This window comes from Toxotes jaculatrix, chromosome 1 (assembly GCF_017976425.1).
Source record: "Toxotes jaculatrix isolate fToxJac2 chromosome 1, fToxJac2.pri, whole genome shotgun sequence".
Taxonomy (NCBI): Eukaryota; Metazoa; Chordata; class Actinopteri; family Toxotidae; genus Toxotes; species Toxotes jaculatrix.
Genome location: NC_054394.1, coordinates 1007615 through 1078390, shown reverse-complemented (window position 1 = coordinate 1078390; position 70776 = coordinate 1007615). Strand labels below are relative to the sequence as shown.

Below are 70776 nucleotides of genomic sequence, written 5' to 3'. Positions count from 1 at the left end.
GGTTTGTTATCATGCCAGTGGACATTAAGGCTCAGGTACAGAAGCCGGGTGGTAAGGTACAGGCGATGAGAGAGGTGACTGGGAAATTTTACTCTGAAAAAAAAAAAAGATAACATTTGGTCCCAGTCTAAACAGAGAGGTAAAAGGTAAAGTTAAATAACTTGGTAGTTAAACAGCCGGTCCGCTGCTGTTCACTCTCCTCACACATGACTGTGTGGCAACGCACAGCTCCAACCTCATCATCAAGTTTGCTGATGACACAAGCATGGTGGATTTGATCAGCGGAGGCAACGAGGCCCTGTACAGAGAGGAGGTGACACCGCTCAGCGAGAGACGGCTGGCTTGACCGCAGTCCTGAAGAGGCGACTCTGCTTACAGGCCCTGTAAGCTACATCATTATGGGCCCTTATGGGAGTTTACGACTTTACTTTTTTTTTGGGTGGGGTGGGGGGGTACGGTCCCTCTTACCCCAGCGCTCCCTTCATAGGAGAACTATTTAAGCCGCCCACCCGCCGTCGCTTCAGGTCGGCGTCAGATCCCTTCAGGCTGCAGCTCTATGACCTGCAGGGTGTTGTTGCTGTGGGAGGAGTTAGTGTGTTTTTAAAGTCACTGTAAAGTGAGACTTGAGGACAGGACGGAGGGAGGGAGGGACGGAGGGGGGTGGGGGGAGGAGCAGAGCAGGGGAGCGACTTCCTAAAAAACACATTCCGACGCAGTGTGTGTGTTGAAGTGTGCTGTTTGAGGCCAGTTGAAAGTCGGTACCGTCAGTGACTGACGGCGTACACACCAAACACACGCTGTTTCACACCGCGTCTTACCGGATCTGACACTTTCACTTTCACCAGCTGAGCAGCAGCAGCGGCACGGCAACAAGCTGCAGAGTTCCTGGATGGAAACGGATCATCTGCTGGCCGGGAGTGTGAACGGAGCGCCCGAAGATTATGGCTCACGGTCGGATTCGGAGCACGAAGGGGTACCGGGGCGCAGACGCATGTCCTACTCTGTGTCCGGAGAGTCCTGTAGTCTGGCGGGGGACACAGGTGAGGAGGGGTGGGGAGGGTGTCAGTGGAACAATATTGTAAATACACGTGATCACAAGTTAAAGACTTACATTAAAAACTTAGCTCAAATGAAAGCACAGAAGTATTATCAGAAAAAAGGTATATAACATTATATAAAAGCATGTTAGAAGTTTACTCTTTGATTTCATATCCCCTGTAAAAGATTGAAGAAGGCCCGAAGATTAGGTAATAACAAGGCCTTTATGACTTATGGAGTCAGTGAGAAGTGTCACTGCTGCATGCTCACAGTCATATGGACAAAAACTGCACATGCAGTGAATTTTTTGAACTTTTCATTGTCGTTTGGTTGGTAATCTAACATTGCCTGTCAGTGTTATATCACTGTTGGACTATTATTACTGATGCATTAATGTGCGTAAGACATATTTTACATGTGTATCTGCAAAGATAGCATGTTAGCCAGTTTTGTTTATATTTATTTCTCTGTTTTATATATTTATTTATGCACTGTAAAAATCTGAATCTGAAAGTACCTTGGCCACTTTATTAGGGATAGAGATTCTGCTCCCTGTTGACATGACAGCATCACACTGTTGCTGCAGAACCAAAGGTGTTATACTGGATTCAGGTTCTGGAGAACTCACTGTCATGTTGATGAAACCAGCTTGAGACGACTTTAGCTTTGTGACATGGAGCATTATCCTGCTGGAAGTAGCCATTAGAAGATGGTGAACTGTGGCCATGAAGGGATGAACATGGTCAGCAACAATACTCAGACACACTGTGACATTCAAATGTCACTCAGTATCATCTGTCTATCTATTAAGGGGCCTAAAGGCCAGTTTTTACTTTTGCGTAGAACTGATGACACAGTGCCCTAGGCTATAGCCTGAAGTGGGCCTCCCTGTAATGTTGTGGCACTGCAGACTGCAACAACTGTGATCATTCCACTTGGTAGCATGTCTCTGAGACTCCAACATGGTCTGCGCAGTTTCAGTCTGTAGTGTTTGAAGAACACAATTGAACCTCTTCACCATGTCAGCATCCTTTTATGCACTGAGTTACTGCCACATGATTGGCGGAGTAAATGTGCATTAAGGAGCAGGTGTTCTTAATAAAGTGGCCACTGACTGTATACAGCTAGTGACTGATTCCATTATATGTTAATCTGTTGATTATTCTAATTTAAAGTCGGTCAACTGCTTATTTCAGCTGTGGTTCATATAATCAGAAACCCACACAATGGAGTGTACGGGGTGTATGTATCATCAACAGATTTCTGATGGTGATGGTGATGATGATGAGGTGGAACATGAAAAGATTGAGCCATTTTCACTGACTCACCGTTTCAGTGTGATCAGAGATCTTTTCCAAAACAGCATTAAAACACTGAAATGTATTTGGAGTTTATCAGACCAAAGCAGCTTGGAGACGTGATTATCTGCCTCTGGAACGTTTGTCCATCTACTGTAAGGACCAAAACTGAGAGGAAGTAAGAAACCACAAACTGGGAAATGCAAAGACAAAGTACGAAAAGAAAAAACAGAAATAAGAAACCAGAAGATATTACAAGCAGTGATTTTAGATTGAAATCATATTTTATTTGCATTTCACAGTGAAGCAGCACACTGAGGGCTTTTCACCCTATTGAAATAAGCTGAACAACTGGTTACATGATTGAAGACCCTGTAATTGAACACAACAATCTCATTTATCACCACCTCTAAGTGGCCTAGAATTTGGCTCCAGGCTATTTTAGAGGATCTCTTTAGAATTGGCTAGGTGGTAAGAAACTGGAGGCACTGACAACGCTTTTTAAACAATGTTACCACCCCCCTCTGTCACACCTGGAACCACATATCATCCAAGCCACCATTCAAGCCCTGTGGCTCTCTCACATCACACATGTGTCTTTTGCATACCAGAATAAAGCCATTAAAATGTACATCACATGACAGAATGCCATCACTTTAACAGATGGATAAACCTGTAGTGTAACTGATTCTGTTTCCAGAAAGGACTAAAGTTTTACTCTGAATCTCCTTAGCTATTGATGTCTTCATCAGCAGTTGTATATTATATTGTTGGCCACACAAATTCCTATTTACATGCAGGAAAATATAACACTGTTGTAAGCATAAATATAGTGGTGTGGAGAGAGCAGAATATACAGATTTTTCTTCAGTGTCGTTACTGGTGCTGAGAGAGTGTGAGAAGTGCAGCTCACACTTTTGCTCGTTGTCCGGTGCGTGGTTCAGATGCGTCTGCAGCCGTTTTAAGTGTTGCTTTGTCAGTGGCACCCACCACCACCACCACCACTGCTGCCGCAGCCAATGACACATCCTGCTGTGACACATCAAGCCATCAGCACTAAACATGTGTGAGAGAATGTGTGTGTGTGTGTGTGTGTGTATGTGGCCAGAACTGAGTCATCATAGTCTGGGTAGTGTAACTGCTGGGTGGAAAGTTACAGTCACTGAATGTGATCACCTGACAGCTAAAGAACAAGCTTGTGTTGCGTGACAGGCAATAGACTGAGTCTCTGATAGATTCTTTTCTTTCTTCAAATTTTTTTTTAATGCAGCTTTCATCTCTGTGGCTTTATTCTGGTCTCACACACATTCAAGCAGTGACCACATTATCTGCAGAGTCTTTGTCCAAATCTCACAAATGTTTCAAAATTGTCAAATTTGAGTTGTGCATGCAGATTTTTGACACCACCTCCATTTTTGCATCAAATAGTCCAATTCATTATCACTGTTAGAGTCCCAGGTCCCATAAAATTAAGCCTGAAGTATCAATACATGATATGAATATTGAAACCAACATGATGCATGATTCATTTTAATGAGCGGAAAATGTTTTTCCTGTTTCCTTCTATGGAAGCGTCCCCTGACATCCAAGGTGACGTACTTAAATTGCCGTCCATCCATTTTTAGCTGCCTGTCTGGGTTTGGGTTTCTTGCGGCAGCAGGTTGAGTAGGGCAATCCAAACATCCCTCTCCTCAGCACCATTCTCCAACTCCTCCTGGGGAACCCCGAGACGTTCCCAGGCCAGATGAGATCTATAATCTCTCCAGTGTGTTCTGGGTCTGCCCCCAGGGACGCCCTCCCAGCAGAACGTGGCCAGAATAAATAACAGTCCTAAATCTAAAGATATCCTCATTGCTAGCATACACTGATGAGTCAAAACGTTATGTCTAACATGCTGTTTTTGCTGGTCCTTCTGCCGCCAACCCACTGAGGCGTGGACTCTACAATACTTCTGAAGGTGGCCTGTAGTATCTGGCACCAAGACGTTAGCAGCAGAGTCCTTTTGGTCCTGTAAGTCGTGAGGCGGAGTCACCGTGGATCACATATGATCAAGCACATGCCCCAACATCCTGCTGCTGGTTTTTGGTTTGTCCCTTGGACCACTTGGACCACTGTGGGTGTGTGTACAGGACACTGCTGACCTAAAGCACCAAACAAGCCTTGCTGTTTCAGAGATGCCCTGACCCTTGGAACGAGTGGAGGAACGAGTGAACTTTATTTTTCAGTAAAAAATTATTCAAACCAGTAATTATTATTAATTGTTAAAATAGATTAACTAAGTGATTTATTGATTAATCAATCATTGCAGCATCACAAAATGTTACACTTAATGTGTCAAATTGGGATAACTCAGTTTTTTTTACTTAATCTGATATTAGCATCTTATCCAGCAGTACAGTTTCAGCATAATTTTACATTTGAATGTGTCAGTTTTTCTTGATCCGGTTTCCAGTTGTCTTCACACTTTACTGCCTGGACACACCCACGCAGATTGTGAGACCAACGCCTGTAGCTTTGTACTTGTTTGTTGCGCTTGTGTGGTCAAAGATCTGATTTCCTAACTGTAATACATGTGTGTAAGTGCACTCTGCTCTTAAAACCTTTCAGACACATACAGTCATTTTTAAATGGGTGTGATGCTTCAGAAAATTCTATCTTTGGTTATCTATAGGCAAAATAATCCATCTGGGTCCTAGGTCATCATGTGACTTAAACTGTTGACTGTGGCTGATACACAAAGTGTCCATGTTCCTGAGGATTTCCAGAGATATTTACTACTTCCTGTTCCAGACATGGAGAAAGGAAGAAAGGAAGTCAAACAAGCTTAATGCTTGTTTGACTTCCTTTCTTCTGAAATTGTCTTGTGGGACAGAGCTTCTTCCCTGGCTGTGTTAAACTTCAGCAAATCATATCTAAACTGAACCATCACTGACCTAATGCATGAAGCTAACCAATTGTTGGGAGTGTGACCTTGCCTTGGGGTCACATGGTGACATCATCAGTGTGTTGTTTCTGTGCAACACTTGTGTATCGTTAGGTGTGATGAAGATTTCAGTCTCTGATATTTACTAATGGAGATTTTAGGCTTTTGAACCACACCCTTACCACAACCCTCTGCTGGATCCCAGTTCCTGTTTTTTTCTTCCCAGTTTTGCCTCAAGAAAAAACAAACCTTCCTCTCAGCTCCCAATCCAACCAGTTCCACAGACAACAACATCTCAGACAGTTTCTGTTGGCTGTGGTAGTCAGAGAATATCTTCTGTTTCTTCTGACATACAGGATCCATGTCAGGAAAATTCACTGCGTGATGGTTCAGGACAGTGCTCAGAGCACCGGTGGCATTGGCAAAGGTTTTTGTTGGAACAGCTCAGCTCAGATGGCCTTGTTACTCTTTCTTGTCTCACTCTCAACAGGTGATGAGGACCTCTACATCCAACAAGCTGTTGTATTCATCGAGGATGCCATACAGGTAAGCACAATGGGTTTCCCTATTTATTTCTCTTTTGATAAAAACTAAAATAGGTAAATGAACATACAAAGACAGTAACAAAATGCATTGCAGTGTTTGAGTAGGACTGGACCACAGAGGCTTCTTTTTTACGTCCCCCATGAGTTTCCTCCTTGGTCTGTCTTGTTGGTCTTTGATCACAATCCTCACATTTGAGCCTTATGGAGGATTCATTCTTTGGTCAAAACATAATTTAGTGTTTTATCACAAGACACCTCCACCATTGTACAGCCTGTCTCTGTCCAAAGTCTGTTTTTTTTTTTTTCCAGAACATAGATCACACCAGATTCAATTACACCAGCTTTAGTTTCTCTTTACTTTTCACCCCTGTACTGAAAAAAATAGAAGAACTGCAGGTGGTCTTGCTTTTGCTGTTGTTGCTCCTCCTCGATTCTGAGGTAGCGATCCACCAGTCTCAAGGAGGAATAAAGTCATGTTGGTGGATCTGGTACAGCTGTCCACAAAGTCTCAGTGGACCCAGCTCTGTGTACATTTTAAGCAGACTGTATTTTTCTTGACTTTTTGTGATATTTATAATATTTTGTGGTACTTGCAGTACCGGTCCATCAACCACCGGGTGGACACCAGCTCACTCCGCCTGTATCGATGGTACTACTCCAGGATAGGCCAGTGGTAAGTTCACACCTTCTAACACCTGCTCAGGCCAGGTCATGTATGAGTAAACCTGAGTTTATGTTTGAAAGAAGAAATTTTAGTGCCACATACCTGCAGGGGCAGAGACTGGGAAGTTGTTGATCCTTGCTGACATGTCACAGTAGGAATATCACAGGTGTTAATAATAAAGAAAAATAGATTTAAAGGAACTTTAACACCTATGTAGGAGAGCTCCAGAGGAGTCCTGACCAGATAGGAGTCACCAGGAAATGTTGGTCAGGTGGAGATATTCAGTGATAGGAGAGACATTAAGTGAGCTTATTGGAAGATACTGAAGGATGCTCGCTCTACATACGTACTGGTACGGTGTATTTCCTGACACTGCATAACATTACATAAGTCCTTTTTCCCAACATAGCCACGTACACCACACCCCACAGAGAGTTTGCAGCATCATGACTCCACATGCAAACTGCAGCACTATAACAGGTATTATAAAACCATTTGAAGGCATCAAATGTTGGTATCAAATGCCAGAATGTATTAGCACATCACCTAGATATATTTTTTCCACTGTTAGAATTCTCAATCGATAACTTTCAGGAAAACTGCAGCATGTCAGCAAAAGTTCAGCTCAGATTGTCTTAAAATAGTAGCATCACACTGTTTCCAAGAAGTAATCCATCACCTAATGAAAGTCAGCGCACAACCCTTCATGAATATCTCACAGTCGTGATAGTTTGCCTCAGAAATCCTGTAGTTTTCCAAGGCTTATGAGGCTTGGCTGAAGAAAGTCACACATGGTTGGGTCGACTTTTATTTTTGGGAGTGGCTTAATACTGGTTGCTTGGTTGATACATATGGTGTTGTCAGGCTGTAACACTCTCAGGAGGGCTCAGCAGGGCTCACATTCCATCCACACAGGCAACAGCCAGTAGGAAATGGTGGTGCAAGGACAAGAATGTCCCTCACTGGCTTCCCACCAACCAAAAACTATCAAAAGGTTTTTTTTTTTTTTCCACACAGACTATTTGACATCAGAGCAGGGAAAGCACAGTTGTAGTCAATAATGTTAATGATGGTGGCGTTACATTCTAGTTTAGCAGTGTCAGGTTCCGGGTTTTGGGGGCATTCTGGAACACTTGGCCAAGCCAGAAAGATCCAGGATTACTTTTAGCCGTTGAAAGGAGGCTCATTAAAAGGCTGGGCAGGACTGGATTTGTAGGCTACAGAAAACTTGCCAATGTTTTCAAAGGGCTTGTTCGACATTTTGGCAAGTAGGTTTGCTTTCTTGCTGAGAGTTAGATTAGACAGCTAGTATCACTCCATTAAAAATGAAGCTAGAGTCACAAAGGAGCTATCTGATCTTAGCATGAAGCAGGGGACAGAGTTAGCCTGTTTCTGTCCATGACTGGTGACCCGGTTCCTCTCTGCTGGTTGCCTGGTAATCTCACGCTGACAGCAGATAAACATTTGATCTTCGCAGGCCCTTGTAGGTGGTTTTTATTATCTTTGGACTGTCTTTATGCTGAGCTAAGCTAATTTGATGCTGGGTCTAATTTCATATTTAACGCTCAGACATGAGACTTATATTAAACAACTCTAACTCAAAATTTCAAACTGGTCCTTTAACAATGTGCAAATTATTTTAGAATTTAGAATATTTATTTAGAAGTTTCTTTCATCCAAACCTCCTGTCTCAGGGGCTTGGGCCTGACCATTGCAGTGGTATTGTTGCTGGCCTTCGTGGAGCGCCCGTCCTCCCTGTCCGTCTCCTCAGATCCTCGACATCGCTCCCCACCCTGGCAGCCTCCCTGCGGCTTCACCGAGAGCATCGAGATGGTCTGCCTCATCATCTTCACTCTTGACCTTGCTGTCAAGGTAAACACAGCTGGGATGGAAAGGGTTTCCACACGGAATCTGCCATGTTATGTTTTCAGATAGTCTTTTGTGGCTTTTATAGTTACTTCCTGCTCCATCTGATTGTGTCCTCAGAGCTACTTGATCGGCTGGGAGGAGTTCAGGAAGAGCAAATGGCTGATTAGCTACACTGTCGTCATTTCAGTCTCCATCATTGACTGGGTGTTGTCGGTCAGCATGGTGTGTAATGAGGTGAGACTGTCTTCTGTCATACTCTGTGAAGCAATTAGCACTGAGGTGTTACTTAACCACATCTTAGTTCAGCATGTTAGCATTTACTGATGAGCACAAAACATGAACCTGAGCTGAGGATGATGGGATATCATTAGTTTTGCTCCTATTATTAGTGTTATTACTTTCGTTATTGCTGCCTGGTTAGCTTAGTTGGTAATGCAAGGACAATAGCATGATTAGTAATAGGACTAATAGCAATCCAAGCAACAACAATAAAAGAACTAATGATATTAAGACTAAGAGTAAGAATAATAACAGTGACAGGAAGAACAGACAGGTATCCCAGCATGCATTTCATACCAGTCAGCAGTGATGGTGGAGAACTGGACTTTTCATCCTTCGCCTGTTTCTGTGTTACCAGATAAAGTTTTAGTTTTTAGGGCATAAATGAACAATTAAATGTTAAATGTGTTGATGGTGATGATTTGAAATATGTGAGGACCCACTATGTGCTGCTGACTAATAAACATTTATAGTTATTCCAGGGTAGAACAGCTTTATCTCAGCAAACCCCTTGATAATTTACTGGCTGCTTTAATGTGTTTTAAACATAAGACAGAACTTCTGTATAAACATAGTGCCAAGAAAAAGTAAGTGAACCCTTTGGAATGACCTGAGTTAATGAACATATTTGTCTTAAATATGGTCAGATCCTCATTTAAGTTACAACCATGAACAAACACAATCTGTTATAACAAACAACACACAAATCATTGTGTTGTTCTTCTCCATACTGAATGCATCATTCAAACATTCACAGTGTAGGTTGGAGTAAGTGTGTGAACCCCTCAGCTAATGACATGAACAAAAGCTAACTGGAGTCAGGAGTTAGCAAACCTGGAGTCCAGTCAGTGAGAACATGAGAACATCATCATCCCAGCAGTGCATCATGAGCATCATGATTTGGGACTTTGCTGCCTCTGGTTCTGGACAGCTCACCATCACTGGGGGGAAAATGAATTCCCAAGTTTATGAAGATGTCTTACAGGATAAAGTCAGGGTTCCTGAGCCAGCTGAAGGTCAGCAGAAGTTGAGGGATGCAGCAGGATAGTGACCCTAAACATGGAAGTAAATCTACTTCAGACAAAGAAAATCCACCTTCTGGAGAGGCCCAGTCACAACCAGGACCTCGGTCCAGTAGAGAAGCTGTGGAATGAGCTCAGAGACCTGTTCACACCAGACAGTCCATTAATGTTAGTCGCAGCTGAAGCAGCTCTGTGAGGAGGAACAGTCCAAACTTTCTGTCTGATCCACAACTACTGGACAAGCTTCTTTAAGGTTCTTTCTGCCATAAGAAGTTCAACCAGGTATTATATTTAAGGGTGGGCTTACTGTTTTCACCTGCATTGAGAATATTTAATGTGTGTGAAGATTTGTTTGTTTTGTTAGAATCTAATATTTGATAATGGTCAGGTAAATTTAACACTGATGACTGAATGGTCATATAAATGACCAATCTCAGCAAGAGCGCTGGGGGTCCAAGACCACTTATGAGTCTCATGGCACTCTGCGTTTCAAAAAGTGGTCTTGTCTTTTCCTCTCCGATCAGAAACTGAGAGTGCGACGACTCCTCCGGCCGTTCTTCCTCCTGCAGAACTCCTCCCTGATGAAAAAGACACTGAAGTGCATCAAGAGGACTCTGCCAGAGATTGCCAGGTATCAGACTCCTTTAGACCCAAAGGCCTGTCTGAGATCTAACAGGATTGTTATTGAATCATTCACAGCCACATTTTCTTATGTTTTCTAATTTAAAGCAAAACTATGTGACCACTGTAGCCACTGTAGACTGTTGGTTTATACTAATACTTTGCTAATAGCAAACCAGCTCAGTAACAGTGCTGGGCAAGTTACTCATTACATATAAATAATTGAAAAAGAAACTGCATTACATCATAAGTTATACAGCAAAAACTAATTGGTTACTATACCCATTATTAGCATGCGGGGTTAGATAGAAAAACCACTAACACCAGAGCAGTCTCACTTCTGCTCACTTCTGTTGGCTGGTGGCTGCTTCCCAGTAACGAGACCTCAGACTCAAAGATATGATCTGGCTGTGCTGCCACTGCTCAGTGATCAGCTCTCTCATTGTGTTACAGTGTCCAGAAGTGTGTTGAATTTCAGAGAGTGAACAGTGACGAGGGGAGTTTGGCAGCTCTGTTTGGTGCTGCACATTTTTTTGTGTGTGTGTTTATTAGTCTCTCTGTAGGAGGCAGCGCTCATTAATCAGCACTGATGTTTAACAGCATCAGTGTAAAAGCACCTGTGATAGTTCAAGGCCTGATTTGTGCCAGTAATAAAATTTAAAGAACAGCTTTTTAATTGTGAAGTTATTTTAAGTGTCAGTGGTAGAAGACAGTGTCTGAGGTGACTCAGATCAAGATGAATCTGAGTCTGGAATCCAGGTTTGAATGATCAGCACAAAAAAATGAGCAACGGTGTTAGTATCTGGCTCTTTGATAAAATGTGAAGAGGAAAGGCAATCACTGCTCATCCAGTAACCAAGCTTTCAAATCTGCTGTGTCACACTCAGGTTCACACTGAGAGACCTAGACCCACGTTTGACTTGTTAACCTGTAGATTTTTATTGTTTTTATTTTGAGGAACATTGATAAGATTGAGGAACAATAATATCATTATTATCATCATGTGTGTTCTCCTGTCTCTGCAGTGTCATCCTGCTGCTGGCTCTCCACCTCTGCCTCTTCACCATGATCGGCATGCTGCTGTTTCCTAAAACTGAGGTGAGGTCAGGTCACTGTGGCCCTGCCCTGTTAAAGACACTCCAGTGTACTGTACTGCTGACACTCTGGCTTGTGTGGACATGTGTGTCAATTTGTGTGTGTGTGTGTCTGGACATGTACCAAGACTGTGATGTCAGCTCAGCAACTCAACACACCCAGTCAGAGAGGAGCAGAAATAAAAACACAAACTAGGATGTCAAACACATGTAAAACAAGGAAGTAGATGGTTTTAGATTTCAGGCCTGAAGGAAGAGGTGAGTATATGATGCCACTTGAATTGAGTCCCAAACATTTTCTGATCACTAAACCAGGAAGTGAAATCCGCAACAGCCACAACAGGCCGGAGAGTCTGACAAAATAATAATAATAGCACAGAAATAATGTACAACATGTTCAGACCGATATACTTATTATAATTATAGAATAAAACAAAACTATTACTGCAAAACAATTGAAAAAAAAGTCGTTACTATGATTTAGTCCTCAGAATATTGGTTTTAATCAGCAGATCAAAGTCCCAACGATATTTGTAACAATGCAAATTGCAAGAGATCCATCGACTTCACATTATCAAAGCCGATTAATCAAGAGGCCCAAACATCACTCATCATCTATGACAAATCAAAACTATCAGTGAATTCCTGTCACAACATTGACAGTAAAGTCATATCTTGAGATGGTTTTATTTCATCTGAGACTTGGTTTACAGTGATTAGAAAAAACAGCAGATCTTCACATTTTGAGAAGCTGGAACCAAAAGTTTGTTATTTATTATTAATAATGTCAATGCTGTATTATTATTATTATTATTATTTATCATTCTGTCACCTGTGTTTCTGCTCAGGACCCAAAGAAGAACGGGGAGTGGCAGTTACATTTCAGAGACCTGCCTAACTCCCTCACCTCTCTGCTGGTGCTGCTCACCACAGCCAACAACCCAGATGGTGCGTGATAAACAAGCCATGTGTGTGTGTGTTAATTGTCTCTGAACTGCAATTCTTCACGAGTCTGATCATCTTCTCTGCACCTCTTCAGTGATGATCCCTGCCTACTCCCAGAACAGAGGCTACGCCCTTTTCTTCGTGGCCTTCAGTGTAATTGGTAAGCAGTGATTATAGTTGGCAGTATCAGCGCATCAGCTTTAAATGAGTTAAAGTGATTGTAGATGATTGTCTTACTATTCAGTATGTTTGAATAAAATAATTTTACTTCCTGGCAGGAACCTACTGTCTCATGAACTTGCTGACAGCCATCATCTACAACCAGTTCAGAGGATATTTACTGGTGAGTCACACGTATATGGGGGAAACATTTTCATTCATTTTCAGTTATCTCACAGTTACTGGACGTCAGCCAGTACAAACACAGTCTTCTACTGGTGGCCATGACAGCTGATCCCAGCTGGAAAAAGCATGTGTGTCAGTATAGCTGTGACTTATGCTGTGGAACGGGAAAAACCAAGCCTTGGCAGTGGAAGGATTGTCAGGTGATAGTCAGGTGATAGTCATCTCATATGTCACAGCACACACACGACACTGGCTAATGCTGCTCAACCTAATTTCAGAATATCACTGGTCTGTTTTCACATATTGAGCCTCATCATCATCATCATTTAAAGGGGAACCCCAGTGATGAGCATTGCACTTCTGTAAAGTTGGAGGATTTACAAGAAAAATATTGTCCTGACTTTAATCCCTGGTCCCAGACTGCTGTAACCAATAATAGTTTTTCAGTAGACCCTCTCCACCAGGTAAATCCCCATATCTTTCAGTTACAAATTTAAAGACTGCAGGACCAAGCCGAGATATCGCAGATGATGTTATCAGGTGATGTACTGTGCTGCACCGCCTGCCTTATACTTCACTTTCACAAGTACGACAGCCTGAATCGGTCGGTGTAGGAAATGCATCAAGACTGGGTGTAAAAGGCATAGCACTGGGATTTGGAACAGGATTAGCAGTGACACAAACCAAACAGGGCCGGATACAAAAAAAGTTTCTTTCAGGTCTCTCTTTAATCTGGACATCCTTTAAAGCTCCTCAAAGGTGACAAGTTAAGGCTCTGTCGCATTCACAAGAACCAGTTTTCTATGTGTTTGTGCATTCACCATATTTATTCCAGTAAAATGGAAAGAATCTCTCAGCTGACTCCTGAAACCATGCTTCATCTGTGTCCTCTGTCACAGTCCTCATCACATTTTGGACAAAGTTACCTTCTAATTTTGTGTCACCAAGCAAAGATCATGTAAACATTAATTCTGTCAGCAGGAGTGTGAGGTAGTGGTGACTACATCATCATCTGTAGCCATGTACACAAACACACCAGTGTGGTGCTCAGACACTCACAGGTCTCAGATCACCTGAGAAAGTGTGTGGAGCAGGCTGGTGAGTTTTGACTGCCATCTGCTGGAATAGAAGAGGAGTCCAGCTGGATTAAAACAGTCAGGGGGGCACAAATTGTCCTTTTTGGGGGGATTTTTGTTCATGTACAGATTAAACAAATTAAATACATACATTCTAATATGTACCGATTTGTTTATCATTCTTGATAATCATTATTGTTGGGTTGGTAGGTGTATTTTTGTACTTTGGACAGAGCTAGGCCAGCTGCTTCCATGTTTGTTTAGTGCTAAGCTAAGCTAAGCTAAGCTAAACTAACCACACCCTGGCTCCATTTTACCTTTGCAAAGGAAGCATGCTAAGCAATGCTAAACAGTGTCATTCAAACAGTTTGAAGCTTCAGGCTGAGTACATTGAGTTTATTGAGCAGGACTCGCTGCTCATTCATTGCTCATCGTTCGCTGCCTACATCTCTGAGCTGAAGCTTATCTCCATTCAAACTAGCTGTTTCTGTTGAATGAATTCATACAGAAAATGGAGAGAATGAAAACTGGAATTAAAAACAACAACTTGTCAGAACAGATGACATTACTTGATATTAAAACCAATAACTTTGATGTTTTTGACTTCTGGTGAGTGTGCAATGGTAGATGATTTCAGAGAAAACTAAACAGGATGTCCAGTTCTACAGTCAGAGAATCTCTTTGGTCTTGTTTTCATCCAGATGTCAGTGCAAACATCCATCATCAGGAGAAGACTGGGGATTCGAGCTGCTTTCCAAGTCCTGAGCTGCCAGGGAGCCCGGCGGGCCAATGAGTAAGATGCACATACACACACACACACACTAGTACTTCTATCTTTGTGGGGACACTCGTTGACGTAATGCAAATACAAAGTACACATAAACGCTTGTTCAAGTTTGGATTTACATTCACACACCCTCACACATTCAGAGCTGTCAAATATCACCATCACTAAGACACATTTTCCTAGTTCACTGATATTTGCAACCAGGAACTTTACTTTTCCTCTTAAAAACTTTCCCATTTGCTGTCACGAAACTTTACAGGTGCATCACTCACATGCATGCGGGTGCTTAGTTGTATTATCTTCTTTGTCAGGGAGCGTGTGCGTGTTGATGCCGTGCTGGAGGTGATGTCCAGGGTCAAGATGAAGAGCTACTACAGAGCAGCCATCACTACGGTCAGAACCAACACAACACCGCTCTGCACACACACTCAGACTTACCTTTTCCACAGAAGACGCTCTGACACATCACAGCAGAAAAAGCACAGGTATGAACAATACAGCCACTGACAGCTGATTTTCCACATAGCTGCTTCAGTCTCAGGGTCCTGGTGTTGTTTATGCTGACTCATTGTCACACTGCGACACTTGAATAGAGCAGCGCTAATGTTAATGTTATTAATAACACACGTGCTTTCCCTCCGTTGACACGACAAACGACCTGCGCACTGCAAAGTAACATAAGCTGTGCTTACTTGGATTCTAATTTGATGTTTGCTGAAATGTTTAAACCTTAACAGAATATGATTTTCTTTCTACATTCATGTGTAAAAATAAACTGTTTGCTTGCTCTTAACAGTTTTTGCTAGCTGGAATCCTCCTGTCCACCTTACCTTACTCTCCTGTGCTTTCATTTGAAGTGATGGGGGACAAAAGCTACAGGACTTGCTCTGTTCAAAAAGTACATTCCAAAGTTTATTTGACGTTAGTATAGTATGAAGCTTCAGTAGTCTGAGTTAATTAAATCAAGTGGAGATTTTCCATATTTAGAGTCTTTTTAGGACTGTTCCTGTCCCTCCACTGCAGCTCAGTAAGGAAACTTGTAGTAAAAAGATTATATTGTGGGAAATATGCTTTTGATTTGACTCAGACAGTTGAAGCCTCATATTAACTTCACATGAATATGTTTTAACACAGAGCTGAATGTCCCCCATCAGTTTACAGAGCTGAATTTGTGCTTTCTTTGGAATAATCAGAGTACTCATCGCAGCAGTCATAGCCATAATGTCTTACCACCAAAAAGCTGAAAGCAGACATCATGGTACTTTACCTCAGACATACTATAGATACAGATGTCTCTTAAACAGTAAGGTGACCTGCTCTTCATCACATGCAGGAAAAAGATGTTTTACCATCAAGACAAGAGTGGTCCATGCTCTGGGTTCTTTTTCTTTGCTCTTTGTTCTTTTCTGATGACCATCTCATCTGCACCTCCAACACATCAGGAGGTGCGTCAGTATGCAGATGTTGGCTACATGGGTCGAGAGCAGTTTCAGAAGATATTTGAAGAACTGGACAAAGATCGAATCAAGGAGGTACCCCCGCTGCCCCGTCCTTTCAAGATATTTCCTCACTTTGGCATTGGTTTTATATCTTTGACTCTATGTGTGTGTGTGTGTGTTTTCCTCACAGCACCCTCCCTTGCCTCATTATAACTCTCCAGTCCTGCAGCGACTCCAGGTGCTCTTCTGTCACTACTATCTCACTATACTTGGCAACGCATTGGCACTGGCCAATGTCATGTGCATATGTGTAAGTTCCACACGTACACACACACATATACTGAAGTACACACACACACACACACTCACAGACCAAGCTGGCCAAAATATTGCAAGATAAGCTTTGTGTGTGTGTTTCAGACCTTCCTCGTGTTGAACTCTGAAAAGTCTGTATCAGAGAGAGACAACTACATCTTGGAGGTGAGTTTAGTCCTAATATGTCTTACAGAAGTCCACAGACCTCAGGGGACAATTCCTGATCAGTTCAGTGACTCCCACTGACTTTTCCTCTAGCACTACCATCAGGTCAAAGCGTTACCTGAACCAGCAGCCATGACAAAGTTGTTTAGCACATTCACAATCAACATCCCCCACGATCAGTGTTGATGCTTTAAAACTCTAATGTTAATATGTCAAACTTCGGTTATATTGAGGATTTACACTATTTGCATTCATGGATCCTATAAGAAAATAGTGTTCCTTTAATGGACTCTTCTCTAATACCCTCCCACCCCAACTCTCAGATCATCAACCTGTGCTTCATCCTCTACTACCTGTTTGAAATGTGTGTGAAGATCTTTGCCTTCGGCTGGAGAGGGTACCTCTCCTACAGGAACAACGTCTTTGACGGCTTCCTCACCATCCTACTATTGGTAAATCTGCTCTGCCTACACACTCTTTATTATTACTGTTTTCATATTTATTTATATAATACATCTGCAGTCAAATGTGAAAAGGCACTAAAGGCCAGATTCAGTTAGATTTACTTCTTTGTTTCACTACACCCACCAATCCTGAGCCCTGTCACCACAACATTTATTGTATTTAGATTCATGTATGTAATTTCTTTCCAATTTCATAATTACTACTATTATTGTATTTGTAAGCAGCACAAGCTTTCTTTATGGTTTGACCAACCTGCAATTCAAATTGTAATAATTTTTACTGGTTTATGTGTTTTCAAAAAGCTGGTGCACATCAGCTTTTAGTGTAGTTTGGACAGCCTTCCCTTTAAACCTTACTAAATCTAACATGTCTCCTCCTGTGCAAACACTCACTGAAGTAACACACTAACTGTGAGCTCAACCTCAAACACCTGTCTGATACGTTTGCCTGCTGGTCAATATTCCTACTGAGCACTGAGAACATAAGTACTCGATGACTGAACATGTGCTCCGTGGTCATGCTTCAGCAACAGGCCTTGCAGTGACAGGTTCTAGGACACATGTGGACCTTCAGAATATAGACGTGGACACACTTTTGCAGCATATAAACAGCATTTAAACAAATACGAACATGTATAGTCACTGTGTCCATTAAAAGACTGAAGACCATGTGCAGCTTAAAACCAGCGTGTAGGGGATGGACGCATGGTTCCTAGCCGCATCCATCCATCTTTAACATCCTGAGCCATATTTATTATGGCTTATTATGGGATATATATTATAGTCATGATATAACAGATTAACTGTTTTTAATCTCTTCTGTACAGAGTGAAATGTCATATGAATATTGATTTGTCTTTAACACTTTTAATATTCAACTCTGATCTTGTGTTTTTTTCCCCATTAGGCCCTAGAGATCACGATTTATGCCAACTACAGGCTGCCTTACTCTCAGTGGTGAGTTTTTTCCTTTTCTTCCAGATATTTTAAACTCAGTTTTGTCTCTCATGCAATCATTGTTTTTATAATTGCAGTGATGATTTATATTCGAGTTCCAGAAATGTATACCAAAGTTAACTCAACTGTGACATTTTAAATGAAGCTTTATTTACCCTTTAGAAGGAAGATCTGTGCTGGAGCACATCTTCTTTCCCATCTCTGTTATGAGCATTATCAAGGCTTTACAGCTCTGTAGACATTATGTGTGTGTGTGTGTGTGTTTGTGTGTGACTACAGGGACCCATCCTCTCAAGGGATAGCGTCTCTGTGGGAGATGGTTCGTTTGGTCAACTTGCTGATTGTCTTCCGCGTCCTGCGCATCATCCCAGATATCAAGGTAAAGAACCATGGGACATGTGTAAAGTCAGACTTTTGAAAACAGATTTCTTTTTTTTTTTTTAAATAAAGATGACATCCTGCAGAATTCAGTTATTAAGAAAAAAATGATGAGATATTAGTACATAATAATGATTTTTAACAATGACATGAATTATTTCACAAATTGTTGCTTTATATGTTTATTTCACAGAATTTATTTCATGTCTTTTTTTTATTCACGCCCTGTTTACATCAGCTAATGTAAATACACACTCTCCTCCATTCATGAGTATACACGTTTGCTGTGTGCTGATTATCTTTTTGATGTTGGTTACATGCCAGCCAGGGACTCAAACCATTAACGCCACACTAACAACTGTAATTCACAGCAATAGTGCACACAATTTGACAACACAGAGCTTCATTTACAGACACTGCAGCCTCGTCACAAACACATTTCTGTGACCTTTATGTCCCTTTTTGTCTTTCATACTTTCCATTGTGTTCACCAGCTCATGGCTCTGGTTGCAAGTACGCTGCTGGACCTGTTGAAAAACCTCAGAGCCTTTGCAGGGATACTGGTGGTGAGTGACATAGGAGGTTTTCACCCGACAACAGTGATGTGCAGGGCAGTTTATGTGATAATGGAGCAAATGTGATGTGGGGAAAAGGTTTGATGTCCTCTTCATGGCCTCTGTGCAGGTGGTGTACTACGTGTTTGCTGTGTTTGGGATCTGGCTGTTTGAAGGAGCCATTAAACCTCCTCCAGAGATGAGGTACTGTATGAAGGCTGCTGTATCAGGACCATGTGATAGAAAGAGCGCATGACATAAAGTGTTTTTCTTTTTTTCTAATTTGTGCAGAGCAGATTTAGCAAGGTTTCAGTGTAGTACATCTAAAAAAATGTATATAGAACTGGAAAAGGACTGGTTAGGACTTATAATAAGACTAATAATAATAGTTAATGAGACTAGTAATATGGACAGTAGGTGGCCCACAGCCACAGATCCAGACTCTACAGCTCAGCTGAATGAGAGGGGGTCTTCCTCCAGAAAACAAACTGGTAGATGGAGTCTCCATCCCTCCTTTATTTAGTTTCTGGTTTAGTGATCTCTGATTTTGTGTGTGTATGTGTGTGTGTGTGTGTGTGTGTGTGTGTCCCAGCATACTCTCCAACACCTCCATGGAAAACATCACGAGTAACTTCAGCATGGAGTGTGGTACATATGAACAGCTGGGATACTGGCCCAACAACTTTGATGACTTCGCTGTGAGTAACAGTATCACCATCATCTTCATCTTCATCGCTGTGTTTTGTTTCACATATTTGTGTCACACTGATAATTTAGTCACTTACAACCAATTCACAGTGAAAAGATCAAATCTGGGTTTGCAGTTCACTACTGAACTACTTGTGTGTTCTTTTTTGTTCGTTCCTTAAGGCACAGGCACATTTGTGTGATTCTGAATTAAAAGCCAGCTGTGATATAAAGACCCAGTATCTCCCCCTCCTTCTGTCTCAGGCTTCCATCATTTTGCTGTATGACGTCATGATCGTTAACAACTGGCAGGCCTTCATGGATGCATACACCAGATACACCACTGAGTAAGAGCAGGAAAATCTGTTTGACATGCACAGGAGCTGATGTCGATGATGATGAAAGGATGTTTTTTATTTGTCCCAGGTGGTCCAAGGTCTACTTTGTGTGTTGGTGGCTCACTTCTTCCGTCATGTGGGTCAACCTGTTTGTGGCGCTCATCTTAGAGGTCAGTTCACACAGATGGATGCAGTCATCAGACAAACACTAAAACAAATAACCTAGTTTCAGACATGGGCGGGGGACAGGAGCAGGTGTATATACTGTTGTATTGAAATGAATGGTAAGCATTCCTTCATCCTAATCTCTGTGTCTTGACTGGCATGAGAAGAAAGTAGAAGAAAACAATTCAGTCAATAAAATTTTACATTTCAAAGATACAAAGTAAAATGTCGCTGCATGCGGTTCAGAGACAGAAGCTGGCTGAAAAGGCCCCATGTTGGTGAATGGCTGCATTTAGATAGCTTTTATCCAAAGCACAGTTGTCTGTCATTCACTCACTCACACACACACACACACACACACACACACACACACACACACACACACACACACACACACACACACACATACACAGATGCACATGCAGTCTGAGTCCACTTTCCCACTAAAGTGAAAGGGAAAGGGTCTCAGACTAAATTTTTCTTCCCATAACCAGGATTTATGTTTGTGTACCTAAAGCCTGGTATATCTTATTCCTCTGAGCCATAGCGCTCCATTGTTTCCAAAAAAAAAAAACTATGTAAAACACATCAGTGAGCAGTTTTACATCTTTAGAAAATTGGCTTGGGGGCTGAGAGCCACAAGAAGGGTAGAAAAACGAGAAAGTGATTTTTGGTTTGGGTCTTGTAAACTACATATTAAACATGCTAACAACACAGATTTGTTCCTTGTTATCTAACTAGAACTTCATCTACAAGTGGGACCGCAGCCACAGCTGCTCTGTGTCAGAGGTGGAGAAGATCAGATACGAAACCTCCGTCCAGCTCATATTCAAGTAGGTTCACACTGATGCTGCTGTGAATCCTGTAACTCAAATGTCTGATTGTCGCGCCACAGCTAACTCCCTGTCCAATCCATCCTCTCCTCCTCTCTGCAGGGAGCAGATCCAGGAGCCAACAGAAGAGGAGTTACTTTGTCAGCTTCACCAACACCCCCACTTACACCTACACTGGTGACACACACACACACACACGTGGCACCAGCACCTGTCATTAGTAAAAAAAGACTGTGTGGTAGAAACACTGAGAGGTCATCATGATAACATTCTACTACTAGTTTATTTTAATGTGTATTATTGAAATATGTCATTACTGCCACTGAAACCAGTAGGGGGCACATGTGAGTAAAACCACTGTGAGCTGCAGTTTCAGTTGTGTAAAGGTTTCTCATTGGTGTGGCTCTCCAGAGGCAGATGTGGACAGGAAATGAATCAAACTGTGACTATAATTCTGCCAATTTCATGCTCAGAAACTGCACATAGAGAAAGACGATTCAAATTTCCAAGAATCTGCTACTTTATGTTTTTTTTTGTTGTTGTTGTTTTTAAACTGTGGCACCACTGTCGGCAAAACAGTGACTTTCACTAGAGTGAAAAATACAGAACAGCCTTTCTCACTTACTGGTTAAACCAGTAAAATTCAAGAATGTTTGTTCCTTGAAATGCGGGGTTTTGCATCGCAGTCATCCAGCCTTAAAAATCCATCATACTCTGGCACGTGTTCGCTAAGAATGTGTGAGAACTGCTGCTTTAAACCGAGAAAAACCTACATAATGCTTGTTTGCAAAGACAAAGCAGATTTAATCCTTCACTGTATGCAGCACTTAAAGTTCACCAGCCTTTTATAAACATCCAGTCAAAGCTCCCAGTGACTGAAGCACATTCCACAATCAAACCCAAACATTACTCCGGTGTTATCTCCTGTGTTTAAGTTGTGTCTTTTTCCTCATGATGAACCATCCCGGATGGGTTAGGGCATATGTGTCAAACCTGTTCCACAAAGGGCCGTGTGGCTGCAGGTTTTTGTTCCAACCAAGCAGCAGCACACCAGACTTGACTCATTTAATCAACTGATCTCAGTCTTCAGACAGTTGATTGGTCAAACTGTGTATTCTTGATTGGCTGGAACAAAAACCTGCGGCCACACGGCCCTTTGTGGAACAGGTTTGACACCTCTGGGTTAGGGGATGCACTGCAGGAGAACTACAGCAAGTTGGAGAATTGTGGTGGCAGCAGCAGCACATACATGAGGGCAGCACCCGCCCTCTCTACCTTTGCCAAAGCCGCTCTCCGTGGGGCACAGCTACACTTGCTCTGACCAGGAATCTTGGAGGGGAGTGGAAGGTCGTGCCACTCAGGTCAAAGATCGATAAATGTGAACAGTGGTTTTTGTAATAATGTGAATTCAGCTCAACACCTCTTCACCAACAGAGAGAAGTCTGTCAATCAGGTGCAACATCAGCTGGACTTATCCACTCTAGGCCAATAAATCATTTAATCATTTGGATATTAGTTAAACTGGTGTTGAGATCAGAGTGGATGATCAGCAGTAACCTGTAGCATAAGCCACAGCTCATTGACAGCATTCAGAAAGCAGAAGAAAAATGCTGACAGGCAGCAGATGCAAAGGCAGCGACTCGCTCTGTGGCTTGTTTGGCAGCTGTCAGTGGTGATAACTGAAGGTTCACAGCTTCACTGAGCCCACCTGCTGTTCAGTCTCAGTGTGTGGAATGCAGCTGTCTGAGGGAGTTACTGGGGAGGATGTTTGTTGTGCGTTTGCCATACTGTAATTAATGAAAAAAAAAAAAAAACTTTGACCAGGAACCAGGAAGTTCACCTTTAACTGAACATAGCTCAGAGTGGTTACTGTACTGTACTGTGCCAAGGACATGTTCATGTTCTAAATTTTTCTGTCTCACTGTGTTAAGATGTACTTTCCACACCAAACGCCAACTACTTGTAACTTAAGACTTAACACACACACACATTTCACTGACATCTGATAACAGGTCACACACGGAACTGAAAATAATTTACTTCCGTGGTGGAAGTAAATTTAGGGTTTCATACTAAAATGTTTTTTTGTTGTTGTTGATTTTTTTTTACATATATATATATATATATATATATATATATATACTTTCCATATATATTGTGTCGCACAATTGTGTATTGTGCGACGGCATTTGATGAATATACTCTGGGACTGTTTGTGAGGCTGGAGAGAGGCTGGAGGCTGCATGCTGGACTATCATTCATCCACAAGGAAGAGAAACAAAGGCTCGTTAAATGTGATCGCATGTTTCTGTCTTTGCACAGTGGTATCTGCCATGAAGCCAGTGTATTCAAATTCAAAGTTAAAGTATAAGAAGGGATAAGATCACTGCTTGTGACTTTTTTTTTTCTAGACAGGACCTACTGTGCCTTATATTTATATGAATACAGTTCAAATGCATTTTATTTTGGGAAATTTTTTATACAAAGAAGTTTGGATGTAGAAGAAAGTTGGAATGCAATGTTGTGATATTTGAAAAACAGATTTTAAACAGATATTTTGCAAAAATTCTAAGACTTCATTGTGATTTTTATAATTTCACACTGAAATTAGCCAGTGTGGTGTGTACAGGCATTTCCTCTACCACATTACCTGTTTTTCCACTCACATACTCACACACACACACACACACACACACACCCACACACACAGACAGAGAGAGAGTATGAGGAAAGATTCATATTTCTTAAAAAATAAATGCATCACAGTTAGAGCTTTCATCCAATCAGTTGCTAAGTGTCACTTGTGATGTGGTGTTGTGTGTGTGCTGTATATATGCATATGTATATAGATGATAGACCATAGGGAGGTCAAAGGTCATGCAGAGCACAAGAAATGTTGGTACAGTAGCAACTGACTGAAGCCTGCTCAATATCACGTTAGACACATCAATTATGAATCAAAATCTGAGTTTATTACATCATCCAGGGATGGAAATCACCTATAAGAGCAGCAATGATCCAACTCTGACATCACAGAGCAAGATGGACAGATTTGTGACAGGGAAGAAAAGAAGAGTGGGTGACACTTATCACGCAAACACGTCAGACAGAAGCACAGGAAAATCTAACAGAGCTGATCTAGCTGTAGTTTCCAGACTGGACTTTTAACCTTTATTTGCACAGATATGATGTAGGGCCAAAGGAAGTCTGGAGCTCATGTTTTGACGATGCTATTTATTTTATCATTGTTCTCATGTTGTTCTTAACCTCTGCAATATCATTGGTTAAAAAGGCAAATTAAATATGTATCCAAAGGAGAACATGACAAAGAAAGAGTTTGAGTGTGTTAGAGTAAACATGAATGTTCATTAGAATGAACTGTCTACTAAACAGGGGCCAAACCTTCAATAGGTCGGCTCAAAAATGTCTACCCACTGATGAAGAGCATGATATCGTTGGAAAAAAGCTAGTAAGTGGACCTTGAGCTGGAATTGTTCTGTCAGTCTATTAATTTATATTGTCAATCTTCTTGATGCGTTTATTTCAGTCACCCCGTGCAGAGACATGAAACGTGAGTTACACGAGAACATTTCATACATACAGCAGCATGTTAGAGAGGAGGTAGAATAAAAACATGCAGATTGCAGAATGGAGAGGGTGATTTGTCATATTTAGCTAAATAATAATGATAATAACAATAAGTATTATTATTATTATTATTATTATTATTATTATTATTATTATTATTATTATTATTATTATGGTTATGGTTATGGTTATTATTTGTGGTACTAGTAGTAGTAGTATTATAGTAGGCAATACTATATATTACAGTAGTGCCTGTAGTGCGTGGTGCTGACTGCAGGGGGCAGCATGGCGCCTCAGAGCGGACACTGTGGTGGAAACCGTTCAGAAAAAGAGGAAGGAGGAAGTGAGCTGGGTTTGTGTTGAGAACACATGCGTTGGTCTCTGTGTGAGTCCCTGCAGTCACAGCCGGTGTTTACACAGTTTACTTACGGTTTCTTCGGGCAAGCCGCAAAACGTGCAAATGGACGGTGAGTTGAATCTGTCGAAGACGGAAGTAAAGTTAGGGCTTTAAAGGACGGTTTAGCAGAGTCCACCCCGACCCTGACCGGCAGGCTCTGTTAGCCTGTGAAATGTAAAGCATAATTTTAGAATTAAAAGCTGGAAAAAGTCTAGAAATAAACATTATTGTACGTAAGAGTCAATAATAAATGAAAGTATTAGAAAATGTGAGAAACATAAAGAGTTAAAGTGATGTCAGAGGACAGAGGGGGAGACAGGCAGTCCATGTCTGATGAGGTCTCTGAGATGTTGCAGCTATAATCCTGGGGAAATATTTACCTCGCTGTGGATTATTTTTCTCATATAAAGACAACAGAAGGTTCAGGACTCCTGTGCATCTAAAATGCAGCCATAATTGTTATTTAGTGTTGGGTTGCAGACTGCCTCCTCCTCTTTTAGCTTGATATTTTGGTTTAGCAACTCACACCATTACTGTTCTCACAGCCCTCATCACAACCCTGTTCCTGCTCTGCAGCAGCAGCACCCTAACCCAAAACTGCAGGAAAGAGAAGAAGCTGAATTAGTAATGTGTATTAATGGGATATGAATGAATGGAGAGAAGGAGAGAGGAGCTTGGTGCATCATGGGAAGTCCCCCAGCAGTCTATGTTCCTACTTCCTGCCTGTATTCGCGCTGCAGGATTTTGATTTTCTCTGCATCTTTTTTAGACAGGATAGGAAGTTACGTAGGTGAAAACAGACTCTCCTGCAGTCCTTGAAGTCTGTTTCATGTGCGAATTAAAGGACGTGTCCTGATCAAAAATAATGTTCCTTACAGTGGCACTGGAGGACAGAGTAACAGTATCATTAGATAATGTGTTTTTGAGGAACTTGGGACCAATAACAGTAAATTTAGATTTGTCTGAGTTTAACATCAGAAAACTGACACACAGAAAACCCACAATCTACATCGCCTGCTGTAAACTGGTCCCATAGGAACTGTTCCTTTGGTGGGTAAAATGAGAGATAATATTGGACTTACATCCATCAGAGGGACACAAACACAGCTCCGAATGAGTCTTAGCTATAACAAAACTACAAAGCCATAACATGCCAGATGTGAGACGTTTATGTTGTGGAGAAGTTAGATGTAGCAGCTGTCCAAAATTGGCCAGATGTTAGTTGTGATCAGGAACTGACAGATTACAGAATACGTCAACCAGACATTCAGTAGTAGCTGGCTGTACGTGACGCACACTCAAGCTCTTTCCCTGTAATGTGCAAGTCTTCCAAGGTGTCGCATACTCATCGCTGCCTGAGCTTTTTGAGAGAGTTTTTGCAGCCTGACATTTCTTATTATGACGCTTGCTGCTGTTATCACTGAAGAAGTGGGAAGGCTGCGGGGCCCTCAGTCTGACTGTACACAGCTGTGCTGCAGTAGCTAGTCAGACCGGTCCGTCTGCTCCATGGCAGCTGTAGGACCTGGAATAACTCTTCACTCTCTTCTTTGACATTCACGTTCTACAGCTGTTCAAGACTTTTGATTGGGATCTCCTGAGGCTGTTCCTTAAAGCTACTGACTTCATTGTTTTCATGAGAGTCACTGAACTTGGAACATGTAACTAAATCTCTCTTATGTTAGTTTAAGACTATGTAAAGGTTATTACAGTTCACATGGGATCCTCTTCCAGGTGCAAACCACTCAGCACTGTCACAGGAAAGTCCCTGTTACTGAGAGATTAAAAACACACTTTTTTCTTATGTAAATCAGGAAGTCCCAGGATGTTGCCCGCCCATCAGCGTGTACGGATACCTGGCATTTTGAGGTCATTCTCAGTGTCCTTTCCCAGAACACCTGTGCACTTTTTTAGCCAGTGGCTTTCCCCCAAAACCTGTCTGGGAATGCACCATCACGCAAAAGTTAACAAGTTTTCCCTTTGGCAGCTTCTTTGGCTTCATTACAACAGAAAAACCACCTTGCTACCTGACTCTAGATAAACGGCAGTAAGGGATGGATGGACAGGTCTGGTGATCAGTTAACTGTAGAAGTTTTTTATTGAACAGATATGAACCTTTGGGCTAACTGCTGGGCTCTACATTGGCCTCATGACCATAACTGTATTGTGGTCCGTTGTGAGTTGATTAGGTTTTGTGTTTCACTGATTTCGTTTGTGTCCTTTCAATAGAAGCTCTTGTTCGAGCCAGGATTCCCGGGGACCTGGTGAAGGTTCTTGGTGTAGAGGTAAGCCGATACTTCTCATTAGACATATGATGTGCTGCGTGGTCTAACTGTGAATTGTGGAATCCAGATACATAGTCTCTCATGCAGTGTCTTGACTTCTGCAGATGGTCTGAAGACTTTCCTGCAGAAAATAAAGTGACACATGACAAATACAACCAAAACAAGTCACTGAAAGAAGTAGTCATTTTTTATTGATCTGATTTTCCTTCATCGTCTCATCACCAGTCTCAAACCAGCTCTAAAGCGGAGGCCTTCACCCACGCCTTCCTAAAGAACAGCATCCAGCAGCACACTCGACACGATCTGAAGAGCATGTTGAGTCACAAAGCTGTGGTCCTGGGCTACACCAGGCCCAAGAAGGACAAGTCGAAGAGGAGCAGCAAGAAAGCCAAGGGACTTAACGCTCGCCAGAAGAGGGCGATGAAGATCTTCCAGATCAAGCCTGAGCACCAGAGGTGGGTCAGGAATCTCGCTTGATGACCTTCATCAAACATGTCGTACTTCCCCCATCCAGCCATCACTCCGCAGCTTCACTGTTTTTGTCCTTACCATTGCAGGTACGAGCTCTTCCTGCCTCTGCACGACCTCTGGAGACAGTACATTATTGACCTGTGCAGTGGACTGAAACCAACAAGGTAAATCAGTTCACAGCTCCACAGATCTGAACCCTAACGTTCCTCAGTAACTGCTCATCCATCCTCATAAACTTGTGTTGTTTTTACAGCAATCCACAGTTTGTGCAGCAGAAGCTTCTGAAGGCCGACTTCCACGGTGCCATCATCACAGGTAGATATTTAGTTTTTTTTTTTTTCCTGAGGCTAACATCACAGTGACTTTCAATCAGTGACACTCTCCAGTGTTTGAAGTTATAGTGAAATTTATATACGGATGCGTATTTGCTGTATGGACCCTGAGTTTAGTCTCACACAGCACTTCTCCTGCTCAGCTTCTGTCATGTGTCCATGTGCTGCCACAAATGGCTCCGTCCTGCATTGAACGGTGTGCAATCATCCGAGTTATCCAGGAGACCAGTGACAGCCCAGTTAGAGCTGTGTTTGTCCAGGTGTAGAGAGGCTTCATGCTGAGAGTTGTGCTCCAGCTCCTGACCAATTTAAGGTCCCTGATGTGGACGATGTGGTTTCTGTGAGCGCCGATGCAGCTGTGACCGTGTTGCACTAACAGCGTGTTTTCTCTTCACTCTCACAGTGGTCCGGTCTAAATGTCCATCGTATGTGGGGACTACAGGGATTCTAGTCCAAGAGTTCAAACATGTCTTCAAAATCATCACCAAAGAGGACAGACTGAAAGGTGAGACAGGTGGTGTCTCACTCACTGAAACTCACCTTTAGCTGATGAGTTTTTGGCCTTGTTTTGCTTTGCCGGCCAGCTGTGGCTTCCAACAACAACAACTTGACATTAGGATGCACATTCCAAGTATAATACAGTGTATTAGTTGGTGGTGCTACACAAAAGTCCTATAATTCCAACCTTGACTTACCCAAAGGTAAAAAGCTTTAGGACTACAAACATGCTGATGTTTGGAGCTTCATCAGAGCAGAGATGAGAATGGAAGTCATGTCATTTATATACAAGAGTTAGCAGGTGATTGGATTAAAGGGTCACATGGTGATTGACCTCCTTGAGGTCCCATATGCATCCTTTCTTGATGTGACTAAAAGCAGATGAAATAATAAACCACGCACAATTTAACAGTTCTAACTGAGGTTACAGGGTCTGTGATACACATAACATAGAGTTTATTGATTATGGTAAAAAGTTAAACCAGTTTGGAAAAATTGAGATTAGTTTAACTTTAAGAATTCTGTCACAGTACAATATTCTGTTTTTGCGACCAGCCTCTGACGAAACCTTCCACTCTAGCACGGTGTATCTGTACTGGATTGTTACTTCTCACCAGGTTAACACAGTCGTTTAGTTTTTTCTCACCTTCCTCTTTTCTTGTGACAGTGATCCCTAAGAGGAACAGCGTGTTTGCAGTGGAGATCAACGGCTTCGTCTCTCACATCTACGGCAGCAAGTTTGAGCAGCGAGCCGGTGAACGCTCCGCCAAGAAGTTTAAAGTGAGAGGAACCATCGACCTGTGACGACCCCTGAGTGCCGCTACAGGAAACGCTGTGCCAAAACAAGGAAGACATTTCATACTCGAACTTCCAGCAACAGCAAAACCACATCTGAAAAAGTTGTTTACCTCACTGCATGTGGACGACTCTCACACCATATTTTAAAGGGGAATTCTGCACACTCGAGATCATTTTAATCCTCAGTTACACGTCCCTGGTTTGCGGATGCGCACACCAGGGACGTGTAGTTGTTCTTGTTATACTACTTTCTAGTCCTCTTGGTGCAGATCATGGTGCAGCTGTTGACTAAATTTGTGTCACTCGGACACCAGCCTTACAGAAAGACTGCATCACACTCTGGAGGTGTGGGGTTTGAAATCCATGGGTTTTTACTGGGCAGGTAGATTCTAATAAAGAGGCTGCTTTAGGAGAAGTGTAGGATCCAGTGTTAAGGGCAGCTCTGCCTCTGCTGCTTCAATCCTCATTGTTCTTTGTATAACCCTCCTCTTGCAAGTGTCTCTCTAATAGCACAGTAAATTGATGGAAGTGCTGTCCCTTTAAGGAGACAGAGACAGGATTTTGCTGCAGGTGTGTGTGTTGTTTATCAGGGTCTTGGTATAAAAAGCAGTGGGTGTGTCTGTCTGACACTTGCTTCCTTTACATGGAGGCTCTGATGTAAACGCAGTTTCTCATTACACTCTGTTAGAATGAATATCAGTCAGAGGCAGAGTTAAAACTTTAGTATTTATTAAAGACTTTTGTTCAGCTGATGTTTTATAATATGATGGATATTGTACAGGACAGGGTGAACATTTGTTGTAAGCTCCCAAATGCCTGCCTGCACCCTGTCATTCTTAGTATTGAGAGACATTATTCAGGACTTCCTTTTTCCTCTTTGTAACAGAAAATGTGAAACATGGCTGTGTGAACAGGTCCTGGCCGAACACAAATACACTATCATTGTTGAGTAACAACATTTGTCTGTGTGCCTTCTTTACGTTCTGCCGGGGATGTGTGAACACCTGAGTGCTGTACCAACACCGCTGAGCTGCAGGTGTCTGTGGTCTGACGGTGCAGAAACAAAGCTGCGTCCTGACGCAGACCCAGAGACCTGGTGTTCTTTTTCGAGAGCAGCTATGTGGGTTCATTAGAGAGGCATGCGTAAGAGGTTTCAGTCAGATCAGATTACTGATAAAGATCAAAACTCCAGAATCCAGACTGTCAGGTTTTTAATCTGTTACATCATACAAAGCTCTAAATATATTCACATTGTGTGCACTTGCGGTAATGCACTTTAATTATCAAGGACACTTGGTTAATATTAAGCTCAGACTTTGAAGTCAGGAAGTAACTCATTCACATTTATTATACATTTCAGAAAGCCCCACTGCAAAAGCCAGGATTAGCCCCTGGTTTCATTTGTACCATGCACTGACACAGTGTGTTATCATGGAGGGGAATTTTACTAAAACCACCTCCAAGTTTAAATGGCTCTAACCGTTTCTTTGCAAACTACACATGGGATTCTTCAGTCATTCTGATATTTTGACATGTCACAGCAGGAAAAGCTCAGGTGCCAATAAAACATCGAATGATGGCCGAATTCCATGTTGCTGCTTCACAGTTTAATGGGACACTGGAATAGAACAGAGCCATTGTTCATGTTATCAGCAACACCTGCGCTTTTCCAACTGTGATAAAGTCAGTCAAGTGTCTGCTGCTCTAATATGTCACATAAACTCACAGACAACGTTTGTATTACTATTTAAATGTTTTTTGTGCTTTGTCACATCACGGAGTAAAAGAGAGGGGAACGTTCTTTCCTCCAGTTACGCCGTGGCCTCTCTCATTCCATCCAAATCTAAAAATCAGCAGCCACATATCTTTTCAGAATCAGTGCCCATTGCAGAGGAGAACGTATAATTCACAGAACTGAGTGTGTAGACGATGTTAATGGAGATTGTGTTGAAGGTGTGTTTTTCTCTGCAGTTTAGAAATAGTTTGTTATAAGCAAAAAATGACTCATAATAATCCAAAATAGCAATTTATTGCTCACCATAGCATGAACCTCTGGTTATTATGTAGGTAACAGTGTGAATGAATGAGCGATTTTGGACACAACCATTGTTATATGTTGTGTTTTTTGTTTTTTTTTGAGCTTCTTCTACCTGCTCACTGGTCTCTCGTGTTCATGCTGTTTACATGTCGAACACTCACTGTAACACTGGTTATCTAGATGTACCTTCGGTGTGATGAGCATACACCACGCTTGTGATGAATTTGCATATCCAGCTCCTGGGAGGACGAATAGATTAATGTAGCTGTGTCAAAGCAGAAGAATGAGACAAACAAGAGATGGAAGTGTGAGGAAGTCTGACGATATTTTTGTTTTCACTCCAGCTGCTGAGCTGCTCGACCGGTCTGGCGGTCCTGCGTCTGCTCGTAAAACGTGAGCTCTTGTCAGGTCGGTTTTACTGTATTTTATAATTTCAGGTACCAGTGGAAAACTTTTCACTCTCTGCTGGTTTAGACATTTCCTGCTTTGTTTTTTCCAATGTCTTATTTTGCATCATCCAAACAAATTTTGTGGGCCACCAGATAATTAATCTCATGCAGATTTTGTCTTTGTTGCTCAGATGTTTGGAAGGTGTGGACTGCATCTTTTATTGTGAATTACACTAACAGTTGTGGTGATGGAGTGCAATACAAATGCACATTCACAAGATAATATATAGCTTGAAATAGTGGAAGCCACATGTAGCTTTGATTTTATTGTGGTCAGACTGTTTCCTTCTACAGTCACTGACAGCCTCAGACATGACTTGTGTTTAAATTCAGCACATAAAAAGTAAAGAGTGTCAAACAAGAAGGGAATTTTAACTGCAAAAAAAGTTGTTATTCTGTAAATGCTGACATTTCCTTCTTCGGCATTTCTTGGGTCGCTTTCTCTGATTTCAGATCAGCTCCCGCCCCCTGACTTCTTGCTAAATGTGTTTGTCTTAAAGTTGCTTGGAAAGCCCCATGACATCACCAAGGACCAAGGATTTAAGTGCTTCTGCTTGACTGCTTGTTTCATTACAGGCAAGATAAGCACATGCCAACATCTCACACCTACAGAGGCGTGGAACTGTCAGCAAAGAGACGCAGAAGACTGCTGCACTGAGAACAGGACTCCTGTTGACTCGTGAACAACACGTAAAGAGACCACGATGGACCAGTTATCGTTTGCTCAGGAAAACCGGGAGAGGATCCATGCTGTTGAGAGCTCGTTTGGACCAATGGGGAAGCCCCTGTTCCAACCGGGTCGGGTTCTGATCGGAGAGGGCCGGTTGATGAAGCAGAGCCGTCGGAGGCCACAGCCTAAAGTCTTCTTCCTCTTCAATGATGTGCTCGTGTACGGTAGCATCATCCTGAACGGCCGCTGGCACAAAAACCAGCAGATCATCCCTCTGGGTGAGCACCTCATCCTCATCTGGTTCCTCAGAACGATTGATCCAACTAGACAAAAACTCCTCTGACGGATTATGATTGGACTGAAGTCATTTTAGGATTTTTAAAATGCTTTGACAGTTAAAAGTGAACCTCAAGCTCACAAAGAAAATGCATAAAAAAATAAGAACCAAGGGATAAAACAGTCTGTCAGAAAAAAACAGACACAAGGCAAAGATTCACACTGCAAGTGAGCTGACTGGTTGGTTGTTGGCAGGGAAAGACGCCCTGATTACATATTTGTATTAGCTTGCAGCTACAGGCAGTAACCACTGGATTGTTTAGTTGACTTGGCTACAATGGCAAAAAAAAAATAGCTGTCACATACTATGGTGGATGCAAGTGTTTCCATCTAGAAATTCTGAGAAAAAGGAGGCCACTAGTCTTTCCAAGAAGCTGTAAAAAACTGGACTGTTCAGTCATGGCAAACTTTTCATGGCTGACATGTTTGTTGACCATATTATAGTGTCCATACCTTTGTTACCTTCTGTTAACATAAAGTTTTTTCATCATTTCAGAGGACATCCAGCTGGAGGACTTGGAGGACGGTGTGACAATGAGGAATCAGTGGTTGATCCGAACACCGCGCAAGTCCTTCTACGTGGCAGCTGCCTCATATGAGGAGAAGCGAGCCTGGATGGAGCACATGGAGGAGTGCAAGTCCAGACTGCTGCAGAGCAGCGGCCATAGGCCCGGGTCCACCTTCGCCGTCACATGGATCCCCAACCGGGCCTCCGCCATTTGCATGCGCTGCTCTGACAAGTTCACTGTGACCCAGCGTCGACACCACTGCAGAAAATGCGGCTTTGTGGTCTGCGGGGCCTGCTCCAAGAAGCGAGCGGTGATTGGGCACATTCACCCCACTAAGAGGTTGAGGGTCTGCGGCATGTGTCACTTGAGTCTTACGAGAACGGAGACAGAGGCCCAAGACATGACACGTCTTAGGGGGGACAGCACTGGGAAGACAGGCTCGGATGAAGAGGAAGTGGAAGGGTCCAGTGAAGAAGAGGAAGCAGAGGACCAAATGGAAGACCATAACCCCAGCAGGTGGGTGGACTCACCAATGGACTCCTGGTCCCCCTATGTCTCCATTAAACCCGAGCATCTGAGGCCCCCAACATTAGCCACTCAGACATGAACCTGTGCTTTGGGACTTTCTTTAACTCTGTGTCAGGAAACATGGACACAATGCTGATACACGTTAAAAGTCAAGAGAATAATGTATATAGTCAAACACTGTTGTACATATTGTATTTATTGATGTAAATAATTTGTCATCACTGCTCTTTTGTCATTGTGCTGTTTGTGGAAACACTACTGCTGTGAACTCGTCACTTTACTCTCTCTGATTGTGTGCACGTCACTGTTTGTGTACATGGGAGTATTTGAACTTAACCTCTGCCTCACATTTGTCTTTGAAATGAACTATGAACAATAAAGCACTTACAAACTAGATCAGAGATTTGTCTGTGATGATTTGTGTGTTATTACCTCAGCTTCTCTTTGGACACCTTGAAGGTTCACGCTTAAATCTGTCAGTGTAATAACCGTCAGTCTATTTGAGTGGGATTGTTTTTTTGGTGCTGTTCTCCCTCCCCGCCTAAACAATTTCAGAACAACACTTCCTGGTTCCGGGTATTGTAGGTTTCTGCTCAAAAATGCATTGCTGTTCCTTTTGCTCCACAGAATTTAAAGTTTTGAAAACAACTTCAAGTCAGTTCAAAAACTTTAAGATTATGTCTATAAATCCCTTCAGTATCACTTCAGGATCATCTGGCCAGATAATTGAATCAGACCAACCTCAAATTGGAAATGCCCCGCGCTTGTTAGGGGGGGGGCAAAGCAGACCTAAATTCTGCCCAATCATGCTCTAGTATACAGGAGTTTTGGTCCAATTTATCCCTGATCAGCCCCTCTCTACAGTCAGACGAGAAATTTGATCTGGAACCTTGGTACAGATCATCTGGTAATGTGATGGGCTTACAGATCCAGCCTTAAACTTCACAGACTCATCGGGGGCCACCCCCAATAATATAAACATGTTTCATATTTAGTAAAAATCTGAATGATTACATTTATGATTGTGTGTGTGTGTGTGTGTGTGTGTGTGTGTGTCTGTGTCTGTAGGTGTGTGTGTCATACCATGGAAATCCCATCATGATACATAATAATTCTAAATAAATAAGACTTCTTGCAGCGGACATTCCTGAAGAACAACGTGTTGCTTCAAACCACACACTGAGCAAAAGCACTTTCATGTGCACAGTGTGTGTTAAGATAAGGGTTGTAGCTCATGTGTTCACATGTTATGATATGCTCATTTCTGTTCTGTTATATATATTTTCCTGAAAAACTATGACGTACATCAGCATGTCAGCATAGCCAGTGTGAGCATGTTAGCGCGCTGACATTAGCATTTAGCTCAGAGCACAGCCCCACAGAGAGCTGCTGGCACGGCTGTAGACTCTTAGTCTTGTTCAGAGGTGTTTGACTTGACTCTTTCTGTCCACTGCTGCCGACATTCTTCACACTATTATTTCCTCCAGTCAGTCACAAAAGACCTGCTAAGAGCTGGAAAAGATGTTCACTCATCTGTGAACTTTGTCTCCTGTATTTGACCTTGTGTTAGTTGGGGTGTGAAATGCAGAGCTGGCAGTGGTTGTACTGGTGGTTTACAGTAGAGTGGTGTGGCTTTTTCACTGGTACAGTGCTCAATTGATACTAATCATCTTTACAGGTTGATATTTCCCCAGTGAGCTCATCAAAATAAAAAAATCCTAAACTCTTTGTAGACACTACACACCCTTCGACCTGTCTTCAGACTCAGCTCACACATATCCTTCCCATACTGCAGACATCATTGTTCCACAGGGGCAACATTTTGAGAGAGGTATTGTTTGACTGGGTTTTACCACAGGCAGGAAAATCTGTGGCAACAAGCCACGGCTTTGTCAACGAGCCACGGCTTTGACAGCAGTGTCAAACCTGTCTGACCTGCCTCCAGGTAAGGTGGCTACACGGAACGAGGAAACGAGGAAGACACTTTCCATTAGGTGCATGAAAAGAATAAAAAGGCAGACAGCAATTGTTTCAAACACAAAAGATCTGTCTGAACTTGCTCTTTTTTTTAAATATCCTGTGAAGAAAACCACTGACAATATTATTAGGAATGTCTATAAAATGATGTTTGCTCACATTAAAAGAACGTTTTGTGCAACATGAAAAAATGTGAGAGGAAGGATTTGTTCCCCCTTTTCGTTAAAAATTTGGGGAAAACCAGTTTTCTCTACACCAACAGGTTCCAAGCTCCAAGTCTCCAAACTGTACCATACCTTCACTGGGTGAAACACTCAAACCAAAGAAGACGCCCATGTTTGCAAACAGCAGATGTTGTACAAATGACCAGGTTTACAGACATAGACACAGGCAGTGGATGGTTCTGTTTATACTAAACTGGATATCTGTAGGTTCATGATATATTCTTCAGCCAAAAGCCTGATTTGGACTTAAACAGACCCCCCAGCATGTCTGCTGTCTCTGTCTTCTCAGTATCCAATTGTTTTTCAGGCCTCACACAGAATCTGTGCAGACCTTGCTGACACAGACAGGTGACGAAGTTTACGTGGCAGAATGTTGCTTAAACTCAACAGGATTGGGGGTTTGGGGAGTTGGGGAGTTGGGGGGATGTTTACAGCTTCTTGACTATTGATTACCCTTCAGTGATTCCCAAGGATTCATAAATGTGTCCAGTGCCCCCTATTTCTTATTATTCCTCAATAACCCCAACAAAATAACGAAACAAAAGAAAAACATTTAATGCATATGAACTATTCCTAGCTATAAATCAATCATGTGATCATAAATAAGGTATTTGTATTAAGACAATATTAAAGCAATAATAGCTTATTTGACAGATTTAAGTATAAGTTCTGGTTCTATGTTCATTTCTGTGTAACAGAGATGCCTATTAGCAGTGGTACTCTACAGTTGAATGATTAATCAGTTCAATTGAGTTCTTACACTTACTTTAAATGGTGTTTCCATGTTAATGTATCAGTTACAATAATTCAGTGCTATAATGCACATAATGCTGTAACACTCTGAAAGGGGGCCGTTTTTGCATAATAATAACTTGAAACATATTTTGATGATGGTATATCTGTTCATGCAGGCTGAGAATACTTTAACACCAATGAAGACAAAGAGTGCATGAGATAACTGCAGTAGAAGTTTAAAGCACAGATCTTAGATGAGCACAGAGGAAGAAATCTCACTCTGTGGTTCCTCTCAGAAAACAATGGATCCTCTTTATAAGAACAGATTTTCTGAGAAATGAATCAGACTTCAGTCTTATTCTAACACAGAGACAAAAAATGTTTGATTTTTGCCACAACGTCATATGAGTGTTGACTCTGTAGTACTGAGTACACACAGGACGGAGGTCAGAGTCAAGTTGATGATGTTGTTATTACAGCAGACGCAAACAAAGAAATTCAGATTTCCCCACTTTAAAGAACTGTTCAAAAAAATCAGACTTTGCAACCAAAGGCCTACAGTGCATCTATCTGTCCTGCAGTCCATCAGTGTATCTGAGACAGACACAGTGGATTTGTTTCAAAATCTTAAACAGTCACTGACAGACATCTGCTCCTGCGACAGCTGTGAATTCTTGAAGATGCTGTCGACAGTTGGGATCTCACGTTCACGGAAGCTTCTAAGTTTATTTGAGGAAATCTCTGGGAAAATCTACATGGGTCAGGAGTGACAGTAACTTACCAGCTATATTAAACCAGCTGATAGACTGTCAGCTTAATGAACACAGTGATTTGTGTGGCCTGGTGAAATCAGCAGCCGCTCCTCTGGCGACCTCTTGTGATAGAAACTTAACTGATATGACTGTCATGCCCCAAGTCTGAAGGTTGGGAGGGTTCTTTCTCATCTTTCTCTTTCACAGAGATATATATACACACAAACACACGCACACCTGCGCACACACACACACACACACACACACACGCACACCTGCACATCTGCATGCACACACACACACACACACACGCACACACACACACACACCCACACACACACACACACACACACACACACACACCCACACCCACACCCACACACACACACACACACACACACACACACACACACACACACACACACACACAGGTCACTCACTTTTATACACAGTAAAAGGGGCGGTGTTTGTCATTTGACCAATCACAAACATGGACAAGTCTACAGGCAGCAGAACAGCATGTTTTACACATGGAGAGTAAACTTTAAGACTTGACAAATACAAAGAAGTCAAACGCATAATTCAGACCAAAAGCAGCAGTTGCAGCTGCAGAAACAGCAGCCAACAAAAAATCACTGTGAATGTGTGAGTTGATAGGCTTATATGTATGTATCACTGCTCCATCATCAGTTCACAGGTAGATCTGACTATAATTAGGCTATATGTGTGGGTTCCATCATATCCATGTGTTGCTTCTTTGTATTCTTATGGTGAGTGTTAAACTGCTGCAGAAGAAGAGAGCACAAATGCTGAAAATGCAGATAGTGAAGAACAATGTAGAAAACTGGACGGAAATATGTGGGTTGCAGTGGACTCAGTTCTGTAGAAGAAAACTCTCAAACTTGACTGCTAGGTTTCAGTGGCTGCAGATACATGAACTGAAATTAGAAACTGAAAACATTTTTAATAACTGTAAAAAATCAACGTACCAATGTTTTATGTTTTGCTCACAGAAACAGGAAGACAAAGATCAGAGAAATTTTGGTCAAACAAAGCAACACTTCTGAATAAATGATTCATCAGGCTGCCTTTGTCTCATGGCCCTGCCACTGGGGTTGTCGACAGTGATGGGGTCCACTTCACGTAAGTGGTAGGGGAATGGAGCTGGAGAGACCCTCAGGGCCCAGAGTACAGCTGGAGGTCTGGATAAGGTGTCATCATAAAGCACTGTGTCCCTTTTCATCAAACAGTCCTGCCAAAACGAGAGATAAGGGAAGATGATGCAGGGATAGCTGGATAAATACCATACCTTCCTCCATCTGCCAACATAGAACAGACTCCCAGAAAATTCAGGAGTTGTACACAGACCTTGGACACCTTAGGTCCAGACTTGTGACCAGATGTTGATGATCACATGTCATCTGTAAAAGCACTAGGCAACTATAGTTCTCAGTGATAAGGTGATTTTTGAGAATGTACTTTGTTGTAGTACTTTGTTGTGGTAGTGTTGTAATGGACTCTATTCCATGAGATTGTGTTTTCGATAAATGTTCATCTCACGGTTTCACAATCAGAGGAGAATCTGATCTGTCACAGTGTAAATATTTAAATATTAACATCGCACAAATATATGAATATATTATAATTGTTATAATTGATATAATGTTGTATAGGGGGTTTTGTATTTCATGTGTCATTCTAAAATGATGATCGTTAATTGAAGTAATCAAATCTCAGTTTACCATTTAGTGCTCAGTGTGACATGTACCTACAGGTGGGCTGTACCTGTACAGGTAGGTTTTTGGCTGGTTGGTCAACATCAACATGTGAAAAGCTTGTTAATGCAGGTGTAAATGACAAGGCCCATGAACTGATTGTCATTATCCTGATAATGTATCCAGATACAGATCATATGTTAATACCAGGTGGAAATGGGGCCAAAAGGCTTGGACCAAGTGTTTATTCCCTTGTTTTCATTACTAAAAATATTGGCTGGGTTGTATTCATGTGGAGTTTGGATGTTCTCGTTGTGCTTGTTTGGGTTCCTTCTGGGTACTCTCGCAGATTAGGTTAACTGACAGCATAACATAACAGCGTGACTGTGAGCCAGCATCCGCAATACTGGGAAAGTGAAATTCAAGCAGCTAAATGAAATTCAGCTGTTATTCATGTTGTTATTTACACCCGTGCTTTTTCTTGGGTGTTTTTTCTAAACACCCAAACAGGAAATTCCAGTCTAAGAGACCTGAGGAGGTCTCTTAAATTTAAGAGTCAAAAGAAATTTGACACATTTTTAAGTTTTTTTTTTAAGTGTAAGTTTAGATGAAAGTAAAAGATTTTTGCTTTTAGCATTTAGTTAGGTCAAAAATTGCCCTTTGTGGCAGTTTGATAAATTCAGGTTGCAGGAGTGTAACATGTTAACATCCCAGCATCACAGGAGATCACCCACCATTACTGTGATGATGACCTGCTGTGGAAGACATGGTGCTGCTTATGTAGACTGATCTGCAATCTACATGACTAAAAGAGAAATCAAACACAACTAGGGTGGAAGTTAGAGAGGAGAGAGAGGCTGGCTGACTGCCACCAGCTGAGGTATATATTGTTCCAGACCAAGTGAGCTGGATTCTTCTGATGACTCCACTACACTCCTCAGACTCCAGCAGGGGGTGGAGAGGGAAGACAGCCAGTTTGACAGAAACACTGTAGTGTCATAGTGGCCAGTCTTTATTTTGCCCTGAAATTCATCCAATTAGAGTTAGTGTCACAAAAATAAAGACTAGCATGTGTTAGGTCTAAAAAGTCAGACATCCTACCTCTAGACAAACTCCAAACTAAGAGCCATGTTTCCACGGTAACAACCAAGACACCTGTTGACCAGCATCACCAAATGTGGTTTTCCAGTGATATTATGGTAACTGAAAAGCTCCACTCACAATCTGAGACTTCAACTGTAGGACTGATTGCAGCACTTTGCTGGATTGTATTGTATTATATTAGTTTTACATAGTTACTCATGACCTCCAACTACATACATATTCATTTCGTACATATTTATGACCCACATGGAGGTGGGACACTGTGTTTATTAAGTGTTGTTTGGTGTTTTCCTCACTAGATGGCAGTGGTGTCAAGATAATGCCAGTGGCCTCTCTAAGCCATCAGTGTTTTTAGTGCGACATTACTGCCATTACTTCAAAGACTCCTGAACCAATGTGAACAAGTGTTGAACATGGATGTCATCACCATTGGCACCATTGATGTTGACCTATCCAAATTAAGTTTTATTCTTTATCTTTCGTAGAGTTTTACAAGTAATCTGAGAACCTGTCCACTGGCTTCTGCTGCAGAAAGAGTGGAAGAATGAGAGGCTTGGATTTCACCGACCCTGAGAGCTTTTCATCTTCTGAAAAACCTCAGCCTGTATTTAGAACAGGGTGATTTATTGGTCAGTGACACATACCCTACCTGAGAACTTCAAACACAACCCTGCCGGTCTGCCAGCACAGCGGGGCATCGGCCAGAGCAAAGACCTGCCAAACTGTGTGTTTATACTAACTTCAGAGCAATAAAATTCCAAACGCACAGAGAGACATACAGGTATAAAAAAAAGTTTGCCATAGCTCTGAATCAAAGTTTCTTGCAAAATCTGCAAGTCCCTGAGATATTTACCAAGCCAACCATACATACCTGACTGCAGATACACTCACATATGTACTCTACTCTGACTGCTAACAGATAGCACTTAAATAAAGTTAAACTTAAAGTAAGCTGAGAGTGAGAAGTAACCTGAGAATTAACAGAACAAACAACTTGTTATTTTATACAGAAAACACTATTTGTCATCTATACAAGTTCATCCAGATTTAGAAAGTTCCTCAAACTGAAACACAAAGGGAGATAGTCAGGAAGCAAAATAGTGATCTACAAATGTCTAAAAGCTGAATTTGGTGTTAATTCTCTGTGGGATTTCTACTCACAATGACTAATTCACAGTATACACTCATTAAACTCAGTGTTAACTAAATAACACATAACTAACTTCCTCTTAATGGAGCTTTAAAGGTCTCAGAGTGTCTTGTATTTATGAAATACAGGCTCCAGTTGGAGATTTGACTGATGATGCTCATCTCTTTTTTTTTCGTGAGCTCTTTGACAGAGAGGACAAATAAACAAATAGACTGTCCAATCAATAAGTGACCTGTCAATGACTCAGTGTTTACCTTGGCTCATGACTTAATGTACTTAATGTCCTGTACTGAGTCAATGGAGAGAGACTTGCGATGGTGTTTTGAAAATAAAGCGGTTTAACAGTAGCCTAAGTCAGTGAAGGTGAAGGCAGCATCATCCAGTGAAGTTACAGGAGCAGGATCTGACCTTGGCGCTCTCTCTCTCTCTCTCTCTCTCTCTCTCTCTCTCTCTCTCTCTCTCTCTCTCTCTCCCTCTGGTGTGCGGACTCCAGCCTCTCTGCGCCACTGACGACTGCTGCTGCTGCTGCTGCTGCTGCTGAGAGCCGTTTTAATCGGCATGGAGAAAGTTTTGAGCCGGACTCTGAATCTCACCGGAGACACAACATGACGGGCTTCACTCACTGAAAACCAGAGCTCTCAAACACTTCTTTGATTCCCCCCATCGACGTTAAAGACAGGATGACTTTCTCTGCGCTTTTCATTCTGTTCACTGTTGGAGTGGGTCAGCCTGTGGTCACAGGACACGGGGACGTCTACACGAACCACTGGGCGGTGCGGATCACAGGTGGCCCGGAGCAGGCGGACAGAATCGCAGCGAAGTATGGATATTTAAACCTGGGCCAGGTAAACGACAGCGTCTGTGTATGAACTGTTGATGTTTACTGAAGTGATGGTCTCACCTCTGTGTGAAGCAGATGCTCCAATCAAAGTAGCTTCACTACGCTGGAGAAATACAATCACTGCTTGAATGTCAGAAACTAATTTATTAATGATGTATAGGTTAGTTATGTCATTAATGAGAATAACTGTTGAGAAAAATTCTTCTTGTTCGTGTTTCTCCTCCTCCAGCTGGATCATTGATTTATTCTCAGACTGTTCAGGTAGACCACCTCTGGAAATCACAAAATCCACTGATTCCCAGCTCACTAACACTTATATCTCTCTGTCACTTGGTGACTCATTAGAAAGTTTGGACACACTGACCCAACATTTAAAACCACATCACTACCAACATAAAAAAAAAAGAAGAAGAAATAAACCAGGCATAAACTGACAGCTCCAAAGCTGCTCTCATTAATGGCTGATGACTGATAAGAGGAAGCAGATTATATACATAGACAGGAAATAACAGCAACTCCGTCCACAGTAGGAGATCACCTGATGCAAAATAACATGGTTTAAATGAGGAATTCAGCATCAAAGTGTCCTTTTCTAGGGATTTTTTTTTTAAAATATGTGCATTGTGTTTCATTTGTGTGCTTTATCTTTATCCTGCTTTTTGTTCACATGGATGTTCACATGATAAAGACCTTGTAGGAGTGGATGTGCATACTATCACCTACTTTACTAAGTGATTTATAAAGATTATATATATAAAGCGAAACATTTTAGAAACTAGGTACCAAAACTTTGTTTTAGACCCACAGTCTGTGAGAGAGTAACACAAAAATACATGTGGTTGATGGAGGTAAGGAGAGGATGAAGACAAATGTAGTTAGAGGAATGGTTGGAGTCAGAGGAGGCTGTAGTCTGTAGTCGGAGTGTGCCAGCTGTGCACATGTGCTTGAGGAGCCTGCTCACATTTCTTTGTGCAAAGAGAACATGCATATTTATGAAGTGACATCATATGCTATACACAGATGGCCAAAATGTAGAAAGCTTTGTACAATCGGGTTTATTTGGAACTTTTATAATTCAGACCACATCAAAACTATTTCAAAATCAGTGGCTCAGATATTAACAGTATAAAATGTTTAAAATATTCTAAATATTCTACGCGTGCCGTAATATTTTTGACGTTACCTTGTCTTTTGGGTTTGCTCAGATAGGAAGTCTGGAGGATCATTACCATTTCCACCACAGCAGAGTGGTTCGCAGATCTGTGTATTCTTTGAAGGGCCCCCACAGCTTCATCCATATGGACCCCGAGGTGAGTCTCACATCAGTTTTATTTCGAGTGGGCAAAGTGTTCAACAAAGGAGACATGCTCACATGAATACATTTTTTTTTTAAAGCGTTCTAAAAGTCTAAAGCCTTCACAGCAGATCTGCCAAACCCCAGGCATGGGTTAGAATACCCCACTGGCAACATTTCCACATGGGTCTGTCAAACTGCATTTTTTTTTCCATTTCATCAGATCATCCATGGTGTGAAAATCATTTGCTTTTCTAGTTAAGTTACAAGAAATTTCCATAATTTTGAGCTGTTAAATCCAACACTCAATAAAAACTGGTTCGTAAGGAAGGAAACAGGTTCACCTCTCGAGGATGGAGTTTGTGGCTGTTTCCCCCAAAACAGATTCAGTCCACTCCAGCGCTGATTTGATAAGACACGGCACGTTTTGGTGACTTTTATTATGAACTAATAATGGTCTCATTATATCAAATGATCTAATGAGGTCTTTCTGAGGACACTTCCCCAAAGGGTCCTTCCCCAAAAATACTGTAACAGCTGTAACCTGTAATGCGTTCACAAGTTCAGTTTAGTTAATTAAAAAGTGACACAGCACAGACACTAAGCAGCGGTAACACTAACACACACCTGAGTGTCACAAGAAAGTTGGCAGTAATCAATGTCCAAAATAGCAAAACCTTTGAAATCATGACAGTTTTAAAGTGCAGCTGAGTTTCTCATACATAAACATGATCTTCAAAAAACCAAACTGTAAAGTCCACACTACAGCTCTCATAGTGGAACACACAATATGGATGTGGGATGTGGGTGTGATACGGGATGCACTTTTCTCAATATTTTTTAGGATCAGTTCAGTGCAGATCTATGAGACAGAAATATTACAGGTTACACTATTAATACAGAGTGGCTTATATGAGATACAATATATGGACAAAAAGTATTTGGCCACACCTGTTTATTATTGAATTCAGGTGTTTCAATCAGACCTGTTGCCACAGGTGTATAAAATCAAGCACCTAGCCATGCAGTCTCCATTTGCAAACAAATTTTGTGATACAAAATGGGTTGTTCTGAAGAGCTCAGTGACTTCAAGTGTGGTACTGTGATAGGATGCCACCTTCGCAATAAGACTGTTCATGAAATTTCATCCCTGAATATCCAACAGGGATGAAATCAACTGTAAGTGATATTATTACAAAGTGAAAGCTTTTAGGAACAACAGCAACTCAGCCACGAAGTGGAAGAGCATGTAAAATCACAGAGCAGAGTCAAACACTGCTAAGGCGCATGGTGTGTAAAAGTCACCAATGTTCTGCTGATTCCATAGCTAAAGAGTTCTGATATTAATGGAAGTGTGCACCAGGAGCTTCATGGAATGGGTTTCCATGAAGCTCCTGGTGCACAGCTGCAATCAAGCCTCACATGACCAAGTCCAATGCCAAGCGTCAGATGGAGTGGTGTAAAGCACACTGACACTGGACTGTGGAACAGTAGAAACATAGTCTGTGAAGTGATGAATCACACTTCTCTGTTTGGCAGTCAGATGGGCGAGTCTGGGTTTGGCAGATGCTGGGAGAACGTTACCTGCCTGACTGTGCTGTGCCAACTGTGAAGTTTGGTGGAGGAGGGATAATGGTATGGGGCTGTTTTTCCGGGTTTGGGCTGGGCCCTTTATCTCCAGTGAAGGGCAATCTTAATGCTTCAGCATACCAAGACATTTTGGACAATGCTATACTTCCAACTTTGTGGCATCAGTTTGGGGGAAGGCCATTTTCTATTCCAACATGATTGTGCCTCAGTGCACAAAGCAAGGACTTTAAAGACATGGTTTGATGAGTTCAGTGTGGAAGAACTTAACTGGCCTGCACAGAGTCCTGACCTCAACCCCATCGAGCACCTTTGGGATGAACTGGAACAGAGATTGTGAGCCAGGCCTTCTCGTCCAACATCAGTGCCCATAAATGCTTTCCAGAATGAATAAGCACTAATTCCCACAGAAACACTCCAAAATCTTGTGAAAAACTTTCCAAGAAGAGTGGAAGCTGATATAGCTGCAAAAGTGTGATCATCTCCATATTAAAGTATATGTATTTGAATCCAGTGCCATTACAGTCCTTGTTGGTGTAATGGTCAGGCGTCCGAATACTTTTGCCCATACAGTGAAGAAGGAAACCTTCCTGCTCTCCCTTCATTGTTCACTTCTTTGTGAGGAGCTGAAGAGCTTTGACTATATGGCTTTTCTAATTTCATTTTAGAACCAAAATAAACATCTATGTAATTATTTTAGATGTGCTTCTACAGAAAACAGTTTTAAACTTGAGACTGAGTGTTCTTGCCATTTCCTTCCGTAGGTGGACTGGGCCCAGCAGCAGGTAGTAAAACCCAGAGTTAAGAGGTACATCCAAAGTGACCCAAACTTCATTCATTTCAATGACCCAAAATGGTCCAACATGTGGTACATTGTAAGTACAGCACAGTGAAACATTCATTCTACCATGTCCGTCCATTTTGATGAAACAGGATGAGATATTTACTGTTCGCCATCACTGTTTCCTCTTCAGCACTGCAATGACAAGAGCAGCCGCTGTCACTCAGAGATGAACATACTCTCAGCCTGGCAGAGGGGCTACACCGGCAAAAACGTGGTGGTCACCATTTTGGATGATGGCATTGAGAGGAACCATCCTGATCTGGCTCAGAACTATGTATGTGTTATCTGTCACACAGACATTCAAATACAGATACAATTCTAAAATCAAAAATACGATTTTAGAATTTTTTTTACAGTTTTCACATGTAACGTCTTGGTTTATTGCCCTAAGTTTGTAATGTCGTCACTATGAAACAATGAAACATAACAGTGAGAGAAAAGGCGCAGGATGGTATACTGTATACTGACTCCTATGTCACCAACAGTGAGCTGTTTGCTCTCTCACCATTATCCTTTATCATTTCTGTAGGACCATCTAGCAAGTTACGATGTCAATGGGAATGACCACGACCCTACGCCACGTTATGACTCCCGCAATGAAAACATGTAAGAAAGATTATCACCAGTGTCTCCAGCCTGTCGCTTTCAGCTCAGATCCATTCTGCAGTTCTTAACGGATCTAACTTTCCAAACACTCGCATTCACTTCACGCACTGATTGGTCAGCTGTAGGCGAGAAAGCAGGAGAGGTGGGAACTTCTCTCTCAAGCTCCATTTCTTTAATTCTTTTGAATTAAAGAAACTTTGCATGAAGGTCAAAACAGATAGCTGAAAAATGTCAGAACAGTTGGTAACCTCACAGATAATCCCCCAACTTACCCCAGAGTTAAACTGTGTGTTTTTTGTTCTTATTTCTTTTAGCTGGTTGTGATTACATACAGGATATATCCATCACAGAAGAAGCACAGATGCCAGTTTCTTCACCGAGAGTAGTCTCCATGGCATGTTTGTGCCTATGATTACATCTATCCATCAGCTGAATAAAATCATATTTTATACAACCACCTTTGGATTACAGCTAAATAGTTATGTTGCTTCTCTGCACCTTATCAAATGGCATCACAGAAAATCTAAAGTAGAACTAAAGTGGAAGTAGACAGTTCCTGGAACACACAGAGGCTGTTCATAGAGGTTGTTCAGAATTTATCACAATCTACCACAATGTTGCCCAATGCTTGTAAGAATAGAACGCCTGTAGGAGACAAGGCAATCAGTTTCTGTTTGTTTGTTCTTTTCCACTATGTGTCCATTATCTGTAGGCACTGGAGGCGAGCATCTACTCTCAGGTGTGTTAGCTTTGCGTCAGGCTCTGAATAATAATTCCCTTGCTGAGCCTGTGAAGAGAGAAGCGCCTTAAAGTTCTCTCCACAGGTGGTGTGACGGCATTTCTTCTTTGAATGATATATCCAAGGAATATAGCTATGGGTTTATGAAAGAAGCCTCCTCAGCAGTATTTTCACCTTCAGGTTATTTTATTCTAGAAATGCGTGAAGTAGTCTGCCCTTGAATTTGCCATTGAAACAGATCAAAGCTGTACGTCAGGTTGTAATTCCTGTGTTCTTCCCTCTGTTTACATGCAGACATGGAACTCGGTGTGCAGGTGAAGTTGCAGCAGTGGCCAATAACTCCCACTGCATTGTTGGAATTGCCTATAATGCTCACATTGGAGGTAGAGCTCTGTCTTTTTACTCAAGTTTTTTTCTTCAATTGTTTTGTTGCTTTGGCAGGTGTTTGAGTCTGTTCTCCGAAACAGCTTTTAGCCACACCAGCAGCTCGGTTCTGCACTCTAACTGAAAACAAGTTGAGCACACTCAAGATATTGGGTTAAATCAAAAACCAGTCCTTTGTATAACATGATTAGGATGCACAGAAGACTGGCTGCCCTGCATTCACTCCATTTGAAATGAGTTTGATGTACTGATGTTCCCATGGACACAGGGGTTCGAATGCTGGATGGTGATGTGACTGATATAGTAGAGGCCAAATCCCTGGGAATCCGACCTGACTACATCGACATCTACAGTGCCAGCTGGGGGCCAAAAGATGATGGCAAGACAGTGGACGGTCCAGGGCCACTAACCAAGCAGGCTTTTGAGCAAGGCATCAAGAAGGTTTTCTCAGTCACAAAGAAAAAACACAAAAAAGTTGATTCACATGTATGAATGTTTGATGTTGTTTTAAATCACAGCATTATGTATTTATGTCACACAGGGTCGCAAAGGTTTGGGATCCATTTTTGTCTGGGCATCAGGTAACGGCGGTCGGCAGGGGGATCACTGTTCGTGTGATGGTTACACCAGCAGTATCTACACCATCTCCATCTCCAGCACCACAGAGAATGGAAACAAGCCATGGTACTTGGAGGCCTGCAGCGCCATCATAGCCACGACCTACAGCAGCGGAGAGTTTAATGAGAGAAAGATTGTAAGTACTAGATACTCGATGTCAAATGTGATCAAATGTTCAAATTGGTCATAGTCGTAACCATGGTAACTGTACACAACAAAATTTGAAACTGCTGTAACCATGGTAACTGTACACAACAACATTGGAGACAGCGTAACCATGGTAACCGTACATAACAAATATGGAGACAGCCGTAACCATGGTAACTGAACACAACAAAATTTGGCATACCTGTAACAATGGTAAATATGCACAACAACATTGGAGACAGCTGTAACCATGGTAACTGTATACAAAAAAATTGGAGACTGCTGTAACCATGGTAACTGGACACAAGAAAGATGGAAACAGCAGTAACCAAGGTAACTGTACACAACAATTAACTATTAGCTATTAATTATATTAACATATTAACTCTACTCAACAAAATTGTAGACTGCTGTAACCATGGTAACTTTACATAAGCTGTAACCATGGCAACTGTACACAACAAAATTGGAGACAGCTGTAACCATGGTAACTGGACAAAAGAAAGATGGAGACAGCTGTAACCATGGTAACTGTGCACAACAAAATTAAACATAGCTGTAGCCACGACAACTGTACACAAGAAAGATGGAAACAACGGTAACCATTGTACCTGTACACAAGAAAGATGGAGACAGCTGTAACCAAGGTAAGTGAACACAACAAAATTGGAGACAGCCGTAACCATGGTAGCTGTACACAACAAAATTGAAGACTTCTGTAACCATGGTAACTCTACATAATAATATTGGAGACAACCGTAACCATGGTAAAGGCAAAATTTGGCATAGTCGTAACCACGGTAATTGTAAACAACAAAATTGGAGACTGCCATAACCATGGAACTGTACACAACAATGATGGAGACAGCTGTGACCTGTTGACTGCATGGCCAGCTCAGGTCCTTTCCAGTCCTCTCCTTGTGTTAACTGTGCTCAGAACTCCACTGGGTTCATTACGTTTAGATTAATAATCAGACAGAACCTAAACCAAAATACTTCAGTGATGAGAGTTTCGTTGTCTATCACAGTATCAGCTGGGTTTTCCAGAAGTATGCTACTCTGTTTTATTCTCTTTCACTATAACCCTAACCCATAAAACGGCTCATTTTACATGACACTTGCCTTCTTGAAGCTTGGTAACCAATCAGAAATTACAACCTGTGATGGTGACAAGTATGCTAAGATGTTAGGATGGAGCAAACAAGCTGCACCACTGATGGTGAGTCACATTTGTGTTCATGTTCTTATTTGACTGAAAAATTGACCAAACGCTCTTGCTCCTTTCCTGTTAACTGTTGCTTTTCTCAAAATCATGACCTCAATATCTCATTATATATGAGTGCAGCTCTCTAGGCTAAAGTAGTTGTGTGTGTGCATTTCAGTGTAGGAGACCAAAGTCCTGCAGAGGCTGTGTTTGCTTAGACTGTGGTGAACTTCTCAGCTCATGTAGAAAGTAGATAGAAAATAAGAAAAAAACGACCAAGACAGACACGATGATTTATGTTCACGACAGGCCACCTGACTGAGAAGTATTAATCCAGTGCCCTGTTATATTCAGCAACTAACAGTGAGAATCTGGAGCTGGGTCCAGTCTTGGCTCTGGCTGTGTTCCTCAGTGTAAATGTTATGCTTTACTTTGTGTAAAACTAACCAGAGTGTCGACAGAACCGGGGGGCAATGACATCAATAACTGTTGATATTGAAATAGAACTGAAATGATATAGAAGTTCATTGAGGCCTGAGAATGGACCGCTGTGGAAGAAAACACCTGCCCATTTGAAAAATGTTTTCAAATTAAAGGCCCTCTGTGAACCATCCAATACAACGCTGATTGATCAATTGACAGTTGATCACAGGGTTGACCACAGATCACACTAAACTGTGTGTGTGCTCCCTTGCAGGTGACCACTGACCTCCGGCAGCGCTGCACTGATGGTCATACTGGAACTTCTGTCTCTGCTCCCATTGTGGCTGGAATCATAGCTCTCGCCCTGGAGGCCAAGTCAGTCACGTTTTCCATGTCTTACAGTTTATGCTGTTGTAACTCATTCCTCTGTCATCTCCTGTTCCTTCACCATCTGTCCTCTCTCTGTCACTTTAGGTAATCCCACCTGTAGGTGCTGTGTCACAGACATCATTATGTCTCCTAAATTAGTTTATTTTTCCCTAAATTCTTTCTGAGCATTCAAAGCTTTTGTCCTGATTGATGCTTTATGTTTCTTTCATCTTTAGCTATCCCTTAATAAATATTAAGTATAATATTTTTCTATAGACAATAACGTTGTCACCATGTTTTCCATTTCCTATGTGACTAAGCAGAACAGTTTTCTGTGCTTAGGTCTTTCCTATTCCCATAGAAACAGATGATGAAATTCAGCTGCAGCATGAACTGTGACTGCTGGCTTCTTTCATTCTGCAGCACTGAGCTGATCTTTTGGTCAGCTCACTGTAGAATGATAACAGGGACACAAATATCCTGAAATTGAGGCCATAATAACTTTCACCTCCTGTCGGTGCCTGAATCCCATTGGATGTGCCTTGTGGACATCGTGTTTGGGGTCAAAGTTCAATTTAGTTGAGCCCACTCTCTCCTTTGGAAATATTGGCCTTGCTCTGCACAGTGTTGCACCAGAGCTTTTGCTGTGCAAAGCCACCTCACAGGATTTTGACTTCTCTCAGTCCCAGGCCCATTGGTGCGTCATTCTGGACAACAATGAAGCTTTGTGGCACAGAGGATAAGACAGTGGTTGTTAGAGAATATATTAATTGATTGTTAATTGAATTAATAGACATGTGTGGAAAGTCTTAAGTTGATTGAAAGAACCATTTTCCATAAAACATGTTTGCCAGATTTCTTCAAAACCTGATTGAACTGAAGAAACTGAACTGAGTTATAACAATCAAATGCCAAACAGTGCTGATAAAGGTCATGAGTCGGCCTGTGTGGCCAAAATGAGCTGAGCCTTGTCTTTTTCATTTTCTGCAGCCTTTTGCTGACATGGAGGGATGTACAACATCTTCTGGTGAGGACATCTAGACCTGTCCACCTGAAAGCTGATGACTGGAAGACCAATGCTGCCGGACACAGAGGCACACTGCATTCTACTTCTAATACTAACATAGTACATTGACTGTTTTATACTTGAAATACTTGAATACTTCTATGAGAATATTGTTTTGTGAAGTAAAATGAGTGCTGTGCAACACTGCAGTCGTAGATGCTCCCTCTTCATGTTGCTCTTTGTAATCAGTCTATGTGCTTCCTCATAGTCAGCCACTTGTATGGGTTTGGCCTGGTGGATGCAGAGGCCATGGTGCTGGAGGCCACGAAGTGGAGGACTGTTTCTCCTCAGCACACTTGCAGTCAGATGGCCGAGCGACGCAGCAGGTGAGGTAACTTGCAGGCAGGTGCAGAATGCATGTAGCTGACTGGACACTTTCTGCAGAAATTCAGTACAAGTACAAGTACACACACACAGACACACAAAGCCCCAGTTTGATTTTCCTTTGCCTGAAGTCAAACTGAATTGACGGCTGCGTTTATCTCTGCCTGTCCAACTGAGGAGTGGAAAATATTTTGTCAGTGAAATTACTTTTGGCTTCATCTGTGTGTGTTTATGTATGCGGTTGTGCACATGTGTGTGTACATGCAAATTTCCGAATGGATGACAGATGGTTTGGCATAGACTAAACTTAAAAAAAAATACCACGTTTATCTGTTGTTGTTTAAGCAACAACAGATAAACAGATAAAGCAAATACGTGAAGACTCTGAAGACTGGAAGACCGCTCATGTGCTTCACTGCACTGGCAGTCTATTCTAAGAGTTATCATGTAATGGCATAATGCTAATGGCTGTTCCAGGTACATCCATGCTGTGCAAAGCCTGAATAGCAGCATCACCACCTCTGGGTGCTCAGAAGAACCTGAGCAGCTGGTGGATTACCTGGAGCATGTGGTGGTCAAGGTTCTGATTGTCCACCCGCGACGAGGAGACCTGGAGATCAACCTCATCTCTCCATCTGGAACAAGGTCACAGCTGCTGGCCAAGAGGTGAGAGCTACACTGTATACACGGATGCACACTGCAGGTCCAACTTTATATGGCGCCCATACTTGCCCTTTCTTAAAGGGTCAATTCTACTAAATAACCTGGAGGTATTTATCTGTGCTGATGCTGTGGTTTAGGCTTCATCTGCTGAGGTTTGGACAGTATTCATTATCTTCTGCTGTTATAAAATAAAATAGTTCTTACTGAAAACAGTTTACACTGAGGTCTAGCCCAAGTAACTCCTATGTTGTTTTTGGAAAGACACGCTGCTCTTGAATTTTTTAAATGTTATGTTTCAATGTGCTGAATTCAGGTTTGGTTTTCATTATTGTCACTCCCCAGTCTCAGATAGAGTGAGTGTGGTGTGTGCTTGCAGGCAGTGGGGAAGTATGTTCATGTTCCATTCCCCATGGCATTGATTTCATGACCATGACCTTCCTCTGAGGTTCTGCTCCATGTTGACATGATTCATCACATCATTCAAGCTGCCAGTCTCCTGCTCTACCACATCCCAAAGGTGTTCTACTGGATTCAGGTGTGGAGACTGAGGAGGACACTGAAGTTCACTGAACTCACTGTCATGTTGTCATGAAACCAGTTTGAGACGACCTTAGCTTTGTGACATGGAGCATTATCATGCACATTCATGCTGTTCTGCTCCAACCAGTCTGACCTCTGACCTCTCTCACCAACAAGGTGTTTCTGTCCTCAGAGCTGCTGCTTCACTGGATGTTTTTTTGTTGTTGATGTTTTCTTGTTTCTGGCTCCATTCTGAGTTAAACTAGAGGCTGTGTGAAAATCTCAGGAGATCAGCCGTTCCAGAAACACTCAAATCAACAATCACTCCTCGGTCAAAGTCACTGAGATCAGATTTTTCCTCATTCCAATGTTTGGTGTGAACATTAAGCTCCTGACCTGTATCTGCAGGATTTTATATTCATTGCACTGCTGCCACGTGATTGGCTGATTGGATTATTGCATGAATAAACAGGTAAAGAAGTCCTAAAGAAGAAATACTCTGAATTTACAGTTCCTCAAATGTTCCTGTGAAGATACATATTATTGGAGAAGCAATCTTCAAATAAATAGGTTTTCCAAGAAAAAAACAAAAATAAGTTCACGCACACACACACACAGACACAGCTTGGGGGCTTTAGAGCCTGAAGGACAGGCATTTATCCTTCTATTGGATTCCTGTCAAAGTGAAGCAGCTCCCATCACCCAGAGAAAACACATTCTCACTCCAACCATATCTTACATACCTCCTCTGTCTGCCTTTCCCTTGTGGCTCCTTCATCCTCTTTGTTGATCTTCACAGAGCGCTGCTTATTGCTACACTGGGATAGTGGTTTACATGCTTATGAGTAAAACCATAGAAAAATGTCTTTTGGAATGTAGATGGATTTTTGGGGGGGGGTTTCTTAAGCATCCGGGGGAGCCACAGAAATCAGCCCATTTACCATTTATATTTAAAGGAGTTGAACTTTTTTATTTCTGCAGCAGCCTCCGACCCTGCGTCTCTCCTAGCAGAATTACATCTGTGCTGCTTGTAGCTTTCAGAAAGTACAACAGCTTTTTCAGTCAGTGGTTAGCATCAGTTTTTACAGGGACTGTTTTTTTGACAGATGAAGTAATCCCCATGAAAATTGTCCACAGTGACAATCACGTTGCTGTGCCTAGTTGCAGTTGTCAAGCTTTGATTGGTCAACCAGTGTTCAGGGGTGGGGTTCAGCGTAGAGTGAAACGGTACAGCCATTGTCCATTTTCTGCATAAAGCTAAAATTCTGCTTCTCCAGACTGCTCATACATGAATGTAGATGGGTGTCACGTGGAGGCGTTGTGTTTCCTTTATATTTGTACAGTTGGGGGTGTGTAGCATGTGTCCACAATAGGGCAGGATCACAGTTAGCAAACAAAATCCAAAACTAGAAATCAATTTCACGCCAGTGACAGTGTAAACAGACCACTACATCCATTAAACAAACACAAACGTACCAATGGGAAAAGAACAAGATGGGCAAAAAATATTTAAGATGAATGCAGTTTCCTACACTCTACTAGAAGATCTTTTCTGACAGTATTATGATGGAATTTATGGCAAAACCTGAGGCAGAAGAAAAGGAGATGGTTGGTGAGGCCTCAGCATGTATTCAGGCAAGCTGAGGGAGAGCATGTTCTACATGTGTAGACTGGAGGAGCAGATTTTAAACACTTTTGTATGTTACTGTCCACCAGTTGACCCACAGCTCCCCATGAAGCTCAGGTGAGTGACCGGCCCTGCCAGCTACAGGATGGGAGCAACAGCATTGTGTCTGAAGTATGCAAAGCTTTTTGGCAGGCACCGCCGAGCACATTGGTGTGTTTTCCCAACCATTAGCAGTAGTGTTACATCGCCAAGGACTTCTGGAGGCTGTGGAAGTTTCCGAATTATGTTGGCACAATTTCACGGAAAGCATGTCCAGGTTAAAGCACGGCTTCATCCTACCACCAGTTTCTGCATCTGCCTTGCAGTTTGATCCCACAAGCTACACTTTTCTTCACTGTTTTCAGGCTCTCTTACAGTCCATGTAGTAGTGATGATGGAGTTCCTTTTACATGTGGTGGCTCAAAGGCACTACAGTGTCTGTTCTGATCTAAAAACATTATGATTTTCACAATTTGCAAGAATAATATCACCACCAAACACACCCTGTGGGTACTGTGTGCCATAGCAGAGACAGTCCATCCTCACATCATCCAGTGATCATCTGAGAGCATGACCAAGACCTCACCAAAACAAGTCACACAAAAAATCGCATCTATGTAACTAAACAAATTATCCAAAACGCTACTTACATTATTATACTGACAGAGGCAAGAGAAGACATAAACAGATGATCAAAATATAACAGATTATACATACAATGCTCTCATCCATTCATATTAGGTATTTAACAAAAGCTGAGCTACCCTGAATTCTCACATGGAGACTAAGTGGCCAGAGAGACCTAAGTCTTTATTTCCAATGTCCACAGTTAATGGAAACTCCTCTGTGTTCACCTGTTGTCTCTTTGTAATGAATTTCCACAGGAAAAATTCCATCAGCAAGAGTTACGGCGTGTGTTCCATTTTTCCAGTCAAATTTTCACATTAAAAGTCTTGCAGTCTTCCCTTTGCAGGTAGGCTTTTAATGTGAGCCACTGTCAGTGACTACAGGTAATTTCAACCCTCTGAACTGGAAATGTTTGATAAAATGGACAGTATTAATTAGTTTATATTGATAGTTTGCACAGCTATAACTGGCAGTGGTGGCATACCAGCAGCTCAGGGTCAATTTCAGAGCTCAGAGTTTTCCTAAACTCTCAAAATTTAGCAACTCTGGTTGCCAAAGATCTAAACAGGACCACAGGTTTCTTCGTGTGTAAATGGCACAGTGTAAAGGGTCCTAAAGGTGCACCTGAGCCCCTTAACATAACCTTCACCACCCCTCTTCTTTATCTTTCTCTGTTTACAGGTTGTTCGACAGTTCCAGCAAGGGCTTCAGGAACTGGGAGTTTATGACAGTTCATTTTTGGGGGGAGAGGGCAGAGGGCACATGGACTCTGGAGATTATCGACTCACCATCAAAGCCACGCAACCCTGAAGTGCTGGGTATGGTCCAGCAGCACATGCACACTTAGGCACATACATTTACATGTAGACTTACCCATGTATTTGAAGCTGATGTCTTTATTTGGAGCAACCTACAAAATGCTTTATCATGATTTTTATTGTGATTTATACTTGGTACAGGCAACCTAAAAGAGTGGACACTGATCCTTTATGGCACGTCTCAAAACCCTTACCAGCCCTACAGAGCTCAGCACTCCCGTTCAAGGATGTTGGAGATCCCAGCCACAGAGGAGGTCCTGGAGGATCCAGAGCTTGAGGAAGAGGAGGAGGAGGAGGAGTACAATGGTGGGAGAATCCAAAATGTCAAACACTTTCTAACCTTTGCATCTAAACTGAGATATATAATGTTACAGTCACCAAAATGTAAAATGTGTCATATCTTTTTGTGAAATCAAAAATAAAATTGAAAAAATCCTTTTAATTTCCATAGACATAAGTTAGCAGTAATTTCACACATGTATCATGGTATAGGTATGATGATGATGGTGGTGTTGATCATAATCAATGTGGTGTTCATCAAGGACCATGCCACAGTGAGTGTGGTGACCAGGGCTGTGATGGACCAGATGCTGACCATTGCCTCAACTGTGTCCACTTCAGCTCAGGCAGTTTGAAAAGTGGCAGGTAGGAGCTGATAGACGGAAACAGAAGCAAAGTGGGTGAAGTGGAAAGTCACACCAACTTCCATGCTGATGACTGCTTTAGACAGACGTACTTCTGAAAATATCTGGGTTGGGCCACGAAGCTGTACCAAGTTTCTTGTTTGCCCAAAAGACCTCTGAAAAACCCATTGTTGTTGAGTCAAAATAGTTTGGTTCTTTGCTTTAGCCTCCAAAAATGTACCAGTGAAGTCCATGTTCTGCAGTAAGCTAACACTCTTTGTGCTTTCCTGTATGTGTGCTTAGAACCTGTGTGAGCCACTGTCCTCTGGGACACTATGAGGACATAGCGTCTCGTCGCTGTAGACGCTGCCATAAAGGCTGTGAGAGATGTGTTGGCCAATCAGCCGGAGACTGTCTGTCCTGTCGAAGAGGTCTTTACCTCAACACCCTCAACTCTACCTGCAGTGATACCTGCCCCACAGGTTACTTTGCTGATGAAAGTAAGTCAATACATGCACAGTGTAGACCCAACTTAGTTCATTAGTTTATTAAATATCTGATTATGTATGAAACATATAAATCAGGGGTTTCAGGAGCATTCTGATACATTGGCAGATTGTTTGGAGGATGTGTTGGGGGTGAGGGGGCCTGTTGGTTTTTGGCTTCATGTTAGTCCACTGATTGACAGCTGGCTGCGATAATGTTCCAGCAAAAGACAGGGAAGGAGAAGACTACTAGCAAGCCAGCATGGATGTAAACAATGTGGGTTTCAAAATATTCAAAAACCTGTCTTTTAATTTGGAAAGAAATACATTCAACATGGTTGTTAGGCCTCAAGGACACACACACTGTGTTTTGGTGAGAAACACTGAATGTGAAAAGAGCTCTCAAGAAAAGCCCACAGGGTACTCTCAGGATCATCATTATTGTTATAACAAAGGCTGTTTGTCTGTCCATCCGTCCCATTTTCGTTAATATGATATCACAGGAATGCCTTGGATTTCTTCAAAATTTGGCAAAAGTTATCAAGGTCGACCTTGCGTCCATTGTTGAGAACACATCTGGAGGGAATTTTATTGCACAAATGTCCCCATTGGACTCAAGGATGAACTGATTAGAATTTCGACAGTTCCAACATGTCTGTCCAGACAGTTCTAGTCTTGACAGACATGGATGTAAACTGCAACTTGACTGGTTGGCAGAGGTGCACAACTACAAGGCTATAATTCTTAGTCTGTATTTATGTAAATACATGTCAAATGTTAAGGAAACCCAGTGATCCTAATATTGTTGCTTACACCTCTATACTTATTCTTGTACATCCTGTTTATGACAGATGAGAGACAATGTCTGAAGTGTCACGACACCTGTACAAGATGCCTGAGGTATGCCGATAGATGCGATGCTTGCAGTGAAGGCTACAGGTATGTAAAGACAGATAGGCTACTCCTATAAGAACTCTGATTTGAAAGAAAGTTTTGTAATTTAGCTGGGGGGTTGTCTGTAGTTTGGCAGGGATGACTTGTGTTCCCGAATGCACCAATGGAACCTTTTTCCATCTGGAAGAGATGACGTGCAGCCCCTGCCATTCCTCTTGCAGGACTTGTACAGGTCAGTGTGTTTGCCAGGTATGTGCAGTCTCTACAGTGCTGTCACAAGAATAATCCTAAGAGCAAAAATAAAACTTCTTAGTGAGAACACAAATACGGATTCAGAAACTTGAGGTAAACGAGATCTGTGGTCTAGCAGATGAAGTTAAAAAGATTCAGGTGTAGGTGTGAATATGTTTTGATCACCTCTTTCCAAAAACTAATTTGCTCCTGATAATGTGTCCTACAGTGACCTGCAGGTGTTGATCTAGCAGGACAGTAAGTTTCATTTCTTTGTTTCTCAGGACCAGGTAAGGAGGAGTGTATCCTTTGTGCTGAGGGCTACCTGCAGCAGGAGTGGAGGTGTGTGCAGACCTGTTCTCCTGGATTCTACCCTGGAGAGGCAGCAGGAATCCCTCATAAGATGTGTCATAGGTAACAGATTTTTTTTTTTTTTTGCTGCTTACAACTTTCTTTCTATAAATGGAAGCTGGACAAAGACATATTTGATGATTTCAGCTCTGTTCTACTGGTTTAACGTTGCTCTGTGTCTGCAGGTGTGAGGAAAACTGTCTGAGCTGCAGTGGCCCCGGGACAACTTGCACCAAATGCAAAGACGATTATAGTCTGGTCAGCAGGACTTGTATAGTGAATGCATCATGTAGTAATGGTGAGTTTGAAATTATGAGCCACATCAGGCTGTGAATGACTTCTATAAGGTTCCTGTCTCCCTAGAACAAAGTGGGGCTACTTTTGACATGTTGCTGTGGGTTGAATTTTTTTGTCCACTATTCAAGTTGGCCATTGTGCTGGTTTTGTAACACAGATTTTTCCTTGGTACGTACTGGGTGCAGACCTTTACCAGTATCAAGTAATTTGGGTATTCTGAGTATTTTATGTATTGTACCACCAATACACGTAAGGTATTGTATTGTGCCTTTTGCACACACTAACATATCGGTGCTTAGTGGAAGTAAAACAAGACGTGCTTCAATGTCCTCCTGATGAAACTGCCCACTTGTGGATCAGGAATAAACAAAAACATATAACTACCAGGTGTAAATGCAATGGCTTCTTTGACAGAGGCTCGATAATGACCAGCTGTCAAATGGACTCCCCATGTAAATGATCAATCCTGAAATTTTACTGTTCTTTAATGTTGTGCAGTGTGTGTGTGTAGTTTTGAAGGATGAACCAATACAAGGTAGCTATTAATAACACCTCACTCAAAATAAATGCAATAGCAACATAATATCCGCAAACGTCCAGCAGCCTACAACTTAGCTGCAACAAACAAGTTAAGGAACTAGCATGCACTGACAAGGTCTTAATCACTATAGGCTAATGTCACTTAGAGGTCGGAAAAATGGTGCACATCACTGGCAATGCTATTTACATTAATTCTAAATACAAAGAAACTGTCAGACTTATAAACATAACAAATATAAATGACGCATTTCAACACGATTGCAGAATGATAATGGTGCGATGATGATGTATCTGGTAGTAAACATCATAACTTACGTTTATCTGGACGCACACACAGGGGTGCAAGCAGCAGATCAACTGAGAAACAGAGTAACTTACTGCTGAGACTGTGAAGTTGATGTGCTCAGTGTTCATGTATGAAGCTGATTCTCTGCCTTTGCTCTGCTCTGCTCTGTCAGCTGATGAGGTGTTCTGTGACATGGTCAGGTCCAACCGTCTGTGTGAGAAGAAGCTTTACCGTCAGTTCTGCTGCCGAACCTGTCTGATGAACGGATGAGGAGACAACCCCCCCCCCCTCACTCTGAGTCAGTCAGTCAGTGTTAAACACCGGCTGAAGTCTTATCATTTGGTTAAATCTAAGTTAGTTACTATCATCTATAAAGGACTAAAATGACTTTTAACTTGTGCTATTCAACATAATGTAACAGGGCATTAAACTTTTTATGATTGATATCTCACTTTGGAATGAGGCTCATCGGTTGTGTGATTTTCAAAGATCTTTTTTCTGGGCACTGTTATAAACTGTAGTATGTGGAATATGTACAAATAGTCCATCATGTATTGTAGTGAACATGTACAAAACTGACCTCAAATATAGGGAGGAATGGAGCTGGTTCAATACACAGTAGCTTATTTTATTCATCAGGAGAGACTCGATTGACAGAGAAGCTCAGAGCATAATTATATTTATTTACCACAGAGTGAAGAATAGGAAGAGTTGGAAACATGTCAAAGGACCCAATGTCATGTCATTATTTATAGGGGTAGTCATTCCATGAGCTGTACAGGAGCATCCCTCGATGGAATCTTAGAGACTGGTGGTGGAAGAGAGGAGCGATGGCTGAACATGTGGATGGATGTGCTGTGGAGCAGGATTCTGATGCTCAGTGGAGAAGGAACTATTGACTGGTTTCCCATCACTTGTTTTTCATTTTAGGAATATTTTCAGTGCAGTTTTAAATCATAAAGCACACCACATTTTCAGCAGCAGCAGGTAGCTATGTTCAGAGAAAAAAGCTCTAATAATATTTCTGACCACGTGTGTAACCAGAAATATTGTGAGGGCTTCACACATAAGTGAGTGGCACAGAGATACAAGAGAAAAAAAGGCCTGAAAAAGGATGGACGCCATGCGTAAACACTGTTAGGATAACAAACACCAGGAGCTTTAAGCAGGTAATAGATGTCTCTGTCACATGTTCACCATAATAATTCCATCAGGTGATATTATGTCAGTGTTGTGTTCATAGCTTGTTCCAACCCACAAGTGGCTGGAAAAAATAAACAAAAAATAAATAAATAAAAATCAGTTACAGTTTTTTTTTCCCACCCCAACCACAGCTCACTCCCATCTTAGCAGAGCTCCCACTCACCCAGGTGATGATGCTTTCCACATTCATACCAAGTGTACTATAAAAGACCAAGTCTTTGGAAAGAGCAGCTGGACACAGAGACTCCACAGAGGATAATATGATTTATTTCTCTTCTCGTTAATGTACAGTGGTAAAATTCAATAATCAAAATTAACATAATTTTAAAAAATCCTCCAAGGCACGCAGAAGTATGATGTATAATTAGAGCAGAACTATGCACCAGAAAGTGGTGTTACTTCAACACTCTAGTATCATCACAATAATATTTAATGTTACAAAGAAATACTTGTATTTGAAGTCAGGGACAGTTTCCAGGGACTTGCTAAGTTGTCGTCATGGTACCAATAGAAAAAGAAATTAAACTGGCACTGAATTCAGTCTGTTCTGTTGTGCCTCGATGCCTCAGGTGGATGTAACACATTTCATTGCATGAATCATATAATCAGGTGTATCAGATCCAGTCATTTGGACTAAAATGGTTGAAAGCCAATAAATTTGCTGGTATTGAACAAGAGAAAAAAAAGTTTTTCTGAAACGGGAAAAGCTGCTGAAACTCTGCTAGATGTCATGACACCTCTTCCATCCATCAGATGTTAACGTTACCAGTGAGTGGCACCAGGTTTAGTGCTACAGTGAATAAAACAGAGAAATCAAATGAATCCTTGAGGATGATGTTGGAGAGTCAAAGCTCAAATCCTGGTGATCCTGGAAAACACACAACAGCTGTATAACTGGTGAGTGACCTGAGGTTTAAATTCTTGAGCTGAACCAGCAGGAATGTGTGTGGGTTTGGTTTTGTTTTGTTTTTTACATCCTCTTTGTGTATAACTTGAAGCTGTTTTGTGTCCTCTGTGTGTCGATGTTGTTTATGGTAAAGATGAAGACTCTCATTATGAATCAGATGGGTTTGCTCTGTTTTATATCAGACCTTTTCCTGTTAGTGTCAGCTGCTCAGCTGAGGGCAGGACACCGGGTAATGTCATGATAAACACATTTGTCCTGGGAAGTTTGTTCAGTGAGTAAACAGCTGATGCCATTAACTACAGATTAAAGATGTACTTTGGCCTGTCAGTTCATGGCCTCACTCACTCTCTCCAACAACGTCAAAGATCACACAATTAATTCCAACAGTTATTTTTGCACAGCGGTCCACAATGTAAATCCATCATAACCCATCATACTATCAACAGACATACACAACAAATACCAACACCAAATCATCATCTAGAAAAGTCACTTAATTTTTACATTTAACATCATTACACTTTCAAGTTCCCTGTGAGCTATAATTCAACCTTCTTTTAAAAATTGTTGCAGTTATCTGGTGTTTTTCTTTCTAAACTAACAGAAACCTGAAGGAGCAGGTACTGGTGTTGGTATTGAGCTCTGTGTGCCCTCTGCAGGCAACACTTGAAAACTCTGGTCACATCTCTGCCATCACATTTTAGCCTTTTCTGACTTGACTTCTGTGATACTCAGGTGATAATTAGAAGCTCTAGCTTATTCAGTTTGACTTTAAGTTTAACTGTTTATAACTGTGGTTGTTTAACAGTTTGTAACAGCTGCATGACCATGAAGTCTTAGGTGATTATTTGGACCTTTGGTCTTCAATGTAAATTTTGACATCCTGCTGTAGTTTCTACACTTATTTATGTCAGTCATGGTCATAGGGGAGTGTTTCATCCCTGGTATTAAAAACACTTTTATATCGTATCGTACTTTAACTCATTATATGCAGTTTAAAGGTACTCACATCTAATTTTCTTTCTTTCTTTTCATTCAGCAGCATAGTCTAACAGTGTCACACTTGATACCACCACCGGATGGTGCCAATGCAAAAGCAATTATATCCTAAAAGACAAGGCAACTGGTGTTTTCCTCTTTATGAAAAAAACAAGATATTGTCACACTTTTCATCAGAATTACACAAGATGTATCTAAAATATCCAGCTGACATTAGTCCATGCTTTTGTTACTTCTAGGCTGGACTACTGTAATTCCCTATCATCAGGATGTCCAGTTAACTATCTAAAAAGCATCCAGCTGATCCAAAATGCTGCAGCGAGAGTACTGACTGGAATTAGCAAGAGAGATCATATTACTCCTGTACTAACTTCTCTTCATTGGCTTCCTGTAAAATCCAGAATTGATTTTAAAATCCTTCTCCTTACATATAAGGCCCTCAATGGCCAGGCTCCTTCATATCTCAAAGAGCTGATAGTACCATATCATCCTAACAGATTGCTTCGTTCCCAGAATGCAGGTTTGCTTATGGTTCCTAAAATCTCTAAAAGTAGAATGGGAGGCCGAGCCTTTAGCTATCAGGCCCCTCTCCTATGGAACCAACTGCCAGTTTGGGTTCGGGAAGCAGACACCCTCTCTAATTTTAAAACGAAGCTTAAAACCTTCTTGTTTGATAAAGCTTATAATTAGTTGTAGTTACAGTCCTAGTTATTTATTAAACTTATAGTTAGTCACAATTATCTCTATAGACACTGTTACAGTTAAGGATATAGCCCTTAGTAGGGCTGGCTCAGGCAACTGAATCATCCCCTAGTTATGCTGCTATAGGCCTAGGCTGCTGGGGGACATCCCATGATTTACTGCGCACTTCTTCTTCTTTCTCTTTCTCTCCTCAGACCCACTCTCAAATTTATTAGCCTTTATTACATGTCATTAACTCTGTGTCCTCTCTGTCCCGTAGTCCTGTGTTTGTTTCTCTCTGGTCTCTCTTTCTCTGTACCTTACTGCAGGTACCTCTGGCTCCGGAGCTGCATGTCCTATGGTCCTGGCTCCACCCACCTGCTGCTGTTTATTGTTTACAATGATCTATTTCTAACATGTTTAATGTTCCATTCTGCTACAGATAAATATTTGATTAATATTCTTTGCAAACTGTAATGTAAATAATTACCAGTCATGGCAGCTTTTTGCCTCCGTGCTCTGTTTCATAATTCTAATCTGCTGAGCACACATTATCCAATAACTGTCCACTAACTGTAATGTAAATACTGACCTACATTGTCTGTATTATGCTGCATGTCTTTCTCCCCCTCTCCTCCATTCCTAGCTGTCCTATCTTCCTCCTTTTCCTCCTTTCACCCAGCCCGGCCATCGGCAGGAGGGTCCCCCATCTGAGCCAGGTTCTGCTCAAGGTTTCTTCCTGTTAAAAGGGAGTTTTCCTTGCCACTGTCGCCTTAAGTGCTTGCTCTGGGGTCAGGCTCTGGGTCTCTGTAAAGCGCTTTGAGACAATTTTGATTGTGGAAGGCGCTATATAAATAAAATTGAATTGAATTGAAATTGAATTGTCTCTCGACACTTACCACGTAGTGGTAAGTATTTCTCCTAAAGACCCCATCCAATGAAAATCAAGTTTTTAACCTTGGCATCACACATGGTATTTTTTATAGGACACAAGACATATCATGAGCAAAACAAGCAGTCCACGTCATGGCTGAGTATTTAGACTTTGGAACTGCAGTGTACCAATGACAGACTCAAAAACAGCCTGGGTTTCATCCGTCACACATCTAAGGAACCAATCCCATCAGCTTGCAGGGTGAGCAAAAAGAAACCTGAACCCTCCAGAGCAGACTTACAGACTTACAACACAGAGAGCGAGAATTTGGAGTAGCACAACCACTGATTCTGTGTCAGTTACAGGCTAAAAAATAACATAAACAATAAATACAGGCTAACTACGCTCACCACTCTTATACATCTGCTAGTTCTGATTCTAGAGCACAAAAGACTCCTCATCTGAGTCCACTTCTGACTGAGGCTCAAACATGTGTGGCTGAATCACTCTGATGTTTCTCTGGACATCTTCTGCTCTTTCTGTTGTCACATATATAAGGAGCATTGGTAGTGATGTGGATTTTTCAGGCCAGGCTGTAGACCCTGCTGAGGGCCAGTCGAAGCTGAGTCCAAGTCAGGCCAAGTCCCCACACCTTACTCTTTTACTCTTCATTCTCTAAGTCTTATTCTTCCCAAAAACTTCTAAGTGTTCAACTCTTCTTTTCAAAAGAAAACACAAAGAGGCACATCTTAAGCACTGGAGACACAGGGAAGCACAGGGAAGTTGAATCCATAGAGCTTTATTCTTCAATACAGAATTTAAAAGCTTGAGCCGTCCTGAAGAAACGACTTCCTGGTTTCTTCTTGTCTCACGTGTACCACAAATACCACACTTTGTATTTAATGGAATCTGGGTTTCTTTTGATTTTTTTTTTTTTTTTTTTTTTTTTAAGAGACAGGCTCTGTCTTTCACACATCCCTTTCCAGTGCCATTAAAGTACCCAACACATGCATGCAAAGCATGAGTGATTACCCCTTTGCAATACAGCAATAGCAGACAGAGTGGCACACAACAGGTGCTGGATGGGCAAACACTAATGGAATTTCCCTCATTGAAGAACACACATATGGGTGAAGCACAGATGGGTTCTTAACACATTGGGTTTTTAACACATTGCACAAAACCTGACACCACAGTAGTAACAGCTCAGATGAGCTTTAATGGTACAATACTTACAAAAAAAAAAAAACTTTAGCACAGACAGTCCAAAATATGTCTGACCTGTTAAATCAATATAATCATCAGCAGTAATGAAACTGTGTTTCTTCTGTGTTAGACATCAGAGTCTCTTTGTGTCTGTTGTGATCCTGTTGTGTTGTACTTGTGTGAGGAGGCTTTTAGGATTTCCATTTATGTTGAAGGTCTGGGCAGCCAGGTCTTCCTGGCTGTGCCTGTCTCTACGGTTAGGCTGTGCTCGTTGAGTCTGGATTTGTCAGTTTCAGGCTCAGTCACCATGGTAACCTGTGTGATGTGAGTCACTTAATGATGGCAGTATCTGCTGGTAAAGTTCAGTCATGTGGAGCTCCTGGAAGGCTGCGGCCAGCTCTGCTACTGACCGGTAATCCTTCACTGCAAAACTCTGGAGACTGACAGGAAGACACAGAGACTGTAAGACCTTTAACAATACCACTGATTATAAGGCCCCCTAAAAGACCCGCCTTTATTCTATTTCTCTGCCATATCACAGTCATGTGATCCATACCCGTGTCCACAGGAGGAAGACGAAGGTGTTTCAATGAGGACCTTCATCATCCTCTCCTTGCACTTCTTGCCTGAAGAATCCACATCCACCTTTACTGTCCTCAACAGGCGACAAAACTCCTGAAGACACAATGATGACAGGTTTAACAGTCAGTTAGCACTGCAAGAAGAGATGCGGCATATATGTGTGTGTTTTAATGTTTTCAGATTCTGCCCTGTTTCTAGGCCACCTGTTCTAAAAAAAAAAAGGCTTGGTCTGCTTTCCAGCAGATCATTGCTCATTGTCATGGACTTTCCTCGACAGTCACCTGACCCGAACCCCACAGAACATTTATGAGAAAGCCAAGCATTTTGAGACACCACAGTAAGCTCTGTGGATCCCTGTCAGGTGATGTTGATTGTGCTGTATGTTTACCAGCATGTTCAAACAACCTTTAAAGTGGTAAGACAGAGCCATACAGTAAACCAACTATACAGCATATGTACAGTGTTAAACATGGATTACTACCTTGATGTCAGCTCTTTGTCCCTGTAGAATAACCAGTATATTTCGTCCCAGTAATAACTTCCCAGTCAGCTGCAGCTGCTGGGTCCAGCACTCCAACAGTCCCACGTAACGATTTCTGGACCGGATGTGGTCGAGCGACAGCACTGCAGTCCACTTCTCCTCTCTCTCACTCTCCTTCACCTCCTCTTCAGCTCCTCTGCAGTCCTCTGTCACCTCCACATCCTGCTAGTGTGACACAATGTGAACATGTTCTTCTATTATCTGTAACCAGCTAAATCCCCAAAGCTCATTACACAGTCAAGAAGCATAGCTGTTTACCTGTAACCACTCTACCAGCTGGTGAACCATCGGTTCAGGTGGTAAGGCTGCAGCTTGATCGAGCAGCTTCTGTCTGATGTTGTGACACTGGGTCCTAGAAAGGCCAGTGGAAGAGACGGAGATGTCGGGGGGACAGGAAGGGTAACCAGGGTGCAGGTGGAACAACAGAGTCAAGTTCAGGCTCCTTTCTCTTCCGACGGTGCTGTTGATTTGGACCAGGAGCCCATCCTGAGCTGCAGGGGCACACACGGTGATGTTATAGGACAGACATGTTGAAATTCCACAAAGTCTTTTTGACAAAGGTCTCAGGTTAAATGCCGAATAAAGGCTCATTGTGTTAGCTTCTGTTGTGTTAGCATCGATAAGTGAAAAGTTAACTAGCTCACCAGACTGTCGGACGAGCTGAAACTCTCCCTCTGCGCAGTAAATAGACGATAACACCGAAACCTCGTCCAAAGCAGCTTCAGACATCACTGACGAATCTACACCATCCCGCCAGCTTCTCTGTGACAGCTTTACAGAGGCGCCATGTCACCCAACGCTACTTTATTCACTCATTTCTCAGTGGATTCACTGGAGATGGTATTGCTGCACTTCTCCGCACTTCCGTCGTCCGGGTAGTTTTGCAGGTCGAGATAAACAGTTCCGCACCACAATTTCTGCCCTACACAGAAAGATTTAATTTATATAGATATAAAATCTTTGTGTGTGTGCGTGTGTGTGTGTGTACCATACGGTCTATGGTGTGTACACACTCACACACACACACAGTCCACATATGTTCATACATATGTGTTTTGAAAAATTAATAACGAGTTCTTTTATGTAAATCCGTGACCAGCCTGTATTTGAATTTAACGATTCATATCTATGCAAATACATTTCTGAGGCGGTTCACAACAAGATATTGCAGCTGAAGAGGGACTGTAGTAAAATATATGGGTCATTCCGCCAAAAGAGTGCAATTTGCTCGTTGTAACTCTTCAAAATTAAACTTCATTTTTCATTCCATTTCAATATAGAATTTAGTAATATACACATTTACTCATTCAAAGTGAGTACTGGTCAATCTCAGGCTACTTTGTTTAATTTATTGCAACTTTCGAAAGTTTATTATCATTGCATTTTTTTTCTCTGCTGTTACCAAAACTCAAATGCCATTTTAAAACCACGTTTAAAAGAATATCAAACACATACATTGGAAAAAGAGTTCATTTAGAAGAGATGGTTGGTTACACGATGAAAATACTAATATTTATGACAAAAAAATGACTATATTTTGACCAGAATTGTATTTCTCTAAGAATGCAAATCAAATCTTTTCCTTTATAGGACATAAAAAAAAAACAAATTTAATCCAAAGATTGAGCCTGTATTTCATTAAGCAATCAGACAACTGAATTGTTAAATGTAACAATACAGTTTATTTTCTTTATTTTTGAAGAAACAATTGAATAATCAGAAAAAAACATTTGGTAACAGAAATGAAAATCTGTAACAGGAATGAGTATGTGAGTGCATTATGTGAGTGTGTGTGTCTGCCATCTTCTATTTGAAAAACCCATTGAAGCCTGGGCAATCCGTTGCAGTCTGTACTTCTTCATAACCTACCCCGTTATGACTTTGGAAATGATCTGCCTTTTTCTCTCCCCCTGTGCTTTTCTGTACTTGTTCCTAATGTTCTCGATCAAAACATGATGAAAGAAGAGAGTCTTTCTAATGGCCGCATGTGGAAGCTGTCTTATTTTTGGCTTGACTTTTGTACGTGGAGACTCATTTTTCCTTTTCAACCTTTGAACTTGTTTCTTGTATTTGTCCTTTCTTCATGTTACATTTTTCAGACGACTGTGTAACTCATCAATTTGTTTAATCAACTTATATTTTGTTCTCCTGCGCCTTCGCTGTCCTTGATCACGTTGCGTAAAACACAAGTACAGAAGCTGGGCTGCACATCTAGAGTTGGCTCTGGGCTGTTCCTTGGAGTGATAGTAGATGAAAAAAATTGCTGGAAACCACATATTAAGCACATTCATACTTTTCTAAATTATCTACAAGCATTTTGCTTGTTCACTGGTTTTACCTTATCTAAATTACTGTTCAGACGTCTGAGGAAATACTATAAAGGTTCACTGAAACCACTTTTTATACTGCAGAAAAGAGCCATTCCAATAGTTCACAATGTCGGATTTCATGATCATACTAATTCATTGTTTTTGACATCTTAATTATTCACACTGTATGACATCATCCAATTTCAATCAGCACTGTTCATGTAAAGAGCCAGAAACAACTTATTACCAAGGAATTTACAGATAATGTTTTATGATAGACAAGGTCGGTATAATTTGAAAGATAAACTAAATTTCAAAATTCGAAGTATTCGAACAACGATGGAAAGATTTACCATATCAAGCAGTGGAGTATAACTGTGGAACAAACTGGATGTGGAACTTAGACAGACTGTTTAAAAACAAATATAAACAGATGATCTTTAATAGGTACAAGGATGAGGGGGTGCAACTTTCATAGGTGCATGTGCAGGATTTTTATAGTACAAGAATACATTAGTTGAATTATAGGGTTTTGTTCTTGTTTTTTAGGGTTGTGTACAGACGGGCATGTATGTATAGGTGTGTATATGCACTGTAGGTAGGTGTAGGTGTATGTAGGTAAGGGTGTGGATGTATGTAGATATACTGTGCATACATAGACAAACTGATTACACTGCATATTGCATTCATGTAGCAGTATGTGTGGTATGCATGTGCACAGGGGCATATAACATGGGATATTGTATTGTATAATTGTTACTATTGAGTTCACAGTGTTGTAGACTTGCTCTGCTCTACAGAGGTAATGGTACAAAGGGACAGTTTGAATAAGTATTGTGCTTCCCACTGCTCCTTCTCGATCGCACTTTCCTTGTTTTTTTTTTTCATTTTTCTTTTTCTTTTGTTGTTTTTGTTTGTGTCACTTTTCTTTCCTTTTGCTCTTCCTGTTGGTGAGGACGGTTTATTACTTATTGGTCATGAATCACTTTATTTTGCATATTTATTTTGTAATATATTTTATTTCATTTTTTGTATTATTATTTTGGCTTATTACAACTGCTGATCGACAAAAATGAACTAAACTAATAATTCATTTTGTTGCATTAACTGTTTTTCTTAAAAAGTACTTTGTTGTTTTTACAAACCTTAAACCATCTCTGGCCCCGTGGTTTTTACGAACCTGTGCCATCTTACTAAATTTACATTTAGCTTTAGTAACTTCTTGGGGTGAAATTCCCCAGGTAGCCTTATCACAACACTTTTCTCGAGCCTCCACTCTACTACACAAGTACACAGTACCACAGTACCAGTGCAGTAATAGTGTTCCTTGTATGTTACCATAGATTCCTGCCCAATCTCTTCTTTGTTCTCTGTGCTCTCTTTTCTCAGACTGCAAGGATTGTTTTAAGGATTGTTTGACTGTAATCCCTGAGGAGCGTGTCACTCTGGAGGAGATGCTGCTGCACCCCTGGTTCACATAATCCTGCAGCAAAATCTACGTTATACGAGGTGTGATAAAGTTTTTATAACAGGACCTTTAACAAAATAAATAAAATCTCTGCCTGATTTAAATTTGTCATCCTTCCCCTTTGAATTAGTCACCTTGTGCAGCAATGCACTGCTCCCAGTGCTCCTGCCACACTTGGAACGCATGACGTATAAGTAGCGCTGGGA

The 70776-nt window shown here is 41.6% G+C and overlaps 5 protein-coding genes across 6 annotated transcripts; 4 read left to right on the top strand and 1 right to left on the bottom strand.

The window, feature by feature from the left end:
- Window positions 1–722: 722 nt before the first annotated feature.
- On the top strand, window positions 723–22648 carry tpcn2 (two pore segment channel 2). Its single transcript, XM_041040522.1, has 25 exons — window positions 723–1040; window positions 5750–5805; window positions 6401–6477; window positions 8163–8340; window positions 8455–8571; window positions 10163–10269; window positions 11285–11357; window positions 12202–12301; window positions 12393–12458; window positions 12577–12641; window positions 14421–14512; window positions 14818–14899; window positions 15949–16038; window positions 16136–16255; window positions 16366–16425; window positions 16749–16877; window positions 17797–17846; window positions 18126–18225; window positions 18719–18790; window positions 18909–18982; window positions 19371–19476; window positions 19730–19812; window positions 19892–19973; window positions 20710–20801; window positions 20904–22648. The coding sequence occupies exons 1-25, from the start codon at window positions 890–892 to the stop codon at window positions 20980–20982; spliced, it is 2301 nt and encodes a 766-aa protein (XP_040896456.1). The 5' UTR covers window positions 723–889; the 3' UTR covers window positions 20983–22648.
- Window positions 22649–24737: 2089 nt separating this feature from the next.
- Window positions 24738–29509, top strand: pop4 (POP4 homolog, ribonuclease P/MRP subunit). Its single transcript, XM_041036945.1, has 7 exons — window positions 24738–24856; window positions 27013–27068; window positions 27294–27523; window positions 27626–27703; window positions 27793–27854; window positions 28275–28376; window positions 29037–29509. The coding sequence occupies exons 1-7, from the start codon at window positions 24850–24852 to the stop codon at window positions 29171–29173; spliced, it is 672 nt and encodes a 223-aa protein (XP_040892879.1). The 5' UTR covers window positions 24738–24849; the 3' UTR covers window positions 29174–29509.
- Window positions 29510–32237: 2728 nt separating this feature from the next.
- plekhf1 (pleckstrin homology domain containing, family F (with FYVE domain) member 1) lies at window positions 32238–33917 on the top strand. Its single transcript, XM_041032864.1, has 2 exons — window positions 32238–32602; window positions 33157–33917. The coding sequence occupies exons 1-2, from the start codon at window positions 32359–32361 to the stop codon at window positions 33774–33776; spliced, it is 864 nt and encodes a 287-aa protein (XP_040888798.1). The 5' UTR covers window positions 32238–32358; the 3' UTR covers window positions 33777–33917.
- Window positions 33918–41860: 7943 nt separating this feature from the next.
- pcsk6 (proprotein convertase subtilisin/kexin type 6) lies at window positions 41861–60621 on the top strand. The gene is made up of 21 exons (XM_041043618.1): window positions 41861–42199; window positions 43401–43505; window positions 45841–45951; window positions 46051–46194; window positions 46450–46526; window positions 47560–47648; window positions 47918–48090; window positions 48191–48403; window positions 50316–50416; window positions 51401–51504; window positions 51685–51802; window positions 52278–52466; window positions 55957–56093; window positions 56235–56399; window positions 56636–56738; window positions 57020–57216; window positions 58053–58140; window positions 58224–58327; window positions 58611–58740; window positions 58863–58975; window positions 59973–60621. Exons 1-21 carry the CDS (start codon window positions 42035–42037, stop codon window positions 60068–60070), a joined length of 2724 nt encoding a protein of 907 aa, XP_040899552.1. The 5' UTR covers window positions 41861–42034; the 3' UTR covers window positions 60071–60621.
- Window positions 60622–65418: 4797 nt separating this feature from the next.
- On the bottom strand, window positions 65419–67660 carry rwdd3 (RWD domain containing 3). 2 transcript variants are annotated; one of them, XM_041036458.1, is made up of 5 exons: window positions 67438–67660; window positions 67052–67284; window positions 66734–66958; window positions 66227–66345; window positions 65419–66110 (listed from the first exon to the last, which is right to left on the bottom strand). In XM_041036458.1, exons 1-5 carry the CDS (start codon window positions 67520–67522, stop codon window positions 65969–65971), a joined length of 804 nt encoding a protein of 267 aa, XP_040892392.1. In that variant the 5' UTR covers window positions 67523–67660; the 3' UTR covers window positions 65419–65968. The 2 variants fall into 2 exon arrangements, with proteins under 2 accessions (XP_040892392.1, XP_040892471.1); XM_041036537.1 differs by having other exon boundaries at window positions 66734–66955.
- Window positions 67661–70776: the final 3116 nt, after the last annotated feature.

What these genes read in the sequence shown, in the direction of transcription:
- rwdd3 (XM_041036458.1), bottom strand. Translation starts at nt 67,522, where the DNA reads ATGTCTGAAGCTGCTTTGGACGAGGTTTCGGTGTTATCGTCTATTTAC. An exon ending in TCAGCTCGTCCGACAGTCTG is followed by an intron (nt 67,285 to 67,437) that starts GTGAGCTAGTTA and finishes GTGCCCCTGCAG; the next exon opens with CTCAGGATGGGCTCCTGGTC. An exon ending in AGCTGGTAGAGTGGTTACAG is followed by an intron (nt 66,959 to 67,051) that starts GTAAACAGCTAT and finishes GTGTCACACTAG; the next exon opens with CAGGATGTGGAGGTGACAGA.
- pop4 (XM_041036945.1), top strand. An exon ending in AGTGGACTGAAACCAACAAG is followed by an intron (nt 27,704 to 27,792) that starts GTAAATCAGTTC and finishes TTGTTTTTACAG; the next exon opens with CAATCCACAGTTTGTGCAGC. An exon ending in CCACGGTGCCATCATCACAG is followed by an intron (nt 27,855 to 28,274) that starts GTAGATATTTAG and finishes TCACTCTCACAG; the next exon opens with TGGTCCGGTCTAAATGTCCA.
- plekhf1 (XM_041032864.1), top strand. Translation starts at nt 32,359, where the DNA reads ATGGACCAGTTATCGTTTGCTCAGGAAAACCGGGAGAGGATCCATGCT. An exon ending in CCAGCAGATCATCCCTCTGG is followed by an intron (nt 32,603 to 33,156) that starts GTGAGCACCTCA and finishes TCATCATTTCAG; the next exon opens with AGGACATCCAGCTGGAGGAC.
- pcsk6 (XM_041043618.1), top strand. Translation starts at nt 42,035, where the DNA reads ATGACTTTCTCTGCGCTTTTCATTCTGTTCACTGTTGGAGTGGGTCAG. An exon ending in CTATAATGCTCACATTGGAG is followed by an intron (nt 47,649 to 47,917) that starts GTAGAGCTCTGT and finishes CCATGGACACAG; the next exon opens with GGGTTCGAATGCTGGATGGT. An exon ending in GCTCTCGCCCTGGAGGCCAA is followed by an intron (nt 50,417 to 51,400) that starts GTCAGTCACGTT and finishes CATTTTCTGCAG; the next exon opens with CCTTTTGCTGACATGGAGGG.
- tpcn2 (XM_041040522.1), top strand. Translation starts at nt 890, where the DNA reads ATGGAAACGGATCATCTGCTGGCCGGGAGTGTGAACGGAGCGCCCGAA. An exon ending in TCATCGAGGATGCCATACAG is followed by an intron (nt 5,806 to 6,400) that starts GTAAGCACAATG and finishes TGGTACTTGCAG; the next exon opens with TACCGGTCCATCAACCACCG. An exon ending in CCAATGTCATGTGCATATGT is followed by an intron (nt 16,256 to 16,365) that starts GTAAGTTCCACA and finishes TGTGTGTTTCAG; the next exon opens with ACCTTCCTCGTGTTGAACTC.